This window comes from Barbus barbus (assembly GCF_936440315.1).
Source record: "Barbus barbus genome assembly, chromosome: 47".
Classification (NCBI taxonomy): Eukaryota; Metazoa; Chordata; class Actinopteri; order Cypriniformes; family Cyprinidae; genus Barbus; species Barbus barbus.
Genome location: NC_136725.1, coordinates 12,195,228 through 12,267,316, shown reverse-complemented (window position 1 = coordinate 12,267,316; position 72,089 = coordinate 12,195,228). Strand labels below are relative to the sequence as shown.

The 72,089-nt window shown below is 37.2% G+C and overlaps 1 protein-coding gene across 3 annotated transcripts; it reads left to right on the top strand.

Annotated features, from left to right (window-relative positions):
• Positions 1-16,872: 16,872 nt before the first annotated feature.
• On the top strand, positions 16,873-24,727 carry LOC306866176 (uncharacterized protein). Of its 3 annotated transcripts, XM_079411252.1 has the most exons (11): positions 16,873-17,131; positions 17,655-17,729; positions 18,736-18,825; positions 18,932-19,066; positions 19,154-19,305; positions 19,411-19,547; positions 19,871-19,964; positions 20,055-20,381; positions 20,891-21,068; positions 21,158-21,285; positions 21,514-24,723. In XM_079411252.1, the coding sequence occupies exons 2-11, from the start codon at positions 17,708-17,710 to the stop codon at positions 21,844-21,846; spliced, it is 1,596 nt and encodes a 531-aa protein (XP_079267378.1). In that variant the 5' UTR covers positions 16,873-17,131; positions 17,655-17,707; the 3' UTR covers positions 21,847-24,723. The 3 variants fall into 3 exon arrangements, with proteins under 3 accessions (XP_079267378.1, XP_079267377.1, XP_079267379.1); XM_079411251.1 differs by lacking the exon at positions 17,655-17,729 and having other exon boundaries at positions 16,905-17,131; XM_079411253.1 differs by lacking the exons at positions 16,873-17,131; positions 17,655-17,729 and adding an exon at positions 18,015-18,248 and having other exon boundaries at positions 21,514-24,727.
• The last annotated feature ends 47,362 nt before the right edge of the window (positions 24,728-72,089 follow it).

Below are 72,089 nucleotides of genomic sequence, written 5' to 3'. Positions count from 1 at the left end.
CAGCGGTGGAAGTGAGAAGAGGCCAGCCAATTCCCTGCCTTCCTCGGCCCTCTTGCTCTGCTTGTCATCATTTTGGGCATTTTCACACTGGCTTTCTCTGCCTGAAGCCACCGGGGGGTTAAAAAGACGAACGTTTTCATGTTGAAATTTTCAACCCGAGTCAACCTCGCATTCTGAGTAGAAAATGTAAGCCTGTGATGGCCTGGGCTGAACTTGAGCTGAGTAACTACAAGGGCCCAGAGAATCACATTTGGATTAGTTACTCTATGATAAACGTGTTTGATCACAAATTCTTCTGACCCTCTTGGAAAAAGTTGCTCACAGAATATATGAAGCGTAAACAACAAAAAACAGCACAGCATTTCAGAAAGACTTACTCCCATCAGGCACGAACGAAGGGTTCTGGTTAATATAGTTGCAGTCGTATACCTTATTCAGCATGGGGGAAGATTTTTACATTGTGGGGGATTATTTTGTCTTGTGGGTCAATGACAAATATGGATGATGATGATGATAATAATAACAAAAAAAATCTAGCTAAAATGTTAATGACGAGTTCATAGAAAATGTTTATGTTACTGTGATATTTTTTTTTAAACATTTGTACCATTTTAAACAAATATGTTAATTTAATGACCACAAATTATTGTTGTTGTTTTTTTTAAAACAAATAATTAAAAATAATACCAAAAGGTACACTAGTTTATTTTCCATAGAATTGCAGCCTTTTTCTCTATAAAATATCTGAATAGTTAACTGTACATTTTTGACTCCCACAAAATAAATGGAAATTAATTTATAGAAGTTGAAAACATCATATACATGTATTTAAATCATTGTATTATTGAATAACTTAATAAATCCTGACTAAAAACAAACAAGCATTGACATATCTATTAGGTATCTAACATTGACATTGACAGATCTGTTAGGTTAAAGAGTTTAACTGATAAATGAAAATAATCAGGTTAATGAAAATAATTCATCAATGAAAATAAAATTTAAAGAAAGAAAGAAAGAAAGCAAGCAAGCTGAATTTTCAAAGGGAGTGTAAAGTTATGAGCAAGGCTATATTTTACATCTAATTGTAGGTAGGTGCAAGTTTTGGGGCGCACACACAAAACCCCCTGAAATATTCCATGAGGGGAAAAAAAATTCCTTGGTATTTTGTAATTTAATTTACATACAGAAATCCTAAAGACACAGCCTGTTTAATTCATTTTATTTGATTTATTTTTCATTTTATTTACTTCAAATAAAGATATAATGTATTAGCAATATTTTAATTTAATATCTACATTTTAGAATCTTCAGTAAGTTAAATGCTGTTTCATATTCTTTTTTTGTTTGTTTGTTTTTCCCCAAAGTTTGCATTATTATTAGAAAAGTACCCAAAATTTAAAACATACACTTCCCACATCAATTATGCTATTGCCACCTACAATATATTAAAAATAGATATTGATATTAAAAAATAAATATCATTAAAATTATTTTATTTAAAAAACAACTATTATTATTATTATTATTATTATTACCACACACACACACACACACACACACACACATATATATATATATATATATATATATATATATATATATATATATATATAAATATGTATTAAACTGAAAAGTATGATAATTAAGTAAAAAGAACAAATAAATAAAAACACACAAAATTCAAGTAAAGCTAAAAACAAAATGCAAGTGAAACTGATACACAAACCCAAATCAAGATACACATACTGTAAGACCATGTGTGTCCATAAAGAACGAAGAGGTGTGGGACGCGGCAGGGCAGAAAAAGACAATCAGTTCCAGGCTGAGAGTGTGAATAACCCTCTTCCACCACTGTAACTGCATTGTCACTCAGAACGAGGAGCACAAATGCATGTTAGCTGCCACAGCGAGACAGCGGACATGTTAACAGAGCATCGAGGACAGGCCTGAATGCAACGAGAGAACTTCTGCTCCACTGTCTTCATGGGTTATTTCCACAAACAGCCTCTGCCCTTTGTCTCTCAGGGAGACATGCGAGAAATTGCCAAACATGGATCCGCGCACACACAAACACAGAGAGTACATCCATCACTGTGGCTGAAAGATTTGATCATGAGGCGTGGAGTCAGACTAGCATAACGCATACACTAGCGCCACATTAGCATTCAGATTTGTTTGTCAGCACGGAACAAAGACACATAGATTCATGTACAAACACAAAGTATTAGCCATTTTTATCAACTCAAAAACGACTAAACTTATTTTTGTTTATATTGGTTTTGGTGGTAGATTAGCTTTTGAAAAAGTTTCCTGCACCAAGGGACTACCCACATACCACTAACATTTGAAAATGGAATGTAGTTCCAAAACTGTAAAAGTAGACCAGCAAGGGCAAGCGGAGGACGTACAATTGAAATCAGATTGAAATGCCAGAAAATGTTATACTGAAACTGATTGTTCAACTGAATTTTTATGTATATATAAACAGCTATTGAAAAGTTTGGGTAAGGTTTTTAAGAGTCTCTAATATCTCCCAAGGATACATTTATTTGATCATAAATACAGAAAAACAGTTACTGTTAAATATTACAATTTAAAATACATTTTCTATAAAGGTAATGTATTCCTATGATGACGAAGATTAATTTTCAGCATCGTTACTCCAATCTTTGGTTTTACATGATCCTTCTGAAATCATTCTAACACTAAATTGTGGCACTGAAATATAAAATAAAATATATTATTTAATATGATCACACCTGAAAACAGCTGCAAATAATAGTTTTGATGAATATAGGTATCATTTTAAAGTGAAAGTGACGTGACATATGACCAAGTATGGTGACCCATACACGGAATTTGTGCTCTGCATTTAACCCATCCAAAGTGCACACACACAGCAGTGAACACACACACACCGTGAACACACACCCGGAGCAGTGGGCAGCCATTTTATGCGCGGCGCCCGGGGAGCAGTTAGGGGTTCGGTGCCTTGCTCAAGGGCACCTCAGTCGTGGTATTGAGGGTGGAGAGAGCTCCCCCCCCCCCACTACAATTCCTGCCGGAGCTGAGACTCGAACTCGCAACCTTTGGATTACGAGTCCGACTCTCTATATATAAATAACAAATAGTACGTAAAAGTTGCAAAAGTAACTAAAGTTAAATCATAGCACTCTGATTAAAGTGCACTCACATTATTACTACAAAAAGTACCAAAAACAGATTATTCCTACTTTAATAAACATTCTTTTAATACAATTCTTTACTTTACTTTACACTATCACCACCTATAACAGTCTACAGTTCCAAGTGATGCTATTCATCTGTGTCAGCCATTATTGAAACTCTATTGGTAACATGTTGCTAGTAAACAACATGTATCAAAAAGTTTTAAAGACTTAACAGGCTTGCATTACAGCTTACAAACAAGCCAAAAAAGACAATCTTCCAACTCACTCAAGCTCTATCTTCCAAACTTTTACTCACGTGGACTAGATGCTCATGTCCCAAATTCACCCTTCAGAAACCATCTGATGAACTGCAGCAAATGGCAGAATGGTGTTACGTGTTTTCCGTCAACCTTTTCCTCTTAGCAAACCACCAGTAGGTTATTTTTTCTCTCTCTCTTCTGAGAGTTTTCACATCAGCTCTCACATAAGGTTTTGGTCACCTTTCAATAATACTTCACAGATAACTAATGGTTGCTTTTCTACTGCGTGGTACGACTCAGCTCGACGCGGTTCAGAACGGCATGACGCGGCTCAGTTCGGCTCGTTTTGTGTTTCCACTACAGTTTAGTACCACTTTAGAGTGGGCGGGATTATTCACGTGTCGTTATAGTTGCGCCGCCTCTACTGCCATGACTCCTGAAAAACTTTTTAATTCTACGTCGCTCCATCACGCTCTCGCTGGATCCGCTCCTCGGCTATCAACGAGAGGAACATCTGTACTTCCTCAACAGACAACGAAATGCTCGAAATTTTTTGGTTGTTTAAAAAAGGTGTGCTCATTCAAAACAGTTGTGTTCAATCCTTCGCTTGCTGTGCTGATTTAATCTAGCGGGTCTGTTGTGTCTCGTGCCGCAAGTTGAATGACGCAGGCAGTGATGATTTTATCCAGCCAATCAGTGATCAGCAGAGTTTAAACGCCATGTTTTGGTAACGGTACGGCTCACTTGGAACCTCGGCCGAGGTGGTACTAAAAAAAGTACCAGGTACCAGGTACTGTTCCCAGTGGAAAACCCGCCAAAAGTGAGCTGTACTGAACTGAACCGTGCCGTGCCGTACTATGCAGTGAAAAAGCACCATAAGTAGAGCTCATCGGGCATCGAGCTAACCTAGCCCTCATCAAATTGAACTTTGACCTCCAACTGGAAGCCTGCTGGTTTTCTCCAGGGACTATCCCAGTCTACTAATGAAGGCTAATCAAATCCTTCATCCATCTGATTAGCATTAACCACTCTGTCTGTCTGCTTGTTAACCCATTAGACTCGTCAATTTCCTCCCAGCTTCACTGGAATGTGAAAAATATCCCATTACACTTCAGCGCTATCAAAGAAATCAACATTTCAAATATTTATCTGACTTCAATCAAACATCAATCTATAAAAAAGCCCATAATTAGTTGATTATGCATTAGAATCCTTATAATATCCATCTATTTGTCTGTCAACCCAGTTCTATCATCTCAAAAGTTCTCGAATGTGAATGTCCTTGAATTTGTGTCCCTGGCAGCAATGACCCCAGTCTGGTTGGAGGGTTGTGGGATGCTGCTCAAGTTAATGTTCACTCACAGATGGATTCCCAATTCTCTCTATTGAGCCATGAAGGTGCTACGTGTCATCTGTCACCCCAGCCAAAACGCACCCAGAGCAGAAAATTAGCACGAGCCACAGCTTTCCCTCAAGGTACAAGAAAAGCTGGCAAAACTTCTTGAAAGGCAGAACTCTTGATGGAAAGAGCACACTCTGACTTCATAACAAAATTTCCATCAAGACAACCAGACGCTTTTATAAATAGAGGAAACCATGACACAACCTTCTGCTGATTCTCGATGGACCTCGACTAAATTAGTGCATCCCAGTCAATGATCAAGAAATAGCTGGGATTTAAATGTCCAATATCAAATTAAACTGTTTGAATCATATATCTGCTGTAACCTCTCAGTCTGTGACTTGTGGACTGCCTCACAATTTCCTTCTGGCTGATGGTTATTCCTCCTGACTAGATTCCACTTTATCGATCAGCTAAAGGGCAGTGGCAGCCTCTCCCATAATGCAACCAAGTGAAATGGCTGTCTCTCTGAAACAAACATACTTGGAGCCTTAGAGCACAAAATAACTTTGTCTTTGTACAATATCATTCTTCCCTGTTGGAAAAAAACCCAGCATATTCTGGTTAGGTATGTTTTGAAGCATGGCAGCTGGTTTGAGCTGGTCCTTAGTTGGTCATGAGATGGTTCTAAGAAACTAGCTCATGCTCAGGACCAGCTCAAACAGTTTACAACCAGCTCATGACCAACTAAGGACCAGTTCAAACCATATACCATGCTTGAAAACATATCTAACCAGCATAATGAGCATATGCTGTTTTTTTTTTCTTTTTCAAAAGGGTTATATGCTGATTTGCTGCTTAAGAAACATTTCTTCTTATTGTCACTGTTGATTTCTTCTTATCACTGTTGAAAACAGTTGCGCTTTTAATATTTTTGCAATAAACCTTTCCCCCAGAATTCTTTTGATGAATAAAAGATCAAAACACAGCAAATAGATACATTTTGTAACATTATAAAGCCTTCACTGTCATTTTTTTATCAATTTAATGCATCCTACTGAGCAAAAGTATTAACTTATTTAAAAAAAAAAAATCTTACTGACCCCAAACTTTTGAACTTTAGTCTGTTATTGTGGAGACATTTCCACACCCTGAACGTGACGATGAACAAAACGAACTGTGATTGGTTGTTTGACATGTCGGTCAAACGGCCTCATGGGCAGGCCTTGGCCAGTGAAAGCTGCCATGGATTCCAGACCTTGAGCCGTCAGTCTGAAGGTCTGGCTACGTGAGACTAGAACGTAAGCAACTTGAAGGTATCTAATAACTTTAATATTAATTAATATTTCCTAAATGACATAATTTGACGAGTATACCACCATTTCTGTCATTGTTTTTAGTTAAAGTGAACAAAAGCACGCAGACACAGAAGGGAAACTTTACGTATGAAGGAAAAATCCACTCTAAACAGCATCAGCTAAAAATAACCTGTTGTGGTCAATTTCACCCATCTGGCGTGGTACTGCAGCGGGAACTAATAAAGTACGCCACTAGAGCACACACTGCCACATTTCAGGTGGCAAATGCCCTCTCTCCAAAACAAACAACCCCCCTCCCACCCCGACTACGCCATATCCTTCAACCACACTCGCTTTGATCTTCATTATATTTCCATCTGTTTCACATCTGGGTCTCTTTAAAGATGAAGCGAAGGACATATTAATGCAATATAGAAGCACAGTACCCGTGCCAGCTCTAGCCACTGAATGTTTTCACTCCCACTCCCCGAGACTGTGGCTTTATTTGTTCTTGTAAAAATGGAGTTTGAGAAAGATATAAATACACACACATGCACTGCTGGTTATCTGTATTCGATGTGGCATTTTGAGCTTGGGATGTGAATCTCATTTGAACTACTAGTTAACAGCCCTGAGTCGCTGGAGACTGTGGCCCCTTATGAAACCATGCACAGTGTGTGTTCCACCATAATCATGGTTATTTGTCTCTGAGATAGAGAGAATATGGGACACGCTGACCTCTATCCGAGGGTCTCCGCCACTGCCCTGAGGGCAAACAGAGTGACATCATACACCGTGTGTGGCTCTGTCTAGCCAAGGTCTCTGCAAGGAAATGATTTTCAGTGTTTTAGGTGGACGATGATTCTGACTTCACATTCTAACTTTATTAAGTGTCCTGTTCGGGACTCAGAAATTATTTCTGAACAATGTCTTTAAGTAGGGATGTAACGGTATTATCAATATTGTGGTGTCACGATAGCAAAACTGTCTCGATATCATCGTGGTCACGTGACATTAAGAAACAATAGGTCTATGAAATGATTGGACAAAAAGTGTAGCTTTTTCTAATATATTTAAACTTCTTATTCTAACATAAAAGGTGTTTAAAGTTGCATTTTGGGACATTATGCTTTGGCACAGTATCTGTCAAACGAACTAAAACCGAAAGCACAATATAGCTTAATTCCTTCATCAAGTCGCTGTGCGTTTCACAGGGAAGCGCACACTTCGTTCAGGTGATCAGTTCATGATCCGGTGTTTTTTCCGCGCATCAGAACGGATCCGTTCACAGTGAATGAATGCAGTAAACTTATTTATTTCATTATTTCAGAGTTTAGCGCACGTTTGGGAACGCAGCGGCCACCAGTTAGGCTTTATTTTCAAGGCAGATGATTACAGCGTTTCATTAGATTTGTAATGAGACACGTTTTTGTAAGCCTGTTTTCATTGAAGCTAGAGTTTTCCTTCAAAATAAAAGCTCTACTGCCGTTTCCATCTAAATAAAACCTTAAAACATGTAATTTAGACTGAGACCACAACTAAAAAGAGGGCTGAGTCCCCTTTAAAGTTCAGTTACAAGTCAAATCACTGACTTTCTTCAGACTTAGGTTTTCTTAGTTAAGAACATGGGTTGGAGCTCTTAATTTTGAACTCTCAAATTGCATTAGATAGAATAACTTAACTTAAAAATGTATAAAATTTAATTTTTTCCCCCAAGTCTTCAATTGTCTTTTCTTTTTAATATCGCAATAAATATCGTACCATGGACTTCATAATGAGGTATTATCGTACCGTAAGATTTTGATCTTGTTACATCCCTATCTTTGAGGCAAACGTTTGATATTTATTGATACTTAAAAAAACAAAACAATGAAGACACACTGTGTGATTCTAGCCTAAAAACCCTTTTCAAGCTTGTTTACTCATAGTGTTGTTACTGGATGCTTTGGAATTCCATCCCTGAATGCGGAGAACAAGGCAAGCATAATGTAGTACATTCCCAGAGAAGAGTGCATTTCAATCTCTCCTTGTAGATTAGGTGTGCTGCTACACACTGCCGTGTGTGTTTGGACTGAGGGAGATGAGCTGGAACGCTGTAATAGACTAAGCGCTCATGGATCTGCTGTGAGAATAGCGGCACAGTTTACAATTGTGTGGTGATCGAGCGCTTTAAAATGATTCTTTTAGTGTTGACCACAGCAAGAGTACTAAATTGAAATAATAATAAAAAGAAAAAAAAAAAAAGTTATGAAGATATGAAAAACAATTGCATGTAACTGAATTGTAATATTAAAATATTTATAAAAGAACAATATAAATGTATAATAATTTAAATAACTATTCAGCTGTATAGCTGTAGCTATTTAATATATTTAATTTAATATATTTATAAAGTTTAATAATAAAATACAACATAATAACAAGACAATAAAATAATAATTAATATGGCTATAAAAACTATAAAAAAGTGTAATAAATCCATTATATTTAAATATTTATAAACAAATATATATAAAAGCATACTACTATATTAGCATACCAATAGACTAGAGTTTTAGTGAAAATTCATTCATTCATTCAATCACTCATTTGCTTGCTTGCATTAGTAGCTCAATGCAAAGAATATTCCACACTGCCACAATAATATAATATAATATAATATAATATAAAGTAATATTGTCAGTACTCTGTCGTGTGTGTCATGTGTTCCCACCTCTTCTGTCCATATTTGGTTTGTTTCCTGTCCTTGTCTAGTGTGATTTATTAGTTCATTCTTGTCCAGCTGTGTTTGTCTCATTATCTATGATTATCCTGTGTATTTATAGTCCTGTCTACTCGTTACTCACCCAGACCCGCCGTTCGCAGGAGATTACGCCGCCGTCCGCGGCTCACCCAGGCCCACCGTTCGTGGGAGATCACGCCGCATTCCGCGGGTCACCCAGGCCGCTGGCCCACCGCTGACTCAAGCCCGCCGGCCGCTGCCATGGATCCAGTTCCCCATCATGGCCAGGAGTGCCGTACCATGTCCCCAGAATCATGGTTTTAAGTCTTGTTGTGCCCACAGGAACATTTTAATTGACCTAGTCTTGTTTTGTCTTGTCCACGGAGACTCGTCTGGGGCAGGCGGCTCTTCTTGTAGTGGCCGCGGAGGCCATTTCCAGCGGCCTGCCCCCTTGTCGCGGAAGTGGAGGCGGTTGCTGAGGGCCCCTGACTCCTTGTCATGCCAAGAAAAAGCCTCAGCTTCCGAGCTAGCCCAGGACGGCTTCCTGGTCCTGTGGGTTTTCCTGTCCTGTATGTCTAGCCCCGAAGGGCTCCTGATACCCCCGAGCTGCCCCATGGAAATTGGGGGGGGGTTTGTAGAAGGGACGAGGCCACGGCCACCTGCCATGGCCTCCTGAGCTCCCTGCACCGCCATGGACTCCAGAGCTCCCAGCTCCGCCATGGCCTCTGTATTTATAGTCCTGTCTGTTCATTTGATTTAGTCTGGTCTACTCGTTACTCCCCGGTGTTCCTGTCTGTGTCTGCCTTGCCTTGTCTTGCCCTGCCCTGCCTTGGTGTCTGAAGTAAAGACACCATTATTTTGAAGTTACATTCTCGTCTGCATGTTCCTCATTCCTCCCTGCTGTGTGCACCATGACAAATATAATATAATATGTGTCATGCTAGAGACAAAAGGCATCCTACATAAATGGTCAATTTTCCATTGAAGTACAAGTTAGAAGACAGTGAACATGGCGCGACAGATGCTTTGCATAGTAGATAGTTTTGTCTTTTCAATTGAGTCAGATTGTCACGCTTACGGTTTGATTTAAACTTTATATTGAAATTCCTAACAAAGTTACTGGCACAACACAAGTAACTAAATTTTATTATCTCACCAAAGACAAATGCATTCGTTGTCGAGCATTACTTATGGACCAAGCTACAGCTTACAGTCCCTTTGTGCGTATGTGTGCGTAAAAGAAGAGGCTGGTGCTAGCTGCTCTGTCAAATATACTTCATTACTGTACACTGTCACCTTCAGCAGATTGAACACTCCTCTCCCTGAGCAGCAAGGATGTGAGCCTGTTTACGGTATACCCAGTAGATGAGATATTGATTCAGAAGCACAAAGAAAAATGCTGCAAAAATGTCTAACATATAAAAGTCAAGGAAAATCCAGAGAAAAGCAGCCATATATTTTCACTCCTCTGAGACGACTGGAGGCTTTATTGAAGCGCAAAATACTTGTGCTCATCAATGGGAGAGAAAACAATATTTCTCCCCAGCCGTTTCATCAGCCTGCACTGCTAGAGACAAGCCTATTGTTTAAAAAAAATGCCACGGTATCCTTTACGAGGCAGACGACGTTTGGAGCCATGAATCAGAGCTGATGAGAGTCAGAAAATGCAGAGATTTTCCCGAGAGGATTAGAGGCACATAATGGAGATTATCTATTTAGAAACTCCTACGAACTGAAGAAAAACTATGAAGTATGGGGGATACTATACAGAATTGTTCAAATAAACAGCTTTAGAAATTATACTTTGCTTATGGATATGTGTTTGTGTGTTTTATCGTAATGTGTACTATTCCTGCCATTGCCATATTAAGCTATGGAAAAAAAAAACAAGGCAGAAGGCTGTGATTGGTTGAAACATACTGTAGGTCAGAGGAGGGGCCTAACAAAAGATATTATTAGCACAAAACGTTTTATGATTGGGATTGAAGTAGAATTCCAATGGACCAGCTTAATTACTTTTATTTGGGGCAGTTCTGTTACATTTTGGAGTTGCTTGTGTCTCAGAATGTAAATTAAGGGCCCGTTTATTTGGGCCACTCGGGTGGGACATCTGACCAAACTGCTAATAAAGTAACACAAACTGTGGCTATGTTTGGAACAGCATACATTTACTTCACATATATGTAAAAAAGCAATGGCACCAAATTATATATTTGTGTTCAGTTTGGGTCACTGTGTAAAAAGTGTTCTACTCCGAATTGGTCTATATGATACTTTTTTTCCCCCTTATGTGTAAAGGTTCAATAAACTGTTACATAAAAAAAGGGTAATGTGACAACTGTTAGAAATATTTACCGCTATTTAATCCACATTGCTTCACATACAATTTTTATTTTACGTGCGATATTTACGTGCAGTGTTAATTGCATACTAGTATGCAGTAGGCAGCGTGCAAGTATTCCATTCCAAACAGCCATTTTCTAGTAGAACATTGAAAAAATTAAAACATTGTTTTTAGACTTTAAACCAGTCAGTAACAAATTACACAAAAGCACACAAGTCACAGAGGGGGGCAAACTTACAAGGAAGCCCTCTGCCTCTGTGGACAACATTGATCAAGTGACTTTAATTCTGATTAACAGCCTGATTCATGCCCTTTGCTCAGTGCTAATTAGCAAGCACTAACAGAGTCAAAGCGGTGCCATTCAGCACAATAAAACGGAGAGGGCTTGAACAATTATGCACAGCAACAACATGTGCGATTCGAGCCCTGTCGGCATCAACAAGGTCAATGAGACAATGGCATCAGCCATATTAAACAAAGGCGAACAGAAATGACAGAAGGTGGATCATAACTCGGACGGCAGATTGATAGGGACCTTTATCACCTCATTCATCAAATGATATTACGCAGGTCAATGCTGATGCAATCAGATGCTCAGAAAGGGCATTTATGAAATTTCTGACATGGTAGCAATGGTGCCTAACAACCAATGTGATGTAACTCCAAAGCATTTTAACAAGCTAATGACAAACAAACTCGGAATCTTAAAGTATCGTTTAAAAATGTAAATATTTTAAGCTAGGGTAGGCAGCTTCTGCACTACTAATGTCACCTAGCGGAAGTAACGTTACAAAAATAAAGCCTGTTTTTTTAATAAAGCATATGATTACTGAAAGATCATATGACACTGAAGACAGCAGTAATGGCTGCTGAAAATTCAACCTTACTATCACATGAATAAATTACAGTTTAAAATAGAAAACTTATTTTTAACTGTGATATTTCACATTACAGTTTTTTGCTATATATTTGTCCAGAAGAAATTTATTAGATAGATAGTAAAAAACAAAACAAACAAAAAAAAAACCTTACAGACACCAAGCTTTGCAAACATGTATATAGGCTGTATATCTTGTGCACATTCACTAAACTAAATGTTTCTTACAACTGGCTTTTACGGACGGCTTTAGTAATGGATGGTTGACTAGATGATGGGTACAAGATAGATGGATGGATACATTGGAGCTCAACTTATTTTGTAGGGATATTTTAAGCCTCTAAATACACCCTCGGCAAAACAGACGCAGCACCACATTACTAAATCTAGACTGATTTCAAGCATAAAAGGAAAATAAACCACAGCCACCACCCTGTCAGAGTATGACCAGTGACCCCATGCCCACAAGCGCCAAACTAAACGCCTATACAAACACAAATGCACATTTTGAGCTGTGGACCTCCATGATTGTGTTCCAAAACAAATGTCAATTAAAACACACTACCAACTGAAAGATAGCTGTAAAACGATGCATTGGGGAAAAAGGAGACTTGTGTTTGAGTCTTCTCACAGTGTGTATGTGTGTGTGAGGGGGTTTGAGTATGCCTTGTTGCACCCTCTGTCCACTCATCCATCACTCCCCAGAAACAGGTCTGCACTCTAATGAAGCCACAAGGGCAGACACACACACACACACACACACACATATACACACCCTGTTTGGACCTCCAGTACTGTACCTCTGGTGGACGGCAACCTCAAGCCCCCTAAAAAATTCAGCGGCAAATACACGGATGAGGATCAAGTTGTTCTTTCATCTGTGATTGAGGCAGTCCAGAGGCACGCCTGATCAGTTCCAGGGGAATGAAAGCTTATGGTTGTGGGTTTTCAAACAGCTCTAGAGCCCACAACAAACCCCTGGAAGGGGTTTCAGTTCTGGGTAATGTGAGTTACACTGGAGCAAGGGCACCCTGCATTTAGAGTGTGGTCATGGGAGGAGAAGAGAGTGAAACCGGCGTTCAGGCTGCCATGTCATCGCAGGCCCCCACCCCAAATGAGCTCTGTGTGGTTGGGGAGAGTTTATGGAAAAGAAGTGCAGTCCAAACCCCAAGCATACCAACTCACGCTGGTTTAGAAAACGAAAACAGAAAAGTTCAGGCCTCAAGCTCCAAGAGTTTGCTGGAAATGTCTGTTACACGCTTAAAAATAAAGGTTCTTTGGTTCCATGAAGAACCTTTAACACCAACTGAAACTTTTCAAAAGATACTTCTTTTAAGAGCTGTTTGCTAAAATCAATACCAATTAAAATTTTTACATATTATTTATTAGGTGCAATTTGGCACAGCTTGCTTTGTGAATTTGTCACAATGTAAGTCAGACTTTGAGAAGAAGCTGTTGTTGAAGCTGGGGAGTTAAAATCTACTGTATTTCTCACAAAACCAAAAACCTAATAGGTTAAAATTTAAAAAGTTAATACTTCATAATAAAAAGTGGTCACATTTACTGTTTTCCTGGGAGAAATCTAGCCATTTCAATAGGAATCCACGCAAACAGGAATTTTGCGTGAAGGCGAAAAATTTCCCCACGCAGATTTGACTTATCTTTTAATTGTGAACTGAGGTTTTACGGGTTTGGAACGACACGAGTGATAAATAACAGAATTAAAATTTTTGGGTGAGCTAACCCTTTAACATGAATTTGCAAAATTTACCAACAGGAAGCTGCTTGTTTTGATGTTTCCATCAGCTGTTTTAATGCGCATTTAGAAGTATCACATCAGAAACGCCAAATTTCAGGGGGAAAAAATCCCTTAATTCGCAAAAAAGTTTCTGCATTCGCTTGAGGTGGTTTTTGTCTTGTGTGAAAAAGGGTCAATGTGAATTGTGGGAGCATTGTGCATCAAAAAAGTCCTGTGACTTTGCGCAATGGGAGGGCATAACCTGATGAACCAGCGGACCGATCTTGTTGCACAGCATCTGAAATGGTCATACTGAAATGCCAGAGCAAAGACTGCTATCAAAGTATATCTGTATTATTGCCTCCCAGAACTGTTACACAACTGCGTTCCCAAACAGGAGGCATCCACGAAAGCAATGACTGCATTCATTGTGTTTCGTTTGTTCGCTCTGAGGAACAAGTCATTTATTATAAATGAAGATGACTATATTTAGTGGCTTCTCCCACTTTTCTTTGTGATATTTAGTGCCAGTTTATCAGGAAGTGATGTTTTTGTTCTCTTTGACTTGTCAGATGGAAACGGTGCTTATTCGCAATGTTTAATGCAACATTCTAATTTTTCACTCAAGTTAAAGTCACAACTTTGGATGGAAACTTGGCTAGTGACTTCTGTTTGAGCTGTGCTTCAAGCATGGCTACACTATCGACATTGCATTTTTGTGACATTTTAAGCCAAATTTTGTGTCAGATATTTCAAAGAGTGCTAATGTCTATTTGCATTTGCAAGGATTAAATGTCCATGACCCTGACTGTGCAGGAATCTGGCCAGATCAGCTTTTTGTTTTCTTCATTTTCTGAAAGGAATTGTTCTCTGTGGTGTTGAACTTCATTAACAGTCATTTCACACCGGTCACTCTTACTTTCCTACTTCCTTTTCTTTTTCTACCTCCTGAGGGGCAACTTTTAAGAGACACAAAACATTGCATCTGGCCATTTGGCAGACTGTTTTGTTCTAATCATGGCATATTAATAACTCTTTTCACTAACAGCACAGACTCTACTGTATAAACAAGTACACTCTGGGTATATAAGTGTGACTTCGCAGTTATAACTCTCACAGGAAGTGATATGTCTCCATACAATATGTGAAAACAAAATACTCGCCAATGTTTTTGAGTCTGAGCTTTTTGTTTAACACAGTGTTGGCGGAGCAAGGCTTAGAGGAAGAGGCACTGAGGGTATTTTATTTTAATAGAGACACAGGGAAGGGTCAGGAGGAAGGTCATTGCAATAAGACAGTGGACTGATAAGGTTTATCTGTGTCAAAGATTCATTATGGCCAGAGCTTCACAGGAAGGACCTCTTAGCTAGCTTTGCCACACACATACGCTTATGTGTTCGCCAAGACAGTCATGCACACACCAACACACAATTCACTAAGCGTAGGGTTCAAAACACCCAGCCCTTTGTCTACTCTGAACATAATACTCACACACACACACACACACACACACACATTAAAACCAGAAAAAAACCTCCCTGTTCAGCCTGAGAATGACGACATTATGTACTGGCACAGCAACTATCAAATACCATTAAGCAGTGCAAACTGTTAAGTAGAAAAATACAAGTTATCATCACAATAGGATTTTTTCCACATTCTCACTACACAACTGAATGACCAACAGTGGAAGAAAAGAAGGAAATAATCACTACAGATTACCATGTGATGCTTCATAATGTGTCATTCAGTCTGTACCCACCTAGAAAGAAGGGAGAGAGAAGCAGGGTTAGTGATCATATACCAAGTAAGCAAAAAATAATATAATGTAGATAAAAGGAACATTTGGCTTCATACAATAATTAAATTTATTGAGTTTAAAATACCTTCTGAGACTAAACTTGCAATGCACAGAAATGTAAACAATACCAAACAACTTCTGATATTTGCATTAAATTAATATTCAGTATGCAAATTACTGCAAAAAAGATGGCCAATCACATTCTAGTATGAAAACATCACATTAATGTCATCACTGATGGTACAAACTGGGATGGTTTAAAAAAAAAATAAAAAAAATGTATGTTCTGTAAATGAAAAAAGCACAAAAGAAACAACTTTGCTTTAAAGGGATCGTTTACCTAACAATGAGTGATCTTCAATACACACATTAAAGATTCTGTTTACCTTATTTGATGTGCTCTAGAACTTAAAATAAAATCTGTTGATTCTATAAAGCAGTCTTTGCAAGACTTGGACTAATAATTATAAATAATTTGGATTACTTTTAATGTTGATTGCCTAGACTGTCAATGGATGGACAAAAAAATGAGAGAATATTAAAAATATCTTAATTTGTATTCCGAAGAGGAGTCAAAGTCTTATGGATTTGGAATGATGTGAAAGTGAGCAATTGACAGATATATTTTTTTAATTTTTAATTTTTTTTTAGGTGAACTATCCCTCTAATAAGCCCTAATTGGGAAAAACCTATCCATCAGGAAATTATGTTTGTGCTTTCAGCAGAGGTGCACAAGGTTTATTAAACATTTTTGAGAGTAAAATGAGAAGAACAATAAATGAGCCTGTGACTTTTTCCATTTCACTAGGCTTTTGTTTTTCTCCACTCATGGCTGTTTGTAGTGGCACAAACTCTATTAAACAAATCAAGCACATAAAGAAACTGAGACACTGTCATACACCACAGTCTTATGACATCATAACCATAATTGTATCATCAGGGTAAAGGCCTGTCATGTGTTATGAATGGCTGCTCTGCTCACTCTGACAAACTGATAAAACGCCTTTAAAAGACGACTTTTATTTTCCCTTTTGGAGGGTTGTGTTATATAAGAGATGTGCATTACTGCTTTAATTGTGTTCTTCATGCTCTGCTAAATCACATTCGGGTTGATATTTCCAGGAAACCATACAATGACTTCCAAATACAGATACAGCATAAACAAAACCATTTTTTAACATACTACTTGTAGTAAAAAATAAATAAATAAATAAGAATGAAGGTCCTCCCCTAAACCCAAAACCTAACTGTCAATGGAGCAAAGTGGTACAGCACATACAAAAACGTATGAATGAGAATGTACTAATTCAAACAAATTACACAGCAAATTTCTAAGTGATAAAAAACCTAGTGTTGGGCAGCTAGTGATAAAATCTGGTGTTAAATTACAAATATTATATGCTTTATCACTTGTTTAGTGATAATGCACAGTGTTTCCTTTGGGTGTTCACACATAATCAACATCTGCGCATGTGCAGAGCGTTTTCAGTCTCCCCGCCCATCATGTGCTCTTCGGTCTCCATGACTACACACATCGTCTTTAAGGATTTGCCTGCAAACAACGGTTCCAAGCAAGGTAAGTTAGGCCTATAGTATTATTAACTTATCAACGTGTGATTTATGAACTTATCATCACTAAAACAAACTGAATTAATTGTATACTGTTTGTGTGAAAAATAACTTAATTATTTGCCTCATTTTATCCAAATATTGGCAGTCAAAGGTATGATTAGGCCTAACGTTATTTCTAATTTATCACAAATAACGTTAACCGTTACACAAAGTCGACACTGCATATTCGTCTTTAATTAAGTATTAAAATAAGTATTGAAATATCATAATATTGATAATTAGTAAGGTATGTGGTTGACTTAACTCTGTCAGCATTTTCTGCCTCAGTTTAATTTTTTCTGCCTCAGTTTAATTTCGCGCTCTTTTGATCCGCCGTTCATCTTGAGTTTACCATTTCACGGTAACGTTACGTTAGGCCTAAACTAAGATATAAAGAATTGTTGGTCCATTTTAAAGGGCATTTTAACGTATAACTTAGTAACTTAAATGATAAGATACTGTAATTTTATCCCCCCCCCCATTCGTAGGACAGCACCATGACTGAAAGTGAAGCGGTGAGACTAACGTACTAAATTCGTTAATGGAGGACGATGGAGATAGACGTAAGTGACTTAATTTTATTTGTGCTAATTTTAATCGTTTTGTTAAATAAATGCTGCAGCTTTAGTATTTTCTGTGTGATACCGACATTATGCGTGATTTAGATGGTGAAACTTAACTTCATATATGTTTTTATAATGTGGCGAAAGTATCGTTAATAGGGTTCCCAACCTTTATAAGACCGAATATATCTTTCATCCAGTAACTACGGGTTAGTTCTGGTGTTTTGAAATAACTATTATAATTAAACTAAGTTTATAATAGCTCGAGCACTAACGGATTTGGCTGAGCACCGGAGGAAACGGCGGCGCTGCGCAATGTGCGCATGTGTTAGGCCTATGACATCTTAAGAGCGGAACGCTCTGTATGTTCTATCTAGCATCGTTCTCGTGGTAACGTACTTTGATAACATACGCGTATGTACAAAGTGCCCCAAAACGTCTCTTTGTGAGACACGCAAAAACGTGCTCGATACGGGAGGGAAACGCTGCATCATCCGACAGATAGCAACTCAAGCCCGGGTAAACAGGTTTTGTTTCTCCCGACGCCGACGAGGCATTTTTTTTGTCTTATTTTGTATTATTAGTTGAGCAGATGTGCATTAGTGAGTGACCTGAAGTTAGAGAGTATTTCTGTACAACTTAGTTCTAGCTTTAAAGTTTTATTTAGTGCTTATGTGTGAATATAAAGTTTTAATTCTTTTGACAATTGGCATAGGCAAGTGGTAGTTCTTGTGTGTGGGTATTAAACAGAATCTGTATTAAAACAAAGTGACCTATAGTGAATATATTGAGTCTGTTAGTTAGCTTTTTCCTATGGAGGACAAGCACCCACTGGCAAATGCATAAACCAACGCCTGTGCCCACACTGTAATGTTGTCATATGCATTTGGTGACTAATTAAATTCTTATTAGTTTTCTGTTTGAATTTGTATCTTATGTATTTTTATCTTTCCGTGTCATTTTTGTTTGTATAAAATGTCATTTCAAGTTTGCTTAACTTTTACAGGTTGGACAGTAAAGGCAAGAACCCAATACATGGACACTAGAAAATATGTAAAACTCAAAGAGCCATGCTTTTTGGAGTTTGTCACTGAAGGTAAGTCTGTAAATGAAGCTATATTATACAGTAAATGCACAAAGTACTTTGATGTCTTAATGATAAATCATTTTTTTTGGTTAGTAATGAAGTTATTGTTTTACAGCAAAAAAAGCATTTGCCATTCGAGAACAGACACCTGTTAAGGTAACGGATGACACCTCTACAGAAGTGGACGTGGATGTATTTCCTGAACTTGTTGCTGAAAGGGGCATGTGCTTTAGTTTACATACTAATGATGGTAATTATGTTTATACTTTTTTGGTCTTATTTTAAAATTGTGGTGATGTTTACATTTTTGCTAGTAATATTTGTATACTGTATACAGATTCCACTTCTGCACATGAGTTGTCCCCTCTTCTGACTGATGGGAACTCTGTCAGCAAGTCTTCAACCTTTACTGAATGCAATGAAGGCAACAAAACATCTGCATTCCCTTCCAAAAGACCCATGTTGGATGATTCCAAGCTTGCAAAAGAGGTTGGTAAGACAAGGGATCTAACCCAGCTTAAAGAAAATGTTCTCCAGTTTATCAAAAAATGCTGTTCTATAGACAATGTGTACATTTTGGTGTTGTCTGTTTAGACCATTGAAGACATCCTTAAGTGCAAACCTGGTGGTGTAGAAGTGATGCAGCACTATAAAGACACTGGTAATATGTCAACATCCAAAAGAAAGGAGATGATTAATATATTGGTTGCACACATGACTGAACAAGAAGGGTAAGCTTTGTTCATTTAATGTGTACAGATCACTGTACTTCCAACTTATTCAAATGTGACCCTGCCTGTGAAACACTATTAAATATTTAATATTTATTTTTAAATAAATACAAAATCTAGTTGCTTAACCCATGTTTTCTAAAGTGATCCAATCCGTTTGTGCTGAGAAACAGACATCAATTTTGGAATATTTGTAACATTACTATTGTTTTTATGCCAAGTGTACCAAGAACAGTTTTTATAGATGCTATTGTTTTTACCCCAAGTAAACAGAACAGAATAGACTAGGTTTTGGTTTCATGGTATATTGTTTATTATTGCAGAAGGATACCACTTAAGGCCACAAGAGAGATGTATGCCCTTGGGATTATTACTCTCTTTCCAAACCTAAAAGATCCTGCAGGGAAGACAGGCTATGTAAGTATCTCTGCTTGTTCAAGATGTTTGAAACTTAAAATCTTAGCTTTTTTTATGTGTTTGTTTTACCCAAATTTGTCTCTTTAACAGGAACAATACTATGACGCACAGAGAGGCACAGGTTTTATTATGAATCGCCTAAAGACGGTTCAGAGAAACACTAGTTGTAAAATGCCCTCTCGATCAAATGAGATAACTTGTGGCCCTGGAATGGAGGAAAATATCTGCCTTACAGATCAGCTAACAGGTGATGATTGCCAAGAAGCAATCTCACTGCTTAAACACAGCACTGATCGTGATATCATCTTCTGGAAGATGAAAGAAACTTTTCAGTACCGTCAGGAGATTGTAAAGGACCCAAAGAAGTCCACTTCCATCTTTCACATTTTTCCTCGATTCCGGGACACCAAGGGTCTGGTGAGTATTCATGCTAGCTGACTTAACAATCCAAAGTATTAGATTTTAGCTTCTCTGCTGCAACCTTCACTTAATATGGACTGCTTATAATTATGGATGTTAACAATTAATCGATGATTAAAATCACTGCAAACCTGTGATTTTAGGTTGCAAACCACTGATTCACATTTCTGAAAATGTCAATGTATTGTACTGCTCTAATCTTCAGTATAGCCTGAATACGAGCCCATGTTGATGATTGGCTTCCCTTTATCAGGACTTAATCTGTTGACGACTTCACTGCAACTTTAAACTACCATATTTAACACAACTACAGTGAGCATTGACTCACTGTTCAGTTATGAATGGGGCATATCTTTAAGTGCCATATCAGTGTAGATCAGTACATGATTTATAAACATCGGAATTTTTTTTTTTTTTTTCTCTACACTTTTTTTGTGCTAAAATGTTACCAGTGCTAATTTCCGATGTCATTATTTGGTACTGTAAGCACACTGTTTTTTCTTCAGATTCATCAAGACTTTGCTTTGATGTTTGGCCTGGAAACAGCATCCAGATTTTTAGAGAAGTGGAATACCTCCTTCAAGGAAAATGTGATTAAGGAGGCAAAAACTCTAAATCCATCTGCATTCCTGCTACAGCTACTGAAATCTGCTGAAAAAAACAATGGAGACAACAGTAATGAAGGTAAAAGTACTTAACAGTTCTCTAGAAAATGCTACAAATTGTATTTATGAAAGCTAACGAAATGTGCTCTCTGTGTCATGTAATTATAGAATGGGATAGTGACATAGCCTCCCTGCTTTTGCTGTTACACCTCCTTGCACCCCAACCCTCTGGAAGAAAGAGAGCAGCCAAGATCAGTGTAAGAGATGCTGTTGGTCGCCTCCTGAAATTTGAAAAGGTTAGCTTATGTTCTGGATTTTTTCTTAAACGTAGCAAATATCATAACTCTAAACCAAACCATAAGAATAGTGAACTGTTATAACTAAAGCATGTAGGGTTTTTCTTTGTTTCAAAGATGTAATTTTCTCTTAAGAGTCTAAATTTGTGGTAAATATACTATGTTCTGATTTTAAATGTATGCTAGAATTTATGGCATTTAAGTAATTTTTATATTGTTATTAATCAGTCCTGCAGAAGTTTGGAGGACCATCTCTCAGAGGTGGAGGACAGACAGCCCTATCTTCTGGCCACTGGACAAACCAAAGCAGATGTGCTTAAGTTCTACATTGTGGTCGACAAGAATCTCATACCCTGTCAAGCAAGTACTTCACTTGGAGCTTTTGATGAGCTTTTTAAAGCTCATTTTGTCTTTGGTGCACAATATGACCCATCTCTCAGCAACATGTTCACCTTTATCCAGACAACAGTCTACAAAATCCATCCTAGCACGTCCAGCCAATCATCACGCACTCGAGAGTTGAGAGCAAAACTGTTAAACAGTTTAATGGAAAGTACATGATGAGAAGATGTTTCATTTGCAAGTCTTTGCTGGGTACAAGCATTAAATTGTTTCGACACCTGAAGTTAGCTCATGGCATGTACCCAGGAAAGAAGCTGAGACTGATTTGTGCACAAGAGGGATGCAACTTACAGTTTACCACCTATTCTGGTTTTCGGAAGCATTTACATTATATCCATTGTGAAGATGAGGATAATGCAGAAACGGATGCAGCTCCCAGCCATCAAACACAGGCTCCAGAGTTACCTTCTATTGAAGAGACGCATGTTGACCATATATATGAGACACCTGATAGCCCACAGCAACCTACAACCTCGTTTCAAAGCCTGGATATGTGTGCATCAATTATTTCAAAATTGATGGCAAGTAATGTACCAAATACTGTTGTTTCTTCAACAATAGAAAGCCTAGAAGACTTCATCGATGATTTAAAGTGTAACCTCAAGGAAAAAGTCCTAAACATCGTTCCACAAAATAATCCAAGCCGAGAAAGTTTAGAGAATGTTTTTGAAAGTTTTGATAATCCATTCAGTGCTCTAAATACAGACAACAAATTGAAAAGGTATTTCTATAAAAAGTGGGGTATAGTGCAGCCAGTTGAGGTGCCTTTAGGCATTAGGTATGACACCAAGAGAAATAGACAAACAGGCGCATATGAGCAACTCCCGGTTAACAATAAATTTATTTATATACCAATACTAAAAACATTAGAATTTATTTTTAAGAACTCTGATGTGTGTGATTTCATGCAGGACTGCACTCAAAGTGACATTTTTGAAGATTTCTGTGATGGAACTTACTTTAAAAATCACCCCTTGTTTTCAAGTCACAGATTTGCTCTACAAATTCAACTCTATTACGACGATTTTGAAGCCGCTAACCCCTTAGGATCAAAAAAAGGCATTCATAAACTTGGTTGTCTGTACTTCATTCTCCGTAACCTTCCACCAAAAGTAAATTCAACTCTAATGAACATTCATCTGGTGTCATTGTTCCATTCACAAGATGCCAAAAAGTATGGAATAGATTCAATATTGAAGCCTTTTGTGGATGATATGAAAGTTTTAGAGACGGAAGGAATAAAGGTCCCTTTCTGCGAGATGCCTGTAAGGGGTACACTTGCACAAATCACCGGTGATAACTTGGGCATTCACTCAATTCTCGGTTTTATGGAGTCGTTCAGTGCAAACTATTTCTGCCGCTTATGCTTGATTGACAAAGTTTTGTCTCAAGAAGTTTTTTCAGAGGATGATCCACGGCTGATATTGAGAACAAAGATTCTTAATGAGGAACACTATGCTGATCTTTCAAAGGAACCAACTCTTACATCTTCACATGGAATTAAGCGCAACAGCATACTCAATACACTTTCATACTTCAATGTATCTGAAAACTTTGCTTTTGATATAATGCACGATATTTTAGAGGGTGTGGGTCAGTATGAGATGAGACTTCTTTTTGATTATATGGTTAAGAACAAATTCATTTCAAAAGAAAGCCTGCTGAACAGAGTCTATGCCTTTAACTATGGTCACATGGAAAGAGCAAATCGGCCTACTAAAATAAACTTGGACTGTGAAGGTAATGGCATTGGATTAAATGCTGCACAAACTCTTTGTTTAATAACAAACATACCGTTGATTTTTGGTGACGTTATTCCTCAGGGAAACCTGCATTGGTATTTGTTACTGTTGCTTTTGCAGGTCATCAACATTGTGTTCTCCCCCTCAGTCACAGAGGGTATGACTGTGTTTTTGAAACACCTCATTAAAGACCATCATCAGCTGTTTAAGGAGCTCTACCCATCCAAAAACTTAATTCCTAAGCATCATTTTATGTTGCATTATCCTCGCTGTATTCGGAGAATTGGTCCATTGTTGCATGTTTGGTCAATGAGGTTCGAGGCCAAACATAAGTTCTTTAAGAACTGCATAAAGAACTTTAAGAATTTGACTGTTTCTTTGGCAAAAAAACACCAATTTGCTGTAGCCTATCACTGGGAGTGTATGAATTACAATTCTCTGCAATCAGGACCAGTGAAGGTACATAAACTTCTGTGTTTGGATAATTCTGAAGAGATTTCTGAACATTTTTGCATTGATTCTCAAACTGAAATTCGACATACAAAGTGGGTAAAATGCTCTGGAGCAGAGTACAGAGTTGGCCTTTTCGTGTGTTCTGATATTGTTGACGAAATGCCTGTTTTCAGCAAAATACTAAATATATTATTGTTCAGAGAACAAGTTTTCTTGTTGTTAAAAGACTATGAGTCTACGTTTATTGAACAGGTCCATGCCTACAGATTATTTGACAAAGCATCTCAACATGTTTGGATAGTGAACAAAGACAACTTAAGGAATATTTCTTTGTTTGATGCACAGATCTCCTATGGTGCTGACTCATTTTTCTACATAATTGCAAAAAATGAACTTGTTTGAAACACAGTGATTTATGTGATTATTTAGCCTATAAAGGAATAGTATATTTTATCAGAATGAATGTATATTTTTAAACCAGACATGGTTAACATTGATGAGTTAAAGATGACATGTTAAATTGTTGTTGTATTTTCAATTTAAAGATGTTATTGCAGTGTATGTTTACTTGTTAAAAAACTTTTGAGTCAATTTCTATTGAAAATGTCCTTGCAGATTATTTGACATAGTATATCAACATGTACAGATGTCCTATGGTGCTGACTCATTTTTCTACATTTTTACAAAAAAAATGAATTTGTTTGAATTGAAACTCAGTAGAGATTTATATTTAAGAAATATTTCTCATAATGAACGTGTATTTTCATACCATTAAGTTGCTATTGCATTAACAGAGCTGTTTTATTCAATTGTATGTTTGATATATTAAAAGTTTATGTTCAAATAAATTCATAGTCACTTGGTTTTTGGAAAAATATCTACAGGTTTATTTTTTAAATTTCATCTGCATTACCATTTTAAAATAAGTATTTACATTATTTACATTAAATCAACATAATACAAATACACTGGGGTTGTGTGATTAATCACCATAAAGTGTTAAATGTGTACACTTAAGAGTGATAATTTCTCAACACCTTGAGTGTTAAATGATACACTAATGCAGTGTTTGAATAATAAACACTTTCATCAGTGTTGTTTTAACACTAGCAAAGATGGACCTGTATGTTCACCCGGAAAGTGATAATTTTAACACCCATGGTGACAAATCTCCCAACATATTTTTGCTGTGTAGTCACCAATTAACCAAAACATAAGTCACAAATTGCCATGGGAGTGTGTAAATCAAATAACAAACAAAGAAACAAAACAACCCAAACTAAACTAAGCAAAGCCAAGCTAAACACTAAACCAAAACACATTGCATTCGTCTACTAGGCATAAATTCAAAGTTTGATAGCTTAGAATAAATTGAAATTGAATGTGAACAACTTTCCTCAACAAGCCGATTTGCGGAATTACACACTGAAGTTTACAAACAGGTTTGTTCAAATTCCTTACTTTAAATATAAGCAATATTTAATAATAAGCAATACGAGCCATGCTAGCCTTAGCAAATAGTACTAACAAACAAGTCTTTATTTTTCCCAGAAGGTGATTCATATTAGAGAGCACCTTGGCTCCATTTGAGCACTGCTCTTCTCACAGTTACAAAATGAACATGAAGACTCTTTTGCCGGCAAAGTGATTTCCCAGAAGGCACCTGGCTGAATCCCTTCTAGTGATGCGCTAGCCAACCAAACAACAGCACCTCTCTGCCTGTTCTGATCACACTAACGACAGTTCATTGCGGCGCCCAAATTGGTGTCTGCAGAGGGGACCGGCCTTATGACTCCCTGATTAAGGTGACGGCATTCTACTGCAGGAGTTGTAAGTCTGGGAGCCCGAACTCTGCCGTTTGCCTGGATCCTCCATTGATCTGCTGTCACCACAGACAGACTTGTTTTCACACAGGCACGCCACTGTACCCGCTCTCCTATTTCTCTTTGTTAATCTATATTTACAGTACAGTTCCACAGTGTTGTCAGAAAATCAAATTGAGGTAACTTTGACAAATTCTAATTATGATCTGAATTGCAAAATTAAAATATTGAAATGAATGATTCATCCAAAAATGAATACTGAAAATGAAAATCAATTTACCCACACTTATTTCATTCCAAACCTAGATGACTTTCTTTCTTTTGTGGAACAAAAAGTAAGTATTTAAAAAAAAAAATCTCTTTTTTTTTAATCTCGTGTTTTGTTCACGCAATGAAAGTTACTTTCATTGTAAGGACAAAAGCAGTTCAAAACAGTTCAAAATATATTCTTTTGTGCTCCGTAGCAGAATGCAATACAGAATGGAATGGAATGAAATGTGTGTGAAATTATGACAAAATGTCTATTCTTGGATACACCGTACCTTTAGCATCTCACTATGTTGCTTCACAATAGGCTAAATAAACAAAAATGTATAAAATCACATTCACACAACAGCTTTCATGTTTAACAAATATAATGTTAGAACTATGCATTTGTGTCTTATTTACTGTCAACATAGGTCTTTTAGTTAACCCCAAAAATTGGCCTCTCATAATAACATTTCACAAAAGTACACTCTGCGGATTGAAGTGTTATAGGACAGTGATGCCATATGAAGATTTCAGTTTGATTAATTGTTCAGACTCACTTCAGATGACAGAAATGTGAGGCAAATTCACACACTACTTGAGGTAAACATCTCCTCTCTCCTTAAAATTGCACACCGTATTGACTCGACACTACAAACACAGTCCTCTGTCTGAGATCTGCTGCGGCCGGCAAGCAAATGTAATTACAGCCGGTGGCCTGGCACACACAATGGGCTTTAATTGTGTTGCAGCAGAACAGCTGCTGAAGTGAAGCCGAGTATCAGTCTTCCTGCTGTTTGGACATTACACAGCCAGCGGGTGAAGCGGGACCTCCCGCCAGCCCTTAGTCCCATGGAAAGACACTGTCTTCTATGCTTCTGGATCACCCTGAACCTTCCCTGTGCCATCTGCCTGTTGAAGGGAGATGATTTTTGAACCTCAAACCAGGGCTGTACAATAGATTTGATTAAGAGGAAAAGACATTTATGCCCCAGGGATACGACCAGAGCAAAAGGTGCAAAGTGAGGGGTCTTCGACACCCCACAGAGAAGTTACTCTTAGGCTTTTTTCACTGTAAAGATCGGAAATTGGCTTTGAGGTGATGTTGGCGTGAGCAGCATGTTGAAAATCTATCCTTTGATCCCAGGGACTTATAGCATATTAAAATTGCCTTTGTCTCTATGAATAAATAACAGGTCAGTGTCCATAATTACTGGTAAACCGATATCATTGCCTCTGGGATTGACAAGACTTCCCCTTACAGGTGAATGTGCCGTAATTTCTTACGTTGACTGACATTGGAAGATCTTGAGCCCTGCAGACACTCAATTATGGCAATGGCGACTGCTGTTGGAAGCGTGTGGGTAAACAATGAGGGTCCCTGCATTAGCCTACCATTTATTCAGATTTGTCAATAAGACCTCAATGCTGCGAATGACGGATGTGCCGGTTGTTTCGTTCGATGGAAGACTGTACACAATTAGGGCTTGGGTCAACAAACTGCCCAGCACTGGAGACATTAATGTGTTTGCCCACGTCGAAGAGGACTCAAGGTTAATGCTCAGCACAGGGATTAATGTGCTTACTTAAGAAAAATGGACAGACTTTTACTCTAATGTGCACAAGGTGGCAAGAGTCAACCTAGCAAGCCTAATGTTGCAAATTAGATGGAAGAGAGAGACATGGTGAGGAAGTACAGTATCTGTGGCTTTACTAAGTTGCATTTATTTAGCAAGGATGCATTAAACTGGATGCATATATATTATTATATATTAGGGGTGTAACGATACATGTATTTGTATTGAACCATTCGGTACGCATTACAAACCGAATGATTATTTTACATTTGGAAAATGTGTGTGAAATATAAATGTTCTCAGTGCCACTGCGCTCAACAAGGCAGCCCAAACGATGTAACAGGAAACGTGCTGTCTGCCCCGTGATAACTGTCGAAAACGTCGAAAAATAACGATCTTGTATCGACGATAGTCAGAAATATTGTCAAAAACTTCAATTATTCGGTGTCAGATGCCGAAAGCTCCATTATTATTCCGTCATTCCGTTTTTACTATCACTTTCTGAATAATGAATTGACTGATTAAGACATTCACCGGAATAACTCTTAAGCAAAGTTTGCACGTTGCTTATGTGATAGCCATTGGCTCGCCTTCATGGTTTAAATATTTCCAACATAAGCATACATATACATACATATATATATATATATATATATATATATATATGAATTTAATGTATTATATTATTGAAGCAGTCTCGCACATGCCTTCAAAAGAAAATCATCAATCAATTAAAAACGCGAGTCAGAATTCCGACTTTGTATCTGCAAAATAACACTTTTTTGACTTTGTATACATGCATAAAAAAAAAAAAACTTTTTAATTTCAGTCATTCATTCAATCAACTACTTTACTATTGTTGAATTGTAAGCACATAAAAATAAGAGATATACGAGTCTAAGTTGCAATTACACAAACAACCATCATGTGCATAAGAGTCAACAACATACCACAGTTATACATTACATCAACGCTATAATAATATATTCAGACTGCACTATTAGTGCAGAGGAGGGACCAGGGACAGATAACTCACTTCATTTATTTCGGATTGTGCCAACATCAACTGGCACACATACTAATGCTGTTCATCTAACAGGTGTCAGGCCTCTCAGCCCGAGACCTCTGACAGTCTGAGGTCCCGGTGTACTGGCCCCATCGGCCCCATCCATAATCCCTCCTTGGCCTCGACTACCTTCTCACTCCAACTCGAGCTGTTTACCCTTCATTTGGCTTCTGCCTGGCACTGCACAGACACTCCATCGTTCATGCTTTTTGTGTATAATGATTTCTCACCTGAGAATGTGCAAAAACACTTTTTTTTTTTTTTTGTCCTCTAGAACCTATTTAGACAGCTGTATTGTGTGTGTGCCGCTTGTTTTTGGGCATTGCACGATGCTCTATGCCTCTCCTCTGGCTCCTCATGTCAACCTCAGCAAGCAGCACAAAAGCAATTCCCAAAGTCCAAAATATATCTAAAATAATTGCATCCCTGAAACCATTTTTGATGTTCTCCACAACAACAGCAACAGAAAAAAAACCGTTTTGTGTTGCTTTCAATTTAAGGAGTTATTTTCTCTTCCAAGATTCCTCACATAATGACCGTGAGTGTGTCTGGGTCTCTCCTCGCTTCTTCAAAAGGCAGCCCGGCTGTTTGAAGTCTAGTTAGCATCCTGGAAAGGCTCCGTAACTCTCCTCACGTGAACGCACATGTTAAGGGATGACTGGACAGTGGGGAGGAAGGGAAACATGTGACCCTACTTCTCCCACAGACAAGACTCAAATCATTAGAAAGTATAAATATAAACTTTGTTACAGATCACCAACTCCAAATGTTAAAAAACAATAATAATAATAAAGAAATTATTTTTTTAATTTTTATTCTATTCATTAAAAATTTAAAATAAATATTACATTTTATAAAATATATTTTTATATTATTTATTTGTATTTTGATTTTATTTTACATTAAATGCATATTAATAACAAACATTAATTTACATTACTTAATTCATTATTTTATTGAAAATAATATTTAAATAAAATAAAATAACTTTTTAAATGATTTAAAATAACATATTAATCATATATATATTTACACTTTTATTTTAACTTAATCAAAAACCAAGTAAATAAAAAATAATATAATACTACACATTTATTTAATATTAAATAAAACAAATATAATTAATGAAAACATTTATAAAATGTAAACATTTAATTGAAATGAAATGAATTGTACTAAATTAACATGTAATACTGACAACCGTATTAGTATTAATTTCTCCTATAATAGAGAAAGTGATATAATGTGCACAAAGCTTTAGACTGAGACTGAAGATTCTCATCTTCCTAAGACTTTTTTTCTCTCTCCCAGGAAACAAAAGACCCAATTTACTTCTGTTTGCTTGAGGCCATGGTCAACACAATCAAAAAATAAATAAATAAATAACCAAGCAAAGGGGCGCACGCACATGGGTCTACTCACACATCCGCACGGATAGAGTCCCTCCAGGGGAAAACTGATGGACACATGAGATGACAGATGATTGTGTTTGTTTGTGAGTTCACATTCACTGCTTCTTTTGTCCTCAGAGGCGCATTCTTCACAGACGTCTTCTCATCGACAGACAACGCTTTTGGAGAAAAACAAATTCTATTGCGTTTTCAATCATAAAACCGATGCAGTGTCAAGAAACACAAGTTCTATTCACAACATTACACAAAGACGGGCACTAATGTGAAGTTTATTCTACTAGTACACTACTACTAAACATCTTCCTGTAGGCTACCAGTTATCCCGTTCACCATAAAAGCCATTCAACTATCCAGGAATATGGAGGTTGGACTACAATAATAACAAGTACATATTTTTAAAGATACAACAGCAAAAACAAACTTTTTATGGAACCGAGCCAAATTACAGATGTTTCTGAAGCAAGAAACTCCACAAAAATGTGTCTCTTTCCAGAGAACACAAAGAAAGATGAGAGAAGAGCACAATTCAAGGGATACGTGACTAGAAAAGCTCCAGCACATGAACCATAATCTAAAATTCTGTAACATGTCGAAGTAATTTCAAAGCAGAAAGGCCAACTCGTCTCCTCAGCTGCCCTCCACAGATCCTCTCCAACAGAGCAAAGCGGCAGGAGACTCAGGCTTCATTTCACTATGTTACACAAAATGGTGGCAAGTGAGGTGATGCCTCTCGCAGTCAGAGGCAGGTGTACATGCTAAGCTCAGTAATTATTTCCCTTTATCCGAGCGGCGGCATTTAAATGAATTCTCATTCTGTCTGCCTATCTCTGCCTGCCGTGATAGACCTCAGCTCTCCCCTTAATTATGCCTTCAGACCCAACTGTTTACTGAATGACTCCCTCTGACTCACCGCGTGACGAACACGGTAGAGTGCACATGGACACATTTCAAACAGGCGTAGATCAGGTATGACAGCTCAGACAGATCTGTCGCGCTGCAAGAGGCCGGAGAAACAACACGCTTGCTGTTTTTGGACTTTCAAACAGTAGATTTTGTTGTTCGGTGAAGATTGCTTGCTACAGTGTTATTTTAGTATCATTGAGAACTATGGGAAAGCTTTAGTTTAGGGACCAATTAGTTGCTTAATAGCATGCATATTACTAGAATATTGGATGTTTGTAAGAATCTAAGCACATATCAATGCCTTTTTCTGCATAGATGTAACTATAAATAATAAGCAGCAAATTAGGAGTTTACTGAGGTAAAGGTTGTAGGTAATAGTTAGTTAATATTGAGAATTGGTCCCCAAACTTAAGTGTGACCATGAACTGTTATAGTTTGTATGTCTTTACAGTAATATTCATTTTTATTTTATTTTGACTTTTAGTACATCAAGTTTAATTAAATAAAAAGAAGAAGCCTTAGCAACTACACTGAAAAATAATAATAAAAACAAACCAATTACAAAGAAATGACAAGAAACACTGAATTAAACCTTAAAGTAGAATTACTGAAATTAATTTATTTAATTTTATTCACAACTTTGAAAAATCATTTTTGTCCAGTGTACTTTTTTATAGTTAATGTTTATTTTATTTCTAATAATAATAACGTTTTATGATTATACTTTAGTTAGACACAAGACTCACAATAATAAAATAAAATAATAAAATATTTCTAGGTTGCAAATACAACTATAGTACAAGAAATAGCAAGAAAATTCTATTTCAATATTTCTTACTTCAAAATTTCACTTTGTGTTGTTTTAATCCAAGATAGACACACATAGACAGACAGACAGATAGATAGATACATAAACATCTATATAAATATTTTTTATCTTATATATATAAAACATCAGATTAAATGCTGTGAAAAAGTAATTTTAGTTGCATTAAGCTTATTTGTGAAATTTACTAGCAATTTCTTAGTGAAACTTGTTTCTACATCAAAGCATTTGCATATTTTATGATATGCAAATATGGCAGTCTGTAAGCTAAGACTACACTCACTATTACATCAGCATTATCAACCCACTTCTAAGAAGTAGCACACATAAAAAGCCAGAGAACAAGAGATGGGGGTGGTTTAAAACTAAGGTTATACTTTTCCACAAACCTGACCTTGACCAACGAGAACAGCCAAGACTAACGCCACGGTGACTGTGAGCGTGCCATTAATAACGGACGGAAAGAAAGAAAGAGAGAAAAATGAATGAATAAAACTGTTGCGTAGGTATATCAGCGACATCTGTCTGAATGGATTTAATCCGTTCCACTGGATCGGCAATTCAGATTGAAAGACAGTGAGAGAGAAGGGCAGTGTAGCATGGCCATCTGACAGCAGGTGTTCGGCAGATCAATGAATGAAGAAGAGAAAACAGCTCATCTTTATGACAAGACCCGCTGCGACACACATCCCTCCTAACACACTACTTTAATTAATCTAATCACATTCCGTCACAGAGAGCAGGGGTGAAAAACAGCCCGCCGCACCTTTCTCCTTGTGCCTGCTTACCCGCTCTTGCCCTGTCTGAGTAACGTCACCCATGTGCCCCTAGAGTAGATGAAGGACATGCTGGTGAATTAATCATTTAATACACCTTCTTCTCTCACGCTCTGTCTATGAACATAAATCCACATGCAGACGTGATGTCATACACATAATGAAAACCCTACAGCGATGAGAATTTGGGATAGAGAGTTAATAGGTCAGAATTAGTTCATAACTTACCCATGATTCTTGATGAAGAATTTTTGGATAGGTTTAAACACACTCACACATATTTTACAAAGTTTCGGGTCCATAAGATGTGTTCATTTCTCATGCTCATCAAGGCTGCATTTATTTGTTAAAAAAAAAAAAGTTGTATTATAGCAATTTAAAATAGCAGTTTTCAATTTAAATAATAAAATAATAATAATAAATGTAATAAATAAAATGTCTTTGATTGCTAATACATGATATTTATTAAGCAGAATTTTCAATTATTTGCAACTCTAGGAACACTATCGTTATTGCTAAAAACAGTTAATATTTTGTGTAAAACATTAATTTATAAATAATGCGTAAACCATTCTTCTTTGATGACTAGAATGTTCAAAAGAGCAGCATTTATTTAAAATAGATTTTTTTTGTAAGAATGAAGAGAAGAGAAGAGAAGAGAAGAGAAGAGAAGAGAAGAGAAGAGAAGAGAAGAGAAGAGAAGAGAAGAGAAGAGGTGTTGCAGTCCCTACATTAAGCCTTTAAGCCCTCTTGGGTTATGCAGGTTCGAGTTCACAATACAACTTTTTTCCACAAAAAAGTGGAGGCAAAAAGGCAAAACCACAAAAATGGAAATCGCTGCAGCCAAACCAAATTGCAAAAATAAATGACTACCTGAAATCAAAATCAACCCTATTTACTTTCTAAAAAAACATTCCTAGTTGCATTGTGAATTATTCTCCGGTTGAAAAAATGTTTGTCGTAATATTGCCTTAAAAACTTGTGTTTTGCTTCAAACTCTTCCCTCCATCGACCTGGCATATAGAGACAGATTAAATTAAATTTTCTAATGAGGTTGTCGATTTTAGGTACATCATTTTTGAGTCTATTTTAAAGGTGGGGTATGTAATTTTCAAGAACTCTTTAGAAAACTAAACTAACTCTTTAGAGAACTAATCGTTGCCTGGGTTGCGTAGATTATGTATGTGTGGGTCGGAGCTATCAAAATAGGGGCGAGACCCTTTTGGGGTAGGGGCGTGTTTGTTTTGGTGATTTCGAATATCAACATTGGCTTCCAGAAATCGCTTACTCCACCTTTAATCTTCCAGTAGAAAAATGCCAGATGTTATGGCCTTGTACCCTTACAAACACTGTTAGCTCTGAAACTTACACCACTCGCATATCAACATGCTCACGGTGGTGCGATAAATAAAATAACAATACAACAATAAATACAAATGAAAATAAATACATAAATGAAAAGACAAACAAAAAGTGTTGATAAGACAGATTAGACATAAACGCCATCAAATGCAGAGCACACCACACCACAACCCAATTAGAGCCCGTCTGCAGATTCCGGAGACAAGTTCACGTAACAGACCTCAGTAAACATCGTGGCTCATTCACAGCTCTCTAGTTAAATATAGCAGCTCTGCCCTCTGGCTTTCCATTTGCTGTTGCAGCGTGGAAAGTCGTTTCACAACAAGCTTCTGACATTACACCAGCACAGAAGGGTGCTGATGAATGGGAGCTATTTAAAGAGTTCAGCCTAGGGTACAATTGAAACCACATAAAAAAGCACAAATAGTGTTATGTGGCAGGCGTTCACACCTGACGAAGTCAAAATGCAGGAACTGTACACACTTGCTGCCGTTTGGGGTTGGAGAAAGCACTTGGTGAAAAGTTATTTTGAATGTCCTGACAGGCATGTGGGAACTGTACATATGTTCTAAATAACCATCTAGGATCTGCATTTTTACAATATGAATCCATGACCCTTGTGTTGCTTGCACCATGTTCTACAACTTAAAAGTAAAAAATAAAAACAAGATTGATTGACATGGTGGAGCAAAAGTGAATTTTATGTGAAAAATGCAGAGGCAGGAGTGACAAATGGAGTGATTGCAAAACTCACCTAGTCTGGTCACCAACCCTCAAAAAAAAAAAAAAAAAAAAGACCTGTGTAATAGACGTCATTTCTCACTATTCCAGGCTGTGACAAGAACAAGTTTCAACTGTCAAGCGCACTGTCATGGTGTTTGGATTTGAAGCACAGGTATTGGAAGTGTGTGTTCACAGAGGAAGGACATACATGTGGAGTGGAGAGACCCGTGTGCTGTAACCTGACAGCCTGAGATGTCTCTATGGGAATCTGGAGCTTTGAAAGCAAAACGAGCAGGCAGACGGTCAGCCAAGTGAGACGTGGTCAGAAGAGTCTTTACACTGCATCCTGTTATGGGCTGACAAGCCTCACGGGACAACACAAACTGTCTGGACACTGACACTGAGGGGAAACCGGATATCTTACATGGAAACTATTAAACCTGGGGTGAAGGCGATTTATGAAGTCTGTGTGACATTCCGAAACTTGCTGAATGAGGTTCAACAAATAGGACCGGTAGTGGATTAACCTCAGGTCTGATGGCTGACCAAGGCTTTCTTATCACTAAGTTCAATTTCTACCAAAGAGCCTGGTTTAGGAAAAATGGTGTAAAATGAAATGAGGGAACAAGGTCTTCTGGGGGTACTGCAGATCTTCAAATCACATCGCTGGATGATTACAAAGAAGCACAGAGCTGATAATAGTTAATTCTTTCTTTCTTTCTTTCTTTCTTTCTGTGACTTTTCATTTCCAGCTCAGATACCGCATGCATCAAGTGTCTGAGTAATCACTGTGTTGCGCACTTCCTGTGTTTCTGGGCTGATACGTGGACGTCATGGGGCTCAAAGGCGAGTTGTGGAGAATGAATTCTCTGCATTATCGAATCCTTCATCAGCATGAGGTAAAAGCAATTTCCTCTCCCCCAAAAAAACTTGATTACCACCCCTGAGATTAGGGGAACTGCTCAGGCGAGATGAGGGGGCACTAGTGCCACAAACATGCTTCGCTCACGGGAACACAAGACAGGATCTGTGCAGGTAGACAGAGGTAAAGATGGTAAATTAAAAGAAAACTTATTCCACCAGAATAATACACAGAAATAATAAAGAAAAATATGTACAAACTTTGAGAGCACTTAAGGGACTTAATATGTCCACATGACAAGATACGGCTGTCCATCATAGCACAGTGTGCAATATATCATAAACAACATAGCCCCAGTCATCCAAGGTCTGCGATTAGTGTTTTCAGACAAACAGAGAAATTCCCTCATTCTGTCTCCCGTAACTATTGTCACATCAAAGAGAAGCTATTTCACACTATATAATACGCCCTTAGAGAGCCATAGCTCATGATTCATAACAAGCTATTGTCTGTTTATGATTCTGTCAGCTACCTTTTCTGCAGTGTGATAATAACATCCTTATACAAACATGACCAGATGTCTCCACAAAGGTGACCATATTACTCCATGCAACATTCTAGAATATACAGTGCTGCTTGAAAGTTTGTGAACCCTTTAGAATTTTCTATATTTCTGCATGAATATGACCCAAAACATCATCAGATTTTTGCACAAGTCCTGAAAGTAGACAAAAGAGAACCCAATCAAACAAATGAGACAAAACTATTTTCTTTGTCATTTATTTATTCAGGTAAATGATCTAATATTGGATATCTGTGAGTGGTACAATTATATGAATCTCTTGGAATAGCAGTTAATTTAAAGGTGAAATTAGAGTCCATCAGTGCAGAGGTGTTTTCAGTCAGTACAATGACTATCAAATGAGAGTACATGACCTGTTTTATTCAAAGAACAGGGATCTATCAAAGTCTGATCATGTTTGTAGAAGTGAATCATGTCACGAACAAAGGAGATTACTGAGGACCTCGGAAAAAGAGTTGATGTTGCTCATCAGGCTAGAAAAGGTTACAAAACCATCTCTAAAGAGTTTGGACTCCACAAATCCACAGTCAGACAGATTGTGTTCAAATGGAGGAAATTCAAGACCACTGTTACTTTCCCGAGAAGTGGTCGACCAACAAAGCAGAACGTGTAGTAGTCTGCGAGGTTGCAAAAGTTCCCAGGGTAACTTCTAAGCAACTAAAGGCCTTTCTCACATTGGCTAATGTTAATGTTCATGGGCCCACCATCAGGAGAACATCAGCAACCATGGTGTGTATGGCAGAGTTGCAAGAAGAAAGCCACTGTTCTCCAAAAAGAAAATTGCTTACTAAAGATCATGTGGACAAGCCAGATGACTATTGGAGAAAGATTTAATGGATGGATGAAACCAAAATAGAGCTTATTGGTTTAAATGAGAAGCTTTTTTGTTCAGAGAAAAGAACACACTGCATTTCAGCTTAAGAATCTTATCCCATCTGTTAAATATGGTGGTGGTAATATCATGGCTTGGGTTTGTTTTGCTGCATCTTGGCCAGGACAGCCTGCCATCTGTCAGTCCTCTGTCGTGTGTTCCCATCTCTTGTGTCCATATTTGGTTTGTTTCCTGTCCTTGTTATATGTGATTAATAGTTAATTCTTGTCCAGCCGTGTTTGTCTGATTATCTATGATTATCCAGTGTATTTATAGTCCTGTCTATTCAGTTTGATTTCGTCTGGTCTACTCGTTACTCCCCGGTGTTCCTGTCTGTGTCAGCCTTGCCTTGTCTTGCCCTGCCTTGGTTTGCCTTATTTGAGGTAAAGACTGTTATTTTGAAGTTACATCCTCGTCTCCGTGTTCCTCGTTCCTCCCTGCTGTGTGCACCGTGACACCATCATTGATGAAACAATGAATTCTGAATTATACCAGCAAATTCTAAAGGAAAACGTCAGGACATCTGACTCAGAGTCTCAAGAGAACGTGGTTCATGCAGCAAGACAACAACCCCAAGCACACAAGTCATTCTACCAAAGAATGGTTAAAGAAGAACAAAGTTATTGTTTTGGAATGGCTGTGTCAAAGTCCAAACCTTATTCCAATTAAAATGTTGTGGAAGGACCTAAGCAAGCATAGGAGTAAACCCACCAACATCACAGAATTTAAGTTGTTCTGCACTAAGTAATGGGCTAAAACTCCTACATGTTATTGTGCAGGACTGATAAGCATTTACAAGAAACTTTACCCTCAGTTAGTGCAGCAAAAGGAGGTCACAACAGATACTGAAAGCAAAGGTTCACATACTTTTGCAACGCACAGATATGTAACACTGGATCATTTTTCTCAATAGGCCTAAATAAATGACAAAGAAAATATTTTTCTCTCACTTGTTTGATTCGGTTCTCTTTGTCTACTTTCAGGACTTGATGATCTGATGATGTTTTGGGTCATATTTATGCAGAAATATAGACAATTCTAAAGAGTCCACAAACTTTCAAGCAGCACTGTATATGTCTGCAGGTATTATTTAAAAGTATAACTGACGCACTGACTGACTGACTCCATGAATGACTGACACTGACTCAGTCACTCATTACCTGTGTCTCATTTAGAAGGCTGTGCCCTCCGGAGGTTGCATTCGATGGCTGCATATGTCATCGAGGCTGTCAGAGGCTGTCTTCAGAAAAGCAAGTAGGACACTCCGAATGCGACCTTCTTTCACAGGAATTCGGAGGATGCAAAAAGTGTATCCTTCGCTGCTACAGATAACACACGATTCTTTGCGTTGCCGTAAACAACTGTCATTAATTTGAAAAATGTCGGCACCGGCAGATGTGCACACCAGTGCAGATGTGGTGTTTACAACTAAACTTAAATTGCGGATAAACTTTGTTCTTAATATCCTCCTCCTTTTTTTCTCTAACAGATGTCTGTATGTACACTGCAGCTCCTCAAACATTGAACAAAATAAAACAAGTAAAAGCATTTTTTTTTTCAAATTACTTTCCAAATTTTTTCATAATTTTCCTTCATTTAAGTAGTTTGAGAGCGCAACGATACTCTAAATGTGTTGGCATAGCAACATGACACTTCCTGTTTCCTTTTCCGCCTGTCCTATGAAGGCCATCTCATTTAATTCTAAGTTGAGGACACTTCGTATACGCATCATACAGAGGATTTGACCTCCGGAGGGCGCAGCCTTCTAAATGAGACACAGCTATTGACTGACTCACCCACGAATAGTCAATTCATAGTCAAATAGTGAGCAACCGGCCTGTCTGCATTAATATTTTGGCCTGAGACATGCTGAGGATTAATGCATTTTTATTACAATTTGCACTCAAAATATTAGGCAGTTAGATTTTTTTTTAAACGCATCTCCGTGTGGACGGGGCCTACTTTATCTATCTCTCTTTTTTTATTTTCTACAATGTCCTCAGACTGATAAGCTCTTTTGCACTACAAATATATCTACACAGTGTTGTTTTTATTTAACTGGTTTTGCACTCTATCTGCCATGCGCCTTATGCCACTTATCGATCTAATTCTTATTTTTTTTCTACAATATCCTCATTTGTATATTTGTATAGTTGTATGTACATATGTTTAAACTGTATTTATCTGTATCTGAACGTGTTTAATGTTAACTGTATGCACCAAGGGTCTGAGAGTAATGCAATTTCAATTCTCTGTATGTATGTGCTGTACATGTGGAAGAATTGACAATAAAACTGACTTGACTTGACTTGAAAAGGCAGGTCCTGCCTGGGGGTTACTGTATGTTAACATTAACCCCCCTTTCCACAAGAGGTAGTGTTGTTATGTTAAAACAAAAGGCATCCTTTGTTGTCAACAGACCTGATCTCATCAGAACTTAACTTTCCACGTGTTGTGTGGAAAGGGGTCTTGCCATCTTGACTGTTGTTCACTACACAGTGAACATGACCATTTTAAACTTAAATGTGGAAGGTGTTAGTATCTTCCAGTTATTTGTACAAAACATTTCATTATGAAGTGAAGTGACATACTGCCAAGTATGGTGACCCATACTCGGAATTCGTGCTCTGTATTTAACCCATCCAACGTGCACACACACACCGTGAACACACACCCAGAGCAGTGGGCAGCCATTTATGCTGCGGCGCCCGGGGAGCAGTTGGGGGTTCGGTGCCTTGCTCAAGGGCACCTCAGTCGTGGTATTGAGGGTGGAGAGAGCGCTCGACATTCACTCCCCCCACCTACAATTCCTGCCTGCCTGATACTCGAACCCGCAACCTTTGGATTACGAGTCTGACTCTCTAACCATTAGGCCACGACTTCCCCATTATGCTGCTTGATATTGCAAACTGGTATATATTATATTACTTACATGTATTATTGTAATCACACTGGTTTCTAGCGTAAACATCTAGCGTTACCATTTACCACACTTGCTTATTTACAGGATCTAGCTTACTTCTGTGTTGCAAACTAAGGTGGATACTATTACCACAATGTCAAATGACTCAAACCACATTGTATACGTTTTTCGTCATAGCACCCAGTTATCCAGTGGTGAGATGACCTGCAAAAACAGAGCAGAGCGAGCGGCTGCATCAGCAGGGAGTCTGTCCCACTGATGGCAGGTGGTCTGACCCTTTACACACATAGAGAGAAAGAAGCCTGGGCTATATGAACACCTCTTCTGCCCAGACATGGGCCACAGGTCACTCAGGCGCAGCGGAGCAGAAAATAGAGGAAGAGAAACTCAGTGCACTTTTCTTTCTCTGCCTTCTTGCAGCTTTCTCTCTCTTTTTTCTCATACGACCCTTGCAATGTCTGCTGCACAATACAAAAGGGAGCAGAAATTACACAAGCGAGATGGAGGTACAGAAAGCCAACGCGGCTGTAACCTCGTGGGGATGAATTTAAAATGCGTGTTTGGTTCTCCTAATAGACATGTGCTTTTATCTTTCTCTGATTGGAAGCAAATGCAGAGTTTATGAACAATTGACGCACTGAAGGCTGAAATTCTGCAACAAACAAATGTTTTTTTCCCCTCTTTCACAGCACAATTCTTTTATTAATATTGAGCAGGAAAAAACACATTAAAACTCAATAATACACTCATACCAGCTACACAAAAGACATTTCACAAGTCAAGATATTGACTCACTTGGCTCAGCGTAGTATTACAGTTCATTCAAAATGCTATTTTGACAAATCTCCAGCGTGATATTTCAATAGACAGCCAGAATTTCCATTAAGCTGTTTTTTTTTTTTTATTATTATTATTATTATTAACCCAAAAATTAAACTTCTGTCATTATGTTGTTCCAAACCAATATGCCTTTTTTGCATGGAACACAAAAGGATAATTTTTGAATAATGTACTGCACTAAAATAAACAGAGGCTTAGAGCTTTCACATTACAAAAAAAGACCATAAAATGATCATAAAATATTCTTGAGTTTTGAAGGTGTCAAAGTGTAAGTCATTATTCACTGATAATCTTCCAATTCAGTGAGCTGTAAACAATAAGTAAAACTCAAGATCAAATCAGTCCGATTCATGAACAAATATTTCAGGCTGGTTTTGTGAACTGAATCAACCGATTCAATGAAAATATCTAACCCAAATGAACAATTATTTAATTGTATGTGCAACTTTCTTCTGTTGTTTTGGGTGGTTGCTATGGAATTGCTAGAATGTTGTATCAAGTAGCTGTTTGTTCTCACAATAAGACATTGTATGACTTCAGAAAACTTAAATTCACTACTGGGCACTTTTTTATTGTTTTAGAGCTTGATTATTAATTTTGGGTGAACTATTGCCTTAATAACATTGTTTGTTTGCTCATTTCAACAGCTTAAATGAAAAGACGACTGCTATTTTGTCGAGTGACAAAAGAAAAGGTGCAAAAGTACACACAAGGGCCCATTAGCGGGTCAGAAAATTCCTGCCAGGTGCATGACAAACACTGTCCTTTTACAGGCTAAAGTGTCTGTCGAAATCACATATCAGCAAATTGCCGGAGCTCAGAGCCGCCACTGAAAACAGACTCATCAAAGAAAAGAGCCTTTTAAAACTCTCTACAGTAGGATTGTTGTGCAAGGTTACAGATATTTCGAAATCCATAGGGGAGATAACTATCTAGACACCAACGCGACGCTCTGAAGATACTCAGAGAAAAGAGATACAACCTCAGTCCCCTAGCAGATCAGGGCTGAATTATGGAAAATATGGCTATTATTCAAAACAGAACATGTACAGTGAGTATTTAGTTTAATCCTATTTGCGAGAAAAGTGTCAAAATTGTGCCTCAGCTGCATACTGACAAATAAACAGCCTATTTTCAGTCCATATTAACAGCCTCAGATAAAAACTAACTAGGTCGGTGTTGTTAAAATATTAGCTAAAAAAAAATCATGTTTTTTTTTTTTATTGTGCATTCTAGTTAATCTCATTCAAACTGCAGTTGGGTTATTTTGATTAAGTAAAAATAAACTAAAGCTAACTAACACTGAAACACAATAAAAACATGATAACATCATAAAAAAATTTTTTGCAAATAAACTCTTCAACATTTTTTTTCCCCTTTAAGACTATTTAATTAAGACAAGACAAGACACTTTTTTGGCAGCAGAGGGAACCATGAGGCACAATGGGATGGAAGTTTCAGTCACACTGTTTATCTATCACCTGCAGAGCCAATTCACCCACATTAATGTGCCCAGGCCTGAATGCACCATCAGATCAGATGTAGCACCAGATAAATCAATCTGAATGAGACTGAACCAGCTCTCGACGCTGACACCGAGCCCGCCTGTAAACGTTTACCAATAGCACTATGAGAATGTTTCAACACCAATGTGATATTGATTAGTCATTTTTCATGCCAATGACCATTGTAATCAGCGTCGACAGTGCATATGGAGGGAGTGTGCAAGATGATGCATGGGAAAGGAATAATGCCACGGATAATGGAATCAATGTCACATGATGCACGCCATCTCCATGTTGAGAACCCATTGACAGAGATTGCATTGACAGCCAACAACGTCATGCATTAAATCACACCTGTGTGGAACAGTACTATGGCTTATAATATAGCCCTATATATCAGAGACTAAGAAAAATAAGCTTCATGTTAGCCATAAATCTTTTATATGGGCTCTCAAAAACAAAACTACATTGGCTTTATGACCTTTCAAACACATATACGATGACACAATACTGACCGATATCACAGATTATGACAAAGGTTACAAAATTTGACTCATCCAGTAATCAGAAGCCTGTCACTTGACTCACAAATCACGTAAGAGCAGAAAAATACATAGTCACGTTAAATAAATGAATGTACAGTATACTGTCTACACAGTTTTCTGTTACGTATCAATGTCAGAATGAAGAATGTATCATCACTATCACAGACACACTTTGAGTAGCCAGATCCTGACCTGGGATCAGAGGCAAAGGATAACTCCTACACAAAAGCAAAAGGCAACAAAGACTGCCTGTAGATAAACTGACGTGCCATTTTGGACTCCATCATTCTTTTACAGTCTCCATCGATTCACAGTAAATATGAAGGGGGACCTGACATTTAGTGCCGGCTGTTTGGAGACTATTGACTGTCTGGCTAGATGAGCAATTTAATTTCCATTGATCAAGTGCTGCAACAAAAATCAAAATTGCACTACAAACAAGAGGAAGAGTTTATTTTAAGCTTGTTAGGGTGTAGATATGGAGACTTAAAAGGTGGTTTCATAAACAAAATGTCTATTTGTTTGCTATCTGGATATATCCACACTTTCATAAAACTGCTTGTTTCATATAAAACTCTCTAACTTCTATAAAATGGTATAATAACGCATTGTTGAGTTAAAGTTTCTGAACTTTTGCTAGTTTATAAATCCTCTTGAGGTTGTGAGTCACATTGGTTCTAGCACAGTAACAGGACTCAAAAACAAATTATTGGGTTGAATTTGAATGCAACACACAGTCTTAATGGCTTAATGCTTCTAAATGCATTTAATGCTTCTAATGTACTAAAAATGTACTAAACCCTAATGTAAGATGAGTACTATGCAGTAAATTAATTCTGGCCTGAATGAATGAATCTCAGTTTGTAATATACTTATGAGAACAAAAATGCGTATGTAAATAAATATGCACGCACACACACACACACACACACAACTGAGCCGTAATTTGTTCTATTTTTAGGAAGTGTTGATTGTGCTGAGCTGCTGCGTCTGCCTGTAATTGTTTTGTCGGTTTTTAGTGGAAGAAATGGAAGGGGGGCGGGGGGGTTCAGCACCGTCCTTTTTTCTGTAAAGATCAATACACATTTCATTTTTAAACTAGCGTTAGGAACTGACACTGATGAGGCCTGAGGAATGGATTTTAGTTAAAAAACAATGCAGAGAAAGCCGTGTGAATTAAATGCCTCAAAATCAGCCTCTGAGAATGAGCTCTGCTAACAAGTGAACATCACATAACCACTCATCGAGATTGGCCTAGAATATGAGTATTGATTTATGTTTAGCTGGTTTAGATTAAGAAAAAGATCGTCATCTAAAAGACAAACTGAGTTTTAGAGAACGAATTGCACATAAAACACTTGTCATATTCATTACAGCCTATTATTGATGCATCAATCACACAGGGATACAAACTATAAGGATCCTCATTCACAATCCAGGACCTTGAACACTTAAGGAGTTAGCTTAAAATGAATAATGGTGCAATGACATGTTATATCTACAATATATAACTAACACAATATTTTTTTGCAATTTTACAAACTTTTTGAAACAGGAAGTTGAAGTTGTAGAAAAGCAAAAAACAATACAAAACAAAACAAAACAAAACCACACAGGACAAATCAAAAACAATACAAAACAAAACAAAACCACACAGGACAAATCAAAAACAAAAAAACAATACAAAACAAAACAAAACAAAACCACACAGGACAAATCAAAAACAATACAAAACAAAACAAAACCACACAGGACAAATCAAAAACAAAAAAACAATACAAAACAAAACCACACAGGACAAATCAAAAACAATACAAAACAAAACAAAACCATACAGGACAAATCAAAAAAAAAAAACAATACAAAACAAAACAAAACCACACAGGACAAATCAAAAACAAAAAACAATACAAAACAAAACCACACAGGACAAATCAAAAACAATACAAAACAAAACAAAACCACACAGGACAAATCAAAAACAAAAAAACAATACAAAACAAAACCACACAGGACAAATCAAAAACAATACAAAACAAAACAAAACCATACAGGACAAATCAAAAAAAAAAAACAATACAAAACAAAACAAAACCACACAGGACAAATCAAAAACAATACAAAACAAAACAAAACCATACAGGACAAATAAAAAAAAAATAAAAAATACAAAACAAAACAAAACCACACAGGACAAATCAAAAACAAAAAACAATACAAAACAAAACCACACAGGACAAATCAAAAACAATACAAAACAAAACAAAACCACACAGGACAAATCAAAAACAAAAAAACAATACAAAACAAAACCACACAGGACAAATCAAAAACAATACAAAACAAAACAAAACCACACAGGACAAATCAAAAAAAAAAAACCAATACAAAACAAAACAAAACCACACAGGACAAATCAAAAACAAAAAACAATACAAAACAAAACCGCACAGGACAAAACAAAACAAAATGAATAACTAAAATAAAACAAAATATCATAAACACACACACACACACACATTTATTAATCATTATCTCGTTATTCTTTCATTGCAAATGGCTTCTTTCTTTCTCCTCCCCCATCTTGGGCCTTTACCATCATGCAACAAACCTGCCAAGTTCCCAGAATTAAAGGAAACATTAACTGTTTTCAACGAGTCATGAGCAGACCCATCAGAATAAAAGCAAGCTACGAATGACTCTATATAGCATCGATTTAGAACGCAAGGCTGTGGCATTCATCAAGTGAGATGGGCTAATTTGCTCATTCGCATAAAATATTGAAAAGTGACAGCACTTTGTGAATGCTTGGAAATGACTCCATTTAAATGCTTCAATTAGAAATGTAAATGAGGGGGAATATTGGCGGATGTTTTCATTCCCTTACTCTGTCTTCTGAAAACTTAAAGAAGGATTTAAAAGTGTTTATAATTGCGGTGACTTCTACATAGCCTAAATTAAAGGGAAAAAGAAGCTTCATGATTTTTTACAATAGACATGATTATCAAAAATAAATAAATAAATGTGCAGAAAAAGGATCAGAGGGCAATTCAAAGCTATGCATATATTACAACACTCTACAAAGTCAAAACTGGGTTGTTAAAAGTTTGAACGTGCATATGTGCAGAAATAAACAAGACAGCCTGTACAGCACTTTATACTATAAACAAAAACAACTGAAATGGCATGACTAATGACAAATACAGCTAAAAACAAAGGCCACAGTGTTGCATAAGCTTTCACTAACATTTTAAAGAGCAACTCTCAAGAAAAAAAAGCAACAAAAATCATCAAATACTGGATCTGTCTGGAAAAAAGCACACACTGGTAATTAGTCTGTCGGCTTCAGATGCATTCATGTGATTGCATAAGCTACGCAATGTGTTAATGGCTAAATTAAGGACATAATGAGAGTCTGAAATGAGAAAACATGCTACGCAACAAACGCCCATTTTTCTCCAGCCTCAGAACTCATCTGTCCTTGACAGCTTGCAAATTCAGGATATGTGCATCATTCAGCCTGATGAGGATATGTGCAATTCTTTCAGATTTATGAACCAAGTGGATTTTGAATATAACTTACAAAAAGTAAGTAAATAAATAAATAAAAGTTCAATTTATATAAAGATTATGGTAATGATGTAAAAGGAGTCACATAGAATTATGAGTATGGGTCAAAGGTCATTGTACATGGAGACAGAGAACCCTTTAGAACTTTTAAGTTGAGAAAAGGTTATTTTAAAATTAATAAATACAACAACAACAGTTAACAATAGTTAATAATAAATCACAATAATAGTTGTTGTTGTTGTTGATTTATTGTTATTACTATAAAACAACAACTCTCAACAGCACTAAAAATTATCATCACCATATACTAGATTGTTGTTGTTGAATTTTGATGATGATAATAATAATAATAATAATAATAATCAAAATGATAACAGCAAACTATAATAATAACATTATTGTTATTATTATTACATTGTTATAAATTATAGTTTGTGTTGTTATTACTATAAATAATAATAATAATTATTATTATTATTATTTGTATTGCTCCTGCTGCTATTACATTATTATGACATTATCCTGTTCACAAACTATATGACTACAAAAATTACAACCAAATTATTTATTCACTACAATCCATATTTTAATTCAGTGCTTTTACAGCATGTGAGCTGTCAGCTCTCTCCCTTTTTCAACAACAAAGACGTGTTACGCTCACCACACTTCCGCATTTTATCCACTTGACTGACACACTGGATCTCTGGGGTTTTAATAGCAGGCTGTAACTCTCTACACACACTCTCCATCCATACAGACCCCAGCTTCACGAGGTGACGGGGCCCTGACCTGTCTCTCTGACAGGAACATCAACCAAACTCCTCAGAGATTACAGTTACCTAAGAATAAAACCCTCATCAAATGATCCTCTCACATATATATCAACATCTGTGAGCCTGAGAGTGAGATGCCGAGTCATCCTGATCTAAAGCAGAGCTGCGAAATTGTACATGCAGGGGGTAGTATAGTAATATCTGTGGACGATTTTGTCTTTGGAGTTCCCCTTGTCGCTCCATTTCAAACTCTGGAGCGCTTACGAAGCAATCTTGTCAAGTTTGTCTTTTTCTTTTGTTCTTTCTCGTGCGTTTGAAAGAAGTGTAATCCAAATTCTGATAGTTTTGTTTCTAAGTCGAGATGAAATTCATTTTGTGAAGCGGTAGACACAGAGAGAGAAGCAGAGAGAGGATGGGAAGAAAAAAACAACAAAGGAGGACAGAAAAATCAATGGTAGATAAAATACATCAGCACTCCTACAGCAAGGTCAACAGGATATGATTCTTCACAACTCGAGCTCTTTTCCTTGCCTTGAGAAAATCGCATTGTTATTCTGGTGAGGTTGAAGCTGGTGTCTCGGAGCAGGCCTGCTGCTAAGAGGCGGCGTCTCCTCTCACGTATGCGGATTCTGCTTGCTGCTAAAACCCAGCCTCAGCGCCCCCATCTGTACAGCCCAAACTTGCCGATTTAGTATGGATAAGAAATATGAAATAGCTGTGATCTGTAGGTCTCGGATGACTGTAGATGGTATATCATGAAGACGTTTTATTGATGGGGTGGCAGAGAAATAGTGGAGAATTTAGCTATATTCAAACCAAACACCACAACAAACTTTTAACTCATTTTCATACATCTAAGTAATAATTATAAAATCTCTTGATGTCCTGGCTGAATGCTTAATTATTTTTCATTATTTTGCTGAATTGTTCAACTGCATAACAGTTCCACATCACTTCACCTGCTTCTTTCCAACAATGCTTCAAATTAACTGAATTTTAAAAATGCATACAGCCTAAGCAAAGAGCTGTACAAAAAAGACAAAGAAGCTGGTCAAACTATTCGGATAACAAATAATTCCATTTTTTGTCAAATTAGTTTTTACATCTATGGAAGGCACAGAATATGGGCAAAAGGGGTCCATCTGGCAATACTGCAAGTAATAAACAAAAATGTGTAAGTCTTTTATATGGTTGCAGACATATACTTAACCATTTTTATTACTATTTATTGCTATTATTATATTTTGTATATTCCCATTACTATTTATTTTACATTGGTTATCCTTAAATTAAAATAATAATAATAATAATAATAATAATAATGTCAATGATAACATCATTATGTGGAATGCTCCAATAGTCACCGATAGAACCATCTTAGCTAATCGTCCCGACATGGTGTTGCATGACAAAAAAGAGAAAACTTGTCTGCCGATTCATATAGCTGTTCCAGATGATACTAACATTATGCTAAAGGATAATTGTCCATGTCCGAGAAGATCAGTAAATACAAGGACCTGGAAATTGAGATCAGTAGGATGTGGAAATGTAAAATGAGAACTGTACCAGTGATAACAGAAGCATTAGGAACATTAAAGAAAGGTTTTGTTCAGAACATAAAAATGCTCCCAGGCCATCCGTCAGCTAGTGAAGTGCAAAAGATCACACTCATCCTTCGTAAGGTGCTTGGGTGAATCGCTGTGATCTCGTTGAGATCTGAATTCACCAGTACAACTGCAAATAAATGCGAGAAGAGAATTTAATGCTGTATAATAATAATAATAATAATTATTATTATTATTATTATTATTATTATTATTATTAGTAGTAGTATTTATAGTTGGTTAATATGTTTATTAAAATATTATTACATAATTATTACATTATAATTATGACATTTATCCCATTTACAAACTATACAACTACAATAAATATGATAATATCTGAAATGACTGCAATAAGCAAAAATGTTCACAACAGCAGAAGACAGACAAAAGCTGTCCGTCTGAAAACACTGCAATAAATAAATAAATAAATAAATTAGTAAATGATATGGTCACACAGAAACTTAATCATTTTTATATTATTATTTTTCTTTTCTTTTTTAATTTACATTTGTTATTCAATAGTAGTATATATACTTAATATTAAGTATAAAAATAAAAACAAAAGTGCCTGAAATGAACTCTTTTCTCTCAAACATTCAGATTTCTGTGGAAGCGTTGTTGGAAGTGCTACAGACCACAGGGCGTGAGTAGATTTGGGAAGCTGTCCAGGGAGGAGGGTATGCCTCTATATTAACATTTAGTATCGGAGTCAAAGGAAGTTAGTCACGCCACACTTAACTTGGCACTCCTCTTAAAAACAATCACAAAAGGATCATTTAAAAAACAGAAGCTAAGATCAATTTTAAAAAGCCCAGTTGTGAATTATGGTTTCCTGTAGGAGGCCGGAGGCGACACTGCGTTTGGCCTCTCAGCCCTGACCATGGCACCGCATGCATTTTTAATTGGCAATCTCAGACGCCATCATTCAATTTTAATTCATAATCAGGCAAAAGTGGGTCAGCTGACAAACATGTCACAGCTGCTCCCATCACCCACAGAAAATATTCTTTAAACATGAATGTTTCAGAACCATCATCTGAATGTTTCAGAGGTGTTTAGATATGAAGGCAAACTGCCACAAAATGGAATTACAGACTGAAGTAAACAAAAGATTCATTTACCAAGAAACAAAAACACTAATGCGATGCACAAAGACAACAACGGGAAATGCTTGATACAAAACAAGCACTAAAAGCTATCTTTTTTTGTGAATCTTATTGATCTTAAATCATGCTCCACGGTGTGGAAACACAAATTACTTGTCGCTAGAAACATCAGTCGTATTGTACCTTGTTATGATACAATGCCGTGCTGGATTTAGTTTGCATATGGAGCATTTCTCATCTTCAGCAATCATAAGGACTGAGGAGGAGAATATTAATGTATTTCTTGTGTGGAGCATAACTGTGGTTTGTCTCCTACAGAAGCAGATGTCAAGTCTGTTACCCAGCATGCAATCAGACCAATCAAACAGCTTTACACACGCCAACCAGACTTCATCTGTCACTGGACTGCAACATATCCACCACATCGCTAACAAAGCACTGAGAGAGAGAGAAAAAGAGACTGAGGGAAAGACAAATAGAATGAGAAAGACATTTTACTTCCTTCTGCCTCTGTAATATATCGGAAAACATGACATGTTTTGTCAAAACTCAAAACTTTGAAGAAAACTGGGCTAGTCTAAAAGGCTAGATTATCATACTACCAAGCAATGGCTGATCCGGCCCTTATAACAAGTATTGTGGTGGTACCATGGTATAGCTATGGTAATATCATAATAATGTGTTAAATTTATATTAATATATTAAATTATCATATATATATGTGATATTTACAGTGCATGAAAGGCCTCTATTAACCCCCCAGAGCCATGTGGGATAATTTATATGATGGATTGATGCACTTTTTTGGGCTTAAAAATCTCAACCCCCATTCACTGCCATTATAAAGCTTGGAAGAGTCAGGACATGTTTTAATATAACTCTGATTTTAGCCAATTTGTCTGAAAGAAGGAAGTCTTAAAGACCTAGGATGGCTTGAGGGTGAATAAAACATGGGGTACTTTTTATTTTGGGGTGAACTATCGCTTTAATATACAGTGCCCTCCATAAGTATTGGAACAGTATAGACAAAATTGTTCTGTTGGCTGTGGAGTCAAGACATTTGCAAATATGATTAAAATATGAATGTGAGACAAAACTACAGAATGTCACATTTTATTATTAGCCGTTTCAACACACGTATTACCAAATAAACAGAACAGCACTTTTAGAGTTCATCCCACTCATTGATGTGAGCATAAGTATTGGGACAGTTGAACATAAGGCAGATATAAAAGATTAAGAGCTATTATTTAGTTGCAGATCCCTTGCGCACAAATCACAGCAGTGAGTCTGTGACCCATAGACATCACCAGACTCTTGGTCTCATCCTTTGAAATACTTTTCCCAGCCTTTAATGCAGGAAATTCCAATTGTTGCTTGTTTTGGGGAGTTTCTGCCTTTACTTTCCTCTCCAGCTGGTGAAATTCATGTTCATTTGGATTTAAATCTGGAGATTGACTTGGGCAATCTAACACTTTCCATTTCATTGCCCTTATAAATTCCTTAACTGAACTGGCAGGGTGTTTTGGGTCATTGTCCTGATGCAATATGAAGCACTTCCCAATGAATCTGGTGGCATTTTCTTGAATATTGGTAGGTAAGATGGTTTTGTTCCCTTCCAAATTCATTCTGCTACTGTCATCATACATTAAGTCATCAGTAAAGTTGAGAGGACCAGAGGCAGCCATGCATGCCCCTGCCATGACATCACCTCCACCATGCTTTACAGATGAGGCTGTATGCTTGGGATCATTTGCACTTCCCTTTTTTTCTCCACATTTTTTGCTTTCCCATCACTTAGATAAAGGTTCATCGTTGTCTCATCGGTCCATAAACAACAGTTCCAAAACTGTACTTTTTTGCAAACTCTAATCTTGCCTTTCTATTTTTGGTGCTGGTCAGAGGTTTGCATCTTGCTGTGTAGCATCTTTAATTCTGTGTCAAAGTCTCCTGAGGACAGTAGATTGTCAGAGCATCACCACAGCTTTCTGGAAGTTGTTGGTGATTTTACAGACATCTTTTATGGTTCATTTTCACAGCTTTTATGATTTGTCTGTCATCAGCTACTGTTGTTTTCTCAGCCGATCAGGTAGTTGTTGGTTGCTGGTGGTTTCCAAAATCTTGATTTCTCCATGCCCTTTATTTTTGCTATAGCTCTAATTGACTTCCTCGTTTCTTTTAGCATTCAAATTGCTTGCTTTTCTCTCAAAGTCCCTCATCTTCATCCTGGTTTGTGTGTGTCATCATTGAATGCAAGATTCAGAATACAGAAATAATGGATATAACTGACACAACACATTCCCTGCTTTTAATATCTGGTGAATTAATGCAACGGGACACAGCTGATCACTTAGAAAGACCTGTGAGGCAACTGTTCAGATAGGGGGATGAAACTCTAAAAGTGCTGAACTTCTTAGCTGGTAAAACATCTGTGTTGAATCACCCAATAATAAAATGTGACATTCTGTAGTTTTGTCTCATGTTCATCTTTTAATCATATTTGTAAATGTCTCGACTCTACAGCCAACAGAACAATTTTGTCTTTACTGTTCCAATACTTTTGGAGGGCACTGAATATTTAATCTCTAAAACAGACATTTACCAGCTTTAAGATATCACCTACATTGAGATACAGGAAAATGATCAGCTAAAATATAGAAAACAAACATAAGGCATTAGGCATAATGCTAACAAATAAAGTAAGGCAAAGTGGTAATGCCATGTTTTTGCATATGCACCATGACAATACCATGTAAACACCATGATATATAAATATGGTAAACATTCATAATTCTATTTTTGAAAGTGCAGCTAGATTGATTAACTCAGTCTGTCAACATCTTCAGATCTGTCGGTGAAGCTATGACTCAGTTATTGCTGTATATACATGATTCCCAAAGCAGACAATATAGAGTTACATCGTTTTCCTCGAGAGGTTCCTCTATCAGTCCATTCACAGCCCATATTTCTGGTCACAGAAACCACAAGCAACCTAAATGTATACACAGCTTCCTGAATCTCTCCATCACATCCAACAACAAACCATGACTTCCGGCCAAAAGTCTCCAAGGTTTCACTTTCACAACTAATGCAGGGCTCCAGACAAAAAAAATCGAGTAAGGAGCCATTGGCTCCTATAAAAGAAAAACTTAGGCGCCAAATTATTTTTTTAGGTGCCACAGAATAAAAGTGGTTTATTTTATTATTATCATTTTATTTTCCCCCCCTATTTTAACATTTCAATCATTTTGTCATGTGTTTATGTCTTATCTTTTCTAGGCTTTATCAGCATTTTAATCCATCTTGTAGATGATCAGGTCGACCGGGGGACTAAGGTTCACTTAAAGTGTGAATTAAATGTCTTTTACAACTTGAAATATACAGTCACAAAGAATTGTTCGTTACACAGAATCTGTACCAATATCATGGACCATAAGCATCACTTGGCAACTGAGTGCAGTGCAACCTATAAATGTTGTCACGTCTTTCACACATTCAGTCTGTTTTTCTTCATTAGTAAAATGCAATTTTATAGGAGGAGTTGAATCATGTACAACAGAATAAGTAAAAATATCAATATGCAACAGCGCATAAATATAGCAAAACGCTCCTCTTTATAGTTATTTTTCTAGCTGACTGATGAGTTTATGGACACTGAGTGGTTATTTTGAGGTAAATGTATTACAATGCAATGTTTACAAGCTTTATACATTTCCTCAGTTTGAAACACTGAATGAGCTTTTACATAAAACATTTCAGTAAGTTGTACTATAGGCTTTCTTATTGCCTACCTTTTGATCATGTTCATTTCATACTATAGTAGTAAATCGAAATATATAATGGGTTCACTTGCTGCTTTAACTGAAGTGCTAAAGAGATCGCGCCTGATCATTAAGTGCGATAATCTCCGCTCGCGCGATCCGGACGCATACACGGACCGTGTGGACGCGGGGTACTGGTGTTTATATTACCGAAAGTGTGCGCTTGTGGTCCGCATTAAAGAGCCGCATAATTTGAATTTTCTAGCATTTTAAAGCTGATACTTTGTTTATTAAAAAGACAGCACAAAGCTTTTTGCGATTACTGGATGGCAAGTGCGCTTCAAATAACAGGAAGTCCATGCATTAACAGAACACAGCATATAGACTAAGATCTCGATAAAAAGAAGCCATAGTAGTAATGATTATAAATGAGAATTGTTGACATATTGCCAGTATCCACAGAGCTGACAGCTTTACCTGTTGAAGTTTGTTCAAGTTGTGCACGAAATAGACACGGCTTTTCTGCACTTGCACTTTGGGGCTGTTTACACCTGGTCACTTCATGCATTTCTTGCTGATCGGATAGCTATCTGATCCCGAAAAGACCAGGTGTAAATGCCGTCCGAAACGCATTCGAGACGGATATAAATCCAATCGCTCGAACCACTTCTGGAGGTGGTCTGGGCGAAACCGGACAAGTGTAAGTGCATCTGGTTGTTGAAACCACATATGGTAATTTTACTCCTCCCATAATATTAAAATAATAGACGTGTGAGAGCGTTTTATAGGCTATATGGCATGTTATAGTCAGATATGACAGATCAATGCAACAAGCATCACCGCAGATGAGTAGCGGAGTATTTCTTCAGCAAGCGACGCGCAAACTGAATGAACCTGAAAGTAAGTCGCAGACGCTCAACACACAATCTTCTTCATTAAAAGTAGCGAGACTAGCCTATCTTTCCAGTGCTGATGCCGCGCGCTCTCTTGTTGCGGTCTCTGATATTGAAATTAGCTGATAATTAATAAAATTATCCATTGCTTTCATTGACGTGAACTCCGTTATATTTGCATATAAAGCGGGAATTGAAGAACGGATTTATATCCGTTTTGCGAAGACACATTTATGTGGCCAAGTGTAAATGGGGAAACGTTTTAACAAATCATATGGATATCCGATCAGAGAAAATGCATGAAGTGACCAGGTGTAAACAGGCCCTTTCAGGTCTCTCTCACTGCGTTCAGCAGACTGTGTGCGGCAGAGACGAGGACTGTTTGAAACTCTTTTCCAGTAAAACTTTGATGCGCATCGTCTTATGTAAGTTTAATACGTGAACATAACAAAAGATGTGAGCGCAAAACAATCGGCAAAAAAGTCCTTTCATGCAAATTATATATAGTCGCAAGTGGCGACCTCAGCAAAAACGTCACTCGCAAATTAATATTTTTGGTCGCAAATGCGACCATTTTAGTCGCAGTTTGGAGCCCTGTAATGGATGATATTCTGTGGAGTTTTGGCCTCATTTGCTCCTTTCCTCAAAGACAGAGTGCTTGTGTGTGGCTAGCATTGAGTTTGTGCACTCTTTCCCACCCTCCCGGGCTGTGTGCGCTATCCCTATTGGACTGTACACACTTTATAAACAAACACATCAAAGAGCACTCCCTCAATGAGGTTAATCGCCTATGCGAGGATGTGTCGACCAAAAAGCACTCTATATGAGGCAATCAGACACTTTAACACTGCAACAGCGACTTCCACAAACTCTCAATTGAGTGTAAGATGGAGGCACGCATCTTTTAGGAATCTGTAAAATTCAGTGAAACTTTGGAATTAGTTAGAGCTTTCATATTGTGACTAAAGGGGGCCAATGTCAGGCCTTTTCCAGTTCTGACACACACATAAGGATACATACAATCACTGACTATTCTCACTATCAGATGGCAGCGAAAGATCAAGAGACGCCGGCAAAGGTTCATTACAGCCCCATTTAAGCCCAATGAAAAGACGAGCAAATGATATGTAATTTAGCAGCACTTCACGCTTCAGGGCCTCTTAAAGGAGCGAGCAGGTCTGCTTCCCGACAGACTGTCGTACACAAACACAGCTTTCCTCCCCGAAAACGGAGCATCACTGGAGTTTGCAGAGAGAAAAAGATTTAGATATACTGAAAAAATATTGTACCTGTTTATCCATCTATAGCCACCTACATATTTGTATGTGTATGTATACATACTGTAAGTTCTGATAACATGAATGAGCATTTTTCCTTTATTTCTTCTCCTTTTTTTCTTAACAGTGCCAAGGCAAGCATTATGATTAGCGCAAACCATTCCAAGGTCACAAAATCACTTTGAAAAACTCTGCATTTTATTGGTTTGTGCATTTTCTTCAAATTACCCAAAACAAATTGGATAAAAGCATCTGTCAAATTTATGATTGTGCTCTATAAATAATGCTAAATGCATGAACTCAAAAATTAATACGAGCATGATATCATACTTGGGGTTACGGATAATGGATCTTGCAGCATGTTGTTGAAAGGTATTCTTAAATCATTTTCCCAAGCAAACTGACCTGGTGGGCAAAAATTCCATTGACATTAATGAATCTTTGGCTAAATTTTGCACACAAAAAAAAAATGTTCCATTGTCAATAGTGTAGAGATGCATTAAGCACCGGTAAACTTCTAAAGTAAGCAGCTTTATACTGGTGAACACACATAATTAGTGTGTTCAAATTTCAACAAACTTGAATCCAACGTGAAATCATTGTGAGGGAATTCTTTACTTCATGTGAAATTCCTGATTGTTTGGATTTCTATTAAGATAACGGCATTTTGCTCACTGTATTTTGCTGTACAAATATACAACACTTTTAAAGTGAAGTAAGAAACCTGAGCTATATTTAGCATTCACTGACACAACCTTGTGGCAATTTGTAATTGTTTTAAGTTTTGCTGAATTAGTGGATATTTTTTTGGAATTTGTACAATCTCATTTGTATGTTTTTGTACAAACCTCATTGTACAAATTTATATGAAATCAACACCTCGTATAATAATGTTTTCTCAAGAGATTGGGTTGGATCTATACTGGATCTTTTGACATGGACAATAATCAACTAGCAATCACCCAGAACATCTTAGCAAATCTAATGTAAGCCCTAATTCTACACTCTTCAACAACTATTTATAGTATTAGTGTGTGGAATACTTGAGAATTTATTCTGTGTAGATGAAGAGAGAGAGGCTAAACATGCTAAAGCTAACAGCAACTAAAATGCACTAGATGAGTACAGCGTATGCTGTAATACTGTATACTGTAAGCGTATACAGTAAATAATTTTTTAGTAAAATGCTGAACCATAAAAAAATCTGAATGGAATTTCACCATTCTGCAGTCACAATATTGTCCAAACAAACTGCTCTAAAACACAGTATTTGAGGAGCTACTGTTCGCCCTATGGCATCTGATAGAAACAAATGTACAGTTAGGGAAAATGTTTTAAAAACAATCACTAAACGTGGACCTCAAAGAATGAAAGCAGCAGGCATGGCAAGTCTGGGCACTCACCTTTAACCAACAAAAAAAAAAACAGTGACGAAAGCATCCACTCAGCATCAGGTGCGTATGTTTGGATGGAACAATTTAAGACAGGAAGAACGACGCTGACGTCTAACAAATCCACAATTGGTATTCAGCGCACAGAGCATGAAGGGAGGGAGAGAGGCAGAGAGAAGAAAAAAATACCAATCACTGAACACAACAGAAGAAAGCAGCCAATAAAGCAGCAAATGAATTGGTGAGTGTAGAGGTTTACACCATTGTGTGTGTATGTGTTGACTGCAAGCTACATCATAACATCTTTCTCGTCCAGCCGGATCCTCTCTAATGCTGCTTGATGAGTTCGGTTGGCAGGGCCATGACGTAACCCGCACGGCTGCCCGAGAGAGAGGCAGCGCGGCCCGTCTGGGATGGAGTGCTCTCGTTCACAATGGAGCTCAAATGGGAAAACAGTGCGGCATGCCAGGGCCACAAAACCTCATTTCTGCTCTCAGGAAAACAAGTTACGTAAACGCACTGAGGGTTCAGAGGACAGTAAACAACCAACAGTTTTTCACACGAGCTTCGCTTATTAAAGCACCTCACCTATATCTATGTGAATTGCTATTTAGGGGCGTATGCAATTGCATGTTTGCACATAAACATATGCGCCTATGTGGGACAACAGGTTATGTAAAAAGTGTTGCTTTGGGCTTGGCGCTCGGAAAAGTAAACAGCGACAAATTCTCCACCTGAGTGCCCCTCAATTACCACTTCATAATGGGTGGAACAAAACAATTACAGCAGCCGTTTATGATAGAGTTCTGGATTATGAACCTTAATTAGGAAATAAACACGACTGCTCATCACACATCTAGCAGAGGCAGGTTTAAAACACCTGATGATCTGTAATGAATGAAAGCAGGTAAAGTTTCGAAAGGATGTGGGTTTGTCGCTAACCTCCCCGACCTCTCGCTAACAGTTGTTCCAAAGAAAATATTTGAGCTCTAATCCCCCCCACTTGACTCACATAATCACTTTCCCGCACATTTGTCTTACCACCTGTCGCCGGAAACCCCAAAACACACATCTTGCCATCTGAGGTCTTCTTACGCTAACGCTAAGAGTCTCGCAATGATAATAGACTCAGTTTGTCTGCTGAAGATGCTAATTCTTGGTCAAATATTAAAACACTGAGGTTTTAGGGAAACATACTAACCTGCAAAATCTTGAAGCTACACACATATTGAGCTATATATCTCAATATGTAGATATACTCCATATGTGTATTATTTATGCACACTAAAATGTTTAAAAACATATCAAATCCTCTACAGAAAGACAAAATAAACGATTTGAATTGGTGAACTGTTTCTTTTTTCTTTATAATAAATGGTCTAAATGAACCAAATTAATCAGATTGTTTAGTCAAGTGTGATTCATTACTCCATAAGTTCCAATAAAGCTCTGCGCAAAATACAATGTGACATTAAAAATACACATTAAGTTTTTTGACAAATTACTTTATTAAAAGAAGTAGCTGGAAAAGGTACATTATTTGTGCACATTTTAAAAACAGTATAGCTGATTTTACACTACTAATTTTTTTTACAAGTAATAGAATCTACTGTACATTTTTTTGGAAATACTCTAAATTTAAAACAACCAGGTGATGCAGCATTTTAATACAAGTCACTATACTTCAGTAAAAATCAAGACTGAATAGTATACTGATAAATTTGGTTGCATAAATTGTAAATGCAAATGATCCATATTTGTAGCAATTACTATCAAAAGCAGAATAAATATGTAAAAATGTCAAATGTCATAGCTGCAAAGATTATCAGGCACGTCTCAATCATGGTTCAAACCCTTCAAGCACACTAACTGAGTGAGCCTCATGTCATTTAAAATGATGGCACAAATCGATTAGTGACAGAAAATCAAGCTCTAGGTCACAGAGCACTACTGTAGGTCAGACAGAACAGAACAATTAGCTGAGTGCATTGGAAATAGACTTGAGTGATGTATTCTGTTTAGTGGTTCGGTACAAGAGATGCTGCTTGCACTGATCCGCACGCAGTAGTCAGGTTGTAGGACTATGCAACAGCTGCACACAGCCCGCTGTCATAATTTCTCACATGGCTGCATTGGTGATTCATGCACCACATTAATACAATTATCTGCCCTGTTTGCATGCGTAACAGAAGATAGTAAAATAAGATAAACAAGACAATGTGGCAGATCCTCATGAGTCCAGGAAGGGCAGCAGAAGGACAGAGACTTCTATATATAGGCCTAAATATACACACACAGTTCAAAGAAGTTCAGAGAGATTCAGAGAGCACAGAATGGAGTGATATGATTGTGCCAGACTGAGGTGACGAGTTACTGGTGTCACATGTTTAACAGGGTCATCAGAGCTGTGATTATCAGCACTACAGGACCATAGGCTACATTCACACTACAGAAATGTTCTGTCAGCAGGAACCACAGATTTGACTAAAACGGTGTGAATGCAAGAAATCTGATAATTAAATTTGAAGTCAATGTGAAATAGAGTCCCTGTCTGTTTATCTATATTGATGTAGAATGAACAATAGATTAACAATAGTATTTATTCGAGTAGTATTTATTTTAGTGCTGTCAATCGATTAAAAAATTTAATCGTGTTAATCACAAATTTAAAATACTAGGATTTACCTCTAAATGTGTTGAAATAAAGGAATGCATGACAAACTAGTTTAAGGAAACTGAACCTTTCACATCTCCGCCAGGAATGAGACATAATCCTTATTATTCTTTTGTTTTAATTCAGCAATTATCAGCCTTTATCCTGACAATAAAACGTTTACCAAGCCACACCGCTTCAATCCTAGTATACATTTAACCAACTATTATCAAAAGTATTTCTAAATACAAAACATTTTCTTGCGACCTTACATTATGATAAAATGCACTATGAAGAAGAATTGGACCTGCATGTTCTGCAGGTGCATTAGAGCTAACATTACATGCATTACAGGTGCATTAGAGCTAACATTAACATGCTACATAAGACAATTTATGAGATTAATAGTACACTTTTACTCAGAACTCACTTTAAACCACCATTGAGTGTTTGTAATAACTTCCTTTTGTGAACACGTGTATACACTTTGGGCGGCCACGGTACATTATAAAAGTAGCCCAAAAAACTGCAACCCACTGCACTGTCATTTTTCCCGTGACTGTAGCCTAATTGTGCGGGAAAACTGCGACCCTGGCAACACTGGTTCACTGTACCTTTATCACATATGAGTAGGCTATACATATCTCTCGCGCACTCTCTCTCAATTCAATTCAATTCAATTCAATTCAATTCAATTCAATATTGATTTATTGGCATGACTGTAAAAAATACAATATTGCCAAAGCCTGAAATATATGTGGAGAAATATAATAACAATGAAAATATTAAAATAATAGAATAAAAAACATTATAACAATATAAACTTAAATAAACAGTGTAACAAATAAGAACTTGTGTGAACATTTTATACCACAGTGTTTAACATATAAACACACACAGGCTGAGGGTAACTGTGGTAGACAGTAGGGAAACACACTGAGGTCAGACATAATACACACATTACCCACATTACACATGTTCACCTGCTGTCTCTCAGGCTGTGGCACGTCCACACGTATCTCACAGCCAGTGCTGCTGTATGTCTCTCTAGTATAATCTTTATTTGTTCCTCTTCAGTCATGGCTGTAAAGTTCTTTATGATGTTTGTGAATTTGTTGATGCATGTGTCTCTGATTGATTTAAATTGGTAACAGTGAAATAGGAAGTGTGTCTCTGTCTCGATCTCTCCAGTCTCACAGTGAACACACACTACTCTTTGCTAACCAGTAACCAGCTCTTTCTGTGTCTGCCGGTCTTGATGGCTAGTCTGTGCTCACTGAGCCTGTACTTGGTCAGGATCTGTCTCTGCTTTGTGTCTCTAACACTCTGGAGATATTCTTCTAATTCATAATTTAATTTTATAGTTCGATAGAGTTGTAATTTACTTTGTGTTTTGGTTTCTTGATCCCAATGTTCCAGATATATATTTTTAGATTGTTTGATAATTTGATTTATTTTGATGTTTGGGTGAGAAGCAGTGCTGGTCTGAGACTGGTTAGTGTTAGTAGAATTAGTTAGGTTAGTAAGTCTCAGAACCAGCTGACTGAGTGGACGCTTTTCAAGGTTCAGTTCTTGGGTTTGTAGTGCTTTAAAATGTAGCGATTCTGTGGGACTTAATTTTAAATGCATCCAGAATTTGAGCGATATTTTTTGTATATTTATAATCAATGGGAAACGGCCTAATTCTGCCCTACGTGCATTATTGGGTGTTCTCCTTTGTAATTTTACAATCTCTCTCTCTCTCTCTCTCTCTCTCTCTCTCTCGGACACACTCACTCTCTCTCGTGCACTGTCTCTCTCTCGGACACTCTCTCTTTCTCTCCACGTTCGTTTCACTTTCGTCTAGCCCGGCGCCTCATAAATCACACAATCCCTGCATCCCAAATGTGCATACTATCCACCCTATCTGCCCTAAATAGTATTGGAAATTACTAATATCACATAGAATGGATAGTGTGCACATTGGGACGCAGGCAATGATTACCTTCCGATTAAAAATGAAAGAAATAAACAAAATAGAGCAAACAATAAATAAAAATAATGGTGAAATAAATTCTAGGTCTGAAAGTAAAATATCTGTAAGAATAGTTTATTTAACCACCATTTTTGTTGGTGCTGATATGCACCTGTGATTAATGTATGTTTCCACAGATCCGATTACAATACTTATCCATTCAGACTGACACAGGTGACTTACAAACATGAATGAGTTGACAAAAGCAAACAGATCGAATCTGATTAAAACATTGAAATCGAGCTTTACAGCACAAAGTAAATGTAGCCATAGAGACTAACATGCATTGCAAACACCACAGCAGGTGGCCTATGCATAAAGAGGGCACACTTCCTCTGATTGTGCGTGCATGTGTATATCACGGGTCTCCATCAGTCATCTATTCCACAAAGCCCACATACTGAGACACTGAAGCCGAGATGACGCTTGTTTCCCTGCCATTTTCAGTCTGAATGCAACAATCTTGATGTTCTCATGAGGTAAGCTTGGATTAGCGTTCATGCCGATGGTTCTGAAAGACGCACAATAATGATGAAATTAGATGGTGTGTTTTTAGTGTTACAACGTCAAAATGAGTTCCCCTCACCAACAACTGAGGTTGAACAAATCTGCAATGCAATAACAGTTAGGCAATTTCTGTGAAGAGACTTAACGTCACTCCTAGCGTCTGACATCTAGATTTATTTTCTTCATCTTTCTGCTATGAAACCCAACAACGTTGACAATAGACGCAATTATACAGAAATGAAGGAATCTAACTAGCAATCAACGCCGTTAGAAAGTCTTTGTGTGACACGTTAACACAGAGATGTGAAGTAAATATAATTGAGGAAGGCATCTACAGCTTGATGATGGTGGTTAAGCCTATAGAGAACCTACAAACCTCTTCAAATCGAGAGCTACTTAGACAACGGGGTCTCCGTATCTCGAAGCATGCGAGATGAAAATGTGTAAACACACTCAGCAAGAAGCTAAGTCCCCCCCGAAAGCCTTCAACTGTTGCTGTATGTCGAAAAAGAAAAGCCTCCTTTACTCAGACCTGAAAAGGACAGAAGCCACATCTTTGTTTGTTTTGTTGATTCCTTTTTGTCCTAAAATGCCACTGGCCTAGACGCTGGGGAATCGAAAAGGTCTTTATAAGGCTTCTGCTCTGCTGCAGTGCCCAAAACAATTTATATGGCATATTTTTTCAATAAAGTGCTCAGCCCAGCTGTCCTGTCGGCGGCGAGTTTCGCTCACCAGAGAAAGCAGGTGTTAAAGGGCTAAATGGAGAATAAGGTCCTCTAATCTCCTAGGCAGGCAACCTGGGGATAGCCTCGCGGTGGTCCTGCCGAGTGGGCAAAAAGCTCAGCATGATGCACAGTCACACATTTTAAATGAACTATAGTGGGCTTCATGAAAGATAAGCTGCATTTTAACATCTGTGTGCTTTGAAACAAGAAGACTAAAAAAAAGTGTCCTGTTTCTTAGACAGAATATCCTTAATACACAAACAATAAAGGTGGGGTCACATTTACAGTTGTTCTGTAAATTTTCGCATTGGAAAACCAGACATATGATATCCTTATTACACAAACAATAAAGGTGTGGTCACATTTAAAGCTGTTCTGCAAATTTTCATGTCGTGGTACTCTCATCAACGCATGTTGAAGACTGATATGGAAGATAAGAAATCGTTGAATGAAGTCATTATTTTTGCTTTCTTTGTGCACAAAATATTCTCGTAGCTTCATAAAATTAAGGTTGAACCACTGATGTCACATGGACTATTTTAATGATGTCCTTTCTACCTTTCTGGGCCTTGAACATGTTGCTATGTCTGGAGGTTCAGAAAGCTCTCGGATTTCATCAAAAATAACTTAATATGTGTTCCGAAGATGAAAAAAGGTATTTCGGATTTGGAACAACAAGAAGGTAAGTAATTAATGAGAAAATTTTCATTTTAGGTGAACTAACCCTTTAAAAAGAACTGACTCAAAAGAGTAACTAGTTACAATTATTGGCTGCAATTGGTTACAAAAAACTATTTAGTAATATCCAATGTCTAACGACATATTGTGCTGTATGTTTCTGATTTGCAAGTGTCATTTGCTTAGGAATTACAATACATTGTTTGAAATGGTTCAAAACAATCATTTGTTTGAGAATAATACTGTACTGGTTAGAGTGTAGCCTACATGTTTAATATACAAAAAACAACTCATGTTCGGGAATTGTACAACACTCTACACAGCGTATATTTTTGAATGCCATCAATCAATGCATTTGCATACTCATCTAAAAGTGTGTTTCTGGCCTAAAAACAGAACAACGAATCAATCATCTTTACAGAATGAGGATGAATTTATACACTCCTGCAGAACTCCAAACAATAAGCAGGATGTCAGACGTGCTGTTCTTTCATCCTTGCGTGTTGTGATTGGCTCCGGGCTTTGCCTGTAAGAGTTAAATCTTTAGCAGCAGGGAATCCTTCACATACCCACCAACAAACTGCCTGTGCATCCTGGTATATCAGCGTGCTAAAGAAACTCGACTGCGAACTAGCATGACGGAGGCAAGCGTGTGGCGTTTTTAATCCTGTTTCATGGATGTAATCAGATGTTGTTAAATTGATATTAAAAGAGGCTGGGGACCACCTGCTGAGACCCTGGAGGACGAAGTCATGCGAGTCATATGATTGAACATACAAAAACACATGTAGTGTCTTTCCAAGATGGAAAGATTACGATGTTAATAAAATGTCCAAAATGAGCATTTTGGTTACACTTTATTTTGATAGTCCACTTTAGACATTCCACTAAATATATGTAACTTTTTAACTACATGTCAACTAACTCTCAGAGTATACTGTTAGGGTAGGTTTAGGGTTAGTAGAATAAGTTGACATATACTTGCAAAGTTTCTCATTGTCAGTATGTTGTATGTTGTGGACCCATCAAAATAAAGTGTTAGAAGTTATTAAGCAGACAGTCTACTAATACTCTAATGACTGCTAGTTGACATGTAGTTGCCAAGTTACTTACAGTTAGTAGAATATCTAAAGTGGACATTAAAGTGGAATATTGAAATAAAGTGTTAACAGCATTTTTGACTTTTTATTCTGTAAGAAGACAAACTATGCTTAAACTATCTCAGAAACACATTTAGCGAGTAAATTCTGGTTTTACAATATTGTGATTTCTATGGTAGAAAATTACTGGACGGAAACATTACATTGTAAATAAAATGTCCTAAATGCGCATTTTAGACTTTTCATTTGGTAAGAACACACACTATGATTAAACTTTGACAGAACACTTTTAACATATAAATTCTTAGATTACAATTTTTTTTTTCTTAATTTTTTTAAACAAATGTCCAACATGTGCATTTTTAATATATAAATTGTTCTTTAAATAATAATAATTGAAAAAAATATACATAATATGGATACTGCTTGGGTCCCTTCTTTATTGTAAATTTATGGGATTATTCTATAAATCCCTTAATGTTTTATGGGATAATATTTTCTCCCATTATATCTGGTTTAGGGGCTACAAAAGCTATGATATACCTTTCCTCAACAAGTCACATGATATGAATCGTTTTGTTCAAATCCCTAACCCCCAGCATGAGCAACAGTAGCAGTGATACTTGCTAGTAATCTGCTTGGCAATAACAGTTCAGCATTAGCTTTTAATTCACACAGACTGAAACGGGAAACTCAGTTTAGCTGTACAGCGCTCATACACTTGCCAAGATTAAATTCACTACAATCACATTCAGATCAAAATCTATGTTAACCAGGAAAGACTCATTAAACCACTACATTGCATGCTTCTTTGACACTGCGATGTAAAATGCACCAAGACGTACCTTTGATCAAAAACAACATTTTCTGGATTGTACATCTATATGCACACCATTCACTACAAAATCAGTTCATCTGAAGGCCTATGAATAGATAATGCAGCTGAAATAATCTGTTCAGGCTGTTAGCGCAAATATGCTAAGTGCATGAATTCTGTAAATTAATCTGACACCCACATTAATATTCCACAAGCATATGCTTTTATATTAGAAAAAGAACAAAGCCTATTTGGAAAAACTCTTCATTTGGAAACAAAAATTAATGGAAAGAAAGTGACCGAACACCATTGATGAATTTAAACAACCTCCCACTTCCTTGCAATTCATAAGAATACACACAAACACACACATATTGCAAGTACAAGGCGGAAATAACCACATGCACATAAGTCAACTTGGACTTTAGCGAAAACAAATGTCCAAGAACACCTGACTCCATTTGCATTTAAAGTCAGGTGTGTGACGGTGGGCCTGACGCTTCAGAGAGGTGGCAGGTAGTCAATACAACTCATTGAATAATGGATGAGCATGAGGGTAGGATTGCACACACACACACACACAAACACACATCTTAGGAGGATAAAGATCAACATCAGTGCTCAGCGACAGACCATATTCGTTTTTAGATCGAGGACTTGTATTGATGGATTGTGTTCTGTGAAGCCACATGAATGTGGAACGGAACAGGCCAGAAGACTGTGTTGAAAATGTGTTGAAGTTTACAACATTACAAAGTCATTAAGGTGAACTAAATTATATAGTTAAAGGTGCTTCTTGCCCCTGTGGGGATTCACACTATCACATTTCAAGTTACCAGTGTACAACTTGATCCTACTGCAGCACCATCACCTTATGTGCTGATTTCTGACACCTTCCTTCAAGTCACGTTATCACTTATATCCTACTGCCACATAAAACTCATGCGAGCTACTGATAATGAAAATGGTTCAAACACAGATTTATCCAGGCCTGGTTCCAGAATTAAATACTGAGGGTGCTTCAAAATTAGTGAGTGTGCTCTAGTCTCAATGCACATACATTTTCACGTATATTTTTGTCCCATCCATTGCTCTTTCGAGTGTGAATTCCGCATAAATATGCAGATGTCATTCCTAAAAATTTGCAGTGTGTATGTGGCCGAAAAACAAATTTCTTTTTTAGAAATTCAGAATGGATTATACACATATATAAAAACAAATCATGCAAAGAGCACTCCCTTTATAATCACTAAAAAGCTGCCCCTCATCTTAGCTCATCGCGATCTCATTAAGTTTTGTTATAATGAGAGGATTTGTGAGCTTGCAATTCTCAGCAAAGGACAAAAATTGGCAATTGCATTCAAGAAATCAACAGATATATCGAGGATTGACTACACTGCTCAACGCTGCAAAAAACACGATGTAAAAAGCATTTTTGATGCTTTCCAGAGCGCAAACACAAATGCACTAGATAGTTTGCCAGATCTTTTTCGCCAATATGATAGTCGATAGAGAATATCTCGAGCTATTCCCATGGGTGCTTGAGACCCCGGCTCCTATGGTCTCAACAGCTGAGGTGGAATTTGGCAGCTCGTTCTACCAGAGAGGAACAGAGAGTGTGAAGGTTTTGGAAACTGTGAAGTAACTACTCTACTTGATCTGTGTCAAACTGGTTCTTGGATAGTTCTTGGGTAGTCTCACTCTCTCACTCTACTTTTTTTGGCTCTTTTCCTGGAAAGCACTACATCTGAATTTTGAAATATCTTGAACACTTTCATCATAGCTTGCATTTGACTTGAACCAATCTATATTTTAAGCCACATTACTTATGAACGTTCAAGAATGCTCATTCTTCTTCATAAAAGCAGACAAATTCCTTATATTATTAAAAACAGTTGATTGTGTAATATATTACGACACTGTGTAATATAATGTATGATAGTTCCTTTAGGCAAGTGTGTGTTTGTGTGTTGTCTTTGCAAACAATGAATTCATATTTGAAACCAAGGGAGTCTCACAGCCGCTTCTGAGCTCTACTTTATATCCTCTTCAATGAGTTGCATTTTCTCTCATACACTTTAAAAGGTTTGATGGGACAAGCAATTAAAGTGCATCATCTACTTATGAAAACACCAGCCTCTTTCCTGCACAGCATCTTGTGCATTTCTCCATTAAAGCATGTGATAAGGAAAAAAACGAAGGGACGGCTCATTCTGTGCATACATTTTTAAGTATTGATTAAATCAGAATGCAGCTTTCTGGTGATATTCAAAGTGCCAGCTAACCCTGAGGATTTCACTTATGCTGCTGGAAAGCATGTCTGGAGCCTGGCAGGTTACAAAAACCAAACCATCCCATTTTCAAAATTGACTTTTACTGCTGTGAAATTTTAAGCAAAACTGCAATCATTTTTAAATCCTAATCTGCAGAGATTTATATATTTAAGTACTAAAAGTAAAGTATACCACATTCAGAACACACACACACAAAATAAAAAATAAAAATTAACCACAAACCAAGCATTCGTTTTAAATAAGGGAAAATACCTTACTTATTTGGGCTACAACAGCTATATCCATCTTATTTATTTTGTTAATAAAAGTAAGATATTTAATATATGCGAATTTGCCATTGTACTATTAATGGCTGGTGTGTTTTAATTAATAAGATAATAGGCCTAAACCACAAACTACGATCGTTTTAAGGTCGCCTTAGGGGAAATCCATATTTATTTGTGTTAAAAGTGTGTAAAACATATCCAGTATTCATTTTGTTATTAAAAGTTCAAAGTTTAATATAGATGAATTTGTAATTTTACTTTTTTATTGTATAGCCTATGTTTTTTTGTTTTTGTTTTTCAGTTAATAATAATGAACCATAAGCATTTATTTAAAATAAGGTGAAAATCCAAAAACTTTTCATGTACGCAGGTATGCTACATCAGTCTTATTCATTCTGTTCATAAAAGTTATGTTTAATATAAGCGAATTTGTCATTGTAGCATTGCTTGTGTTCTGTGGGTGTTTTTTTTTCATTAAATCAACAAGCATTAATTTTGTTTCAAGAATAGGAAAGACATAACGTTAAAGATCAAAATAAGTGCTACATATGTTGAGAATGCGAGATTTGTTGCTGCTGAGGTAAATAGATGCTCTCGCTCGTTCACTGCTGTCTCTTTGCTATGCATGTAAATGGTTGTTAATTCTTAATTTGAGTATGGCACAGATATGCTACAGGTTATAATATAAGCTAATCAAAAAATCAAGGCAACATCTTTTTTTTAAGTCAGTTTAATAAGTTGAAACTACTTTCAAAAACTATTTTTTAAATAAATAAATATTGAGAATTATTCTGCCCAGTTATCAGAATACTTAAGGAAAATCAGAGTATTCTGCAGGCAGTATTAAAAAGTTTAAGATGCATGTTGACTAAAGCATTAGATGCACACGCAAATGGGCCGTGCTGCAGCTCAGGAGCTCTCGTGAGTAATTGAAGTAAAAGCTCAGGGCCAGTATGTGCAGAAGAGACTAATGGCTCTGAGTTTCCACATACATCTTTACACTGAACAGGGGAAACATATGATTTGATATTTTATGATACCACTTATCATGTAGTATGGAGGAAGATGACAGGTTACAGAATTGCAGCAAAAGCTCTTAGTCAGAATTAGTCTGAAAGGATATATATATATATATATATATATATATATATATATATATATATATATATATATATATACATACACATAAATTCAATATTAAATTCCAGTTAGAAATAAAACAGCTAAATAATGCATCAAGACCACTACATTCTGTTCCATTGAGCTACAGTCTCTTCTGCACCTTTTAAAGCAATGTCACCAGCATCTGTGCATTTGAAGCGGCAAAAAGACGTCATGTTTACTCTGTCACTACCGCGTGTGTGCGTGTACGTGTTTGTGAAATGTCACCATGGTTTCCCTCCCATCTCAGCAGCAGACAGGTGGGCAGAGTGGATGTGGCAGCGGCTCTCGAGTCGTGATGTGGGCTGAGAGAGCCTCTCCTCACCTGCCACAATCACTTTCTGTGTCCCGTATCTGACTCTACATCCCTCTCAAGAACATCTCCAAATACACAGACAGCTCTGCTTTCTCCACTCCATCTCTGTCCTTCGACATCTTTTCATTCAGAGTAGATTATATACTGCTCTGTGCATCTAATGAATGCATTGAATATAAACCTTTAAAGCATTTAGAGACATAAAGGCCTTCTGTGATAAATAGCTTTAAATAATGGATTCTTTTAATGCTAGAACGACTAAACGAGTTCTGATGGTTGTTACTCTTTGAAAAAGCTTTTAAGTGCATGATTTTTTTTCATCTTGGCAGCACCTTGGTCTATTATGTGGCAAATCGAAAGTCAAAATGTCAGCCTTTACTTTTAGGCTAGACAGGCGACATTTCTGAAAAAGAATCAGAAGTAAGGAATATAAATGACTGGTATATTTCAAGGTCTCGCCTGCAATAATGACGGACATGAGAGAAGATCATCTGACCTTTTATCTAAAAGTTCGAACGATTGAACCGCAGGGGAACAATAGGGATGCAAGGATACACACTGGAGACGGCCCATCTATCGAGCCGTAATGACTCTCCCATGGCAGCCATTGTGTGTCTGGACAAAGGCAGTTACCAGATGCTTTTATACTGGCCTTTCTCTTTGGGTGTAGCTCTGCCATCTGCTGCTCTGTGGTCGTGACATTCTGCAGAGTGAACCCTAAGTCCAGTGCTGTGAACTTTTCGGCCAAGCATTCCTCATTTCTGAGGACTTTGTCTTACATGCAGCTTTCCTAAATGTAAACGGATAGTCCTCCCATAAATTAAAATTCTGTCGCCATTGGCTCTCCCTCAAGTTGTTTCAAACTTGTATTACTAAGAAGTTATTTTGAGAACCAAAAAAAAAAAAAAACTTTGGTTATCAAAATCCTTAAAAATGGCAGACTGCAAAAGAAAATCTTTTGGACAATGAAGAAGACTTTTGGCATCCATTGTATGGACGAAAAAAATACAATAAACATCAATGGATACGGAAACTGTTTAGTTAGTCCTATCCCGAACTACACCACGAGATGAGCACATATGCTTCCTAAAAGAGTTAATCAAGATGTCCCACTCTGACCTGACAGAATTTAAAGGGAGCTCAGGAGGCCCAGAGTAAGGCCGACTGGAGGTGTTGTTGATTAGGTTCAGATAACATTATCTCTAACTCCGCCAACAGTTCCTGCCTGGTGATAGACTATGAGATTACCCGTATATCTTTGTACAATGTTCTTAGAGAGAGAGAGAGAGAGAGAAGAACACAGGATATTACAGATTTTAATTAATTAAATTAACAAGAACTTCATTATATACCATATGAATTACAGAAATGTGCCAAATTAAACAACATATAAATTTACACTCTGGAAGATTTTGCATTTAACGTTGTATTAAAAATTACAGTCATTGCATAAAATCTTTGTTCAAAACTGTGTTCTTGACATACCTCAAGTCACTATGGTAATTATTTACAGTATATTCAAAAGTGTTGGGTTTAAATGGAGAGAAAATGTCTGTCTACTGTAATCAGTTTCCCTTGTGAAAAACGTGCACTTCAAAAAAAATCTAAATAAATTAAAAATTGGATATATTTTAAATATACTAAATTGTAACCTGATTGCTACAAATGTGTGATTAAAAATCCGATTAAATATATTACATACAAGTTTACACACAAGACCAATTTCAAAGACAACAGAACTTATTGTAAAATATAACGTAAAGATGTACCTATAGGTCCCACTTAAGTTGGTCAAAAAACAGTCTAAAGTTCAGCTTAAGTTAAGATTTATTTAATTTATATTAATATGCAACATTATATTCAGTTTGCACTTATGTACATTACACTTTTATTATAATTCCTCTTTTTCGAAATATGCTAAAGTGTAAGAGTTTTGTGCATTTATGACATGTGACAAAGGAATAAAGGTCTGCCTACCATCATAGCAGTTTTGCTAATTACTTTTCATCACACTATCTGAATTCTAAAATACAATTGTGTAAAACATTGCTGGAGTGCAGATGAAAGAGAAACGATTGAGTAAACGATCACAAAACATCAGTTCCCTTCCAGGAACGTCGAGCTGCGTCGGAAGACGCTATGGGACGCAGCTCTCGTTCCCTTCAGGGAACCTGGGTTACATACGTAACCTGGGTCGTTCCCTTCCAGGAATGTCGAGCTGCGTCGGAAGACGCTATGGGAACGCCATCAGCGTAACCGACGCTCTGAATATCGTCTACACCTAGTCCGATAGAAGGGCGAGGCGTCACAGGCGGAGTGACGTCACGACCAGGAAGTATATAAGCACGTGAGGCAGAGCCCGCGTCAGCTTTTTGTCATTCAGCAAGCGCTCTGTGTGTTGTCAGTCCATATCTGTTTTGTGAGTCTTATTTAGTGTTGTATGTCCTGAAAA

Bases quoted from the DNA above. Each gene is read 5' to 3' on its own strand.
- LOC306866176 (XM_079411251.1), top strand. From the start codon at position 16,954: ATGCTTTATCACTTGTTTAGTGATAATGCACAGTGTTTCCTTTGGGTG. The intron at 18,826-18,931 runs GTAAGTCTGTAA...ATTGTTTTACAG, and splicing joins TTTGGAGTTTGTCACTGAAG to CAAAAAAAGCATTTGCCATT. The intron at 21,286-21,513 runs GTTAGCTTATGT...GTTATTAATCAG, and splicing joins GCCTCCTGAAATTTGAAAAG to TCCTGCAGAAGTTTGGAGGA.